The 72,089-nt window shown below is 45.2% G+C and overlaps 1 protein-coding gene across 1 annotated transcript; it reads left to right on the forward strand.

Annotated features, from left to right (window-relative positions):
* The first annotated feature begins 18,400 nt into the window (after window positions 1-18,400).
* On the forward strand, window positions 18,401-21,144 carry LOC125440578 (E3 ISG15--protein ligase Herc6-like). The gene is made up of 3 exons (XM_048510445.1): window positions 18,401-18,412; window positions 20,127-20,610; window positions 21,113-21,144. The coding sequence occupies exons 1-3, from the start codon at window positions 18,401-18,403 to the stop codon at window positions 21,142-21,144; spliced, it is 528 nt and encodes a 175-aa protein (XP_048366402.1).
* Window positions 21,145-72,089: the final 50,945 nt, after the last annotated feature.

Raw genomic sequence — 72,089 nt, forward strand, 5'->3', positions numbered from 1 at the left:
CTATATAGTTTTCATAGGGGCAAGTGGTGATGCTTTCGAGAGATTGTTCTATGTGAATCGTAGAGCTGAATACTTAGGTCTCTTGTGTTGTTCACAACCCAAGAGACCTGTATACTATCAGCAGATGCTATTCAACAAAAAGATGCCCAAACTACATGTACATTGCTAACTGAAGGAAAAGAATCCAGGTATCTGACTGCTAACACTTCAATTGACATATAGGTAGTTGCCCATTCATAATGTCCAGGCAATGATGACGGGCTATCACAGTGCAGGAATTTGGAAGCTTTCCTCTTTGGCTTTGGTCCTGCACCAAAGGAGGCCATGGAGATAGACATCAGTGGCGTACTACTAATGGGGACATAGGGTATCCCATGTCCCTGGGTGCTTGCCATTCCGTCACATGGGGGGGGGGTGCTGGGTGCCAGCCAGGTCTCTGCGCCTGGCCTCTCCTGCAGCATGGCGACCCAGCAGCTCCCCCCATACAAGGGCACTGCTCGCTGGCTGAGTTGTTCGCCGTGGCCGCAGGCAAGCTTCTGCCCCCAGCCTCATTGCACGCTGGTTTCTGCCATCCCCAGACCCTGGGGATGGCAGGAGCTGGCCTGCAGAAAGGCCAGGGGGTGGGGCTTGGTGGTGGGTGACCTAAGAGCCGGCCTGCCACCATGGCACCTGTCCAAACCCTGCCTCCAAGCCCTGCCCTCCCCACTGGCTCCCTGGCTCCGATAGGTGTGCCCCGGGGGGGGGGCACGGGGAAGTGGTCATGCCCCTTGGCACTATTTAGCCCTGATATGCCACTGATGGGCATAGAGGGAACATCTCTGGGGGCAGAGCTGACTTTAGTCAGACTGGGCCTATGGACTTCCCTGAGAGAGAAATCAATTTGTCCTATTCCCCCTTTACCCGCATTGCAGATTGCCTCTTTGGATTGCCATGGTGACTCTACCATCCTCTCCTTTGGATTGGGCTGCCAAACCAAAATTCATTGACTCCTAAAAGATGAATATTTATTTCACAACATCAAGGAGTTCAAGTTCCTGATATGTCCCCCAGGCCTGGCTGATCCAGAAGAATTATCCTGCCTGCCAATTATAGAGGTCACTATAGAACACTTTCCTTACAGCCTGGACCATCCTATATATGGCTGCCCTGGCTTCAACTCCTGAGGTTTCGTACCCCAAGCCCCTGACCTAAGCACGTCACAAAAGATGGAACAGTTCAGCTTATTCTGTTTGTTCATGACAAAAAAAAGGAATTCCACCTACCGACTGCTCACTTTTTTGATTACTAACGGAGCTTTTCCGCCTGGAAGCAGAAACAGGAAGAAAGCAATCTATTTATATTGAATTTCCTTGTTCCCTGACACTGTTCCTCTGTTAATACAATAGACACGGAGTACAACAGGTAGTCTTGATGGCAGAAATAATGCCACAGTGACATAAGAAGTAACCCTTTGACCACTTACTCCAATATCCCTCCTCGTCAGAGCTGGATTTGTGCACAAACCAAGTAAACTACAATTCAGGAGGGGCCTCTACATATTTTTTTAAAAAACATTGTATTTCAGCATGCGGCGGGCCTCTACCCGGGCCAGGGCTTTTACAGCCCTGCCCCCTGCCTGGTGGAATACGTTACCACCAGCTATCCGGGCCCTGCGGGATCTTGGAGAGTTCCGCAGGGCCTGTAAGACTGAATTGTTCCACTGGGCGTTTGGAGGGGCCGGCTGCTGATGCCCCCCTCCCCCCTCCTTTTCCTTACATTCTGGGTTCTCCGCTTCTCTGTTTTATTTTCCAGGGTGGATCTATGAAGTTCTGCTTTAACGATTGGACGCCAATGTAACATTATTAATTGCTGTTTTAATGGGGTTTTATTGTGACTATTGTTTTATTGTGTTGTTCACCGCCCAGAGCCCTTCGGGGGAGGGGCGGTATATAAAACCAATTATAAATAAAATAAATAAATAAATAAATTAGACCGGAGTACCATTTTAGGTAATGCTATGGGTAGGGTTGTCAATCTTAAGATGTTAGCCAGAGATCTCCCACTATTACAACATCTCCAGAAACAGAGATCAGCAAACCTAGAGAAAATGGCTGATTGGAAGGTGGATTCTATGGTGTTATACCCCATTAATGCCCCGCTCCTCCCCAAACACTGCCCTGCTTAGGCTCCGGCCCCAATATCTCCAGGTATTTACCAATCCAGAACTGGCAACCCAAGGTATGGGGTCTCTTAAACTGAAGATAGTTTAGGGCCCTGATCTTCTCATCCTCCAGGTATCATGGACTTGAGGAGCAGCAGTGGCGTAGGAGGTTAAGAGCTCGTGTATCTAATCTGGAGGAACCGGGTTTGATTCCCAGCTCTGCCGCTTGAGCTGTGGAGGCTTATCTGGGGAATTCAGATTAGCCTGTACGCTCCCACACATGCCAACTGGGTGACCTTGGGCTATTCACAGCTTCTCGGCCCCACCCACCTCACAGGGTGTTTGTTGTGAGGGGGGAAGGGCAAGGAGATTGTCAGCCCCTTTGAGTCTCCTACAGGAGAGAAAGGGGGGATATAAATCCAAACTCTTCTTCTTCTTCTGTAGCAGAAGAGGCTAGAAAATCTTCCTTCTCTCTTTTTAAAATTACAACTTTATTAATGTACAATTTTTTAAAAAGTACAATGTGAAAACTTAAAGTCTAACAAAGGTTCTGCCCTAAACACAAACTTCCTACTTCTTCACAAAGACAGCACTAATCTTGTTTTCGAAGTCATCCCTTTCTGTCATTGTACTGAAAGGCTTATAATAATGTCTAATTTTCTACTACAATTGAACCTGCTCATTACTGTCTAATGTACAAAGCCGGTTAACAAACCTTTTTTTCCCTTTTTTTTCCTTTTTTTACATTTCATCAGATAAGCGATAAATGGTTTCCAGGTGTTAAGATACAAGTCTGGGTGTTGTCCTCTTATTCTGTGTTTTAAATGTGTCCATTTCTGCTAAATCTACCTGTTTCTCAGTCCATTCTTCTTTCGCTGGTAACTTTGAACCTTTCCATTTTTGATCAATCACCAGTCTTGCTGCTGTAACCAAATACATCTTAAGTACTTCATATTTCTTATACTTATTCTTTATCATCTTCCTTCTCTTTTGATTCTGGAAACTGACTCATGAATACAGCTGTTTCCCTAAAGCAGGGGTCTGCAACCTGTGGTTCTCCAGATGTTCATGGACTACAAATCCCATCAGCCCCTTCCAGCATGGCCAATTTATTTATTTATTTATTTATTTATTTATTTATTTATTTATTTATTTATTTATTTATTTATAATTGGTTTTATATACCGCCCCTCCCCCGAAGGGCTCTGGGCGGTGAACAACACAATAAAACAATAGTCACAATAAAACCCCATTAAAACAGCAATTAATAATGTTACATTGGCGTCCAATCGTAAAAGCAGAACTTCATAGATCCACCCTGGAACATCTGGGGAGCCACAGGTTTCCAACCTGGAATTGCATAAGAACATAAGAACAAGCCAGCTGGATCAGACCAGAGTCCATCTAGTCCAGCTCTCTGCTACTCGCAGTGGCCCACCAGGTGCCATTGGGAGCTCACATTCAGATGACAAAGATCAATTTCCCTGGAGAAAATGCTGGTTTTGATGGGTAGACTCTATGGTAATGTGATAAGGCCCCTCCCACTACTCTCCCTAGACTCCACCCCCAATCTGCAGGGATTTCCCAACCTCAAGCAGGCAACTTTTAGGATTTTGAATGATATTGGTTCCAGTTCATTAGGCTCTTGCTGGTTTATGTCACCAACATTACTTTATATGGGGCTGTAGGATAGATGCTCACAACTGGTCTTTCTATCCAATGCATTTTCTGCATCATTACTGCATTTCCTGCCAATGATTGCCAAGATTTTCCTGCAAAAGTGAATAAACTATACTACATTCAGCCTAGACTAGAGTCATTCAAATAAGTGGGAAGGACCACTCAGTTTTTGAGAGTGCAGTGGTTATATCCCACAAAGTGAGCATCGCTGTCGGCATCGTCCCGATACAACGGACTCAGTTTCCCATATTTTGCTTTACCGTCCGAAGTATAATAATATTAGAACTGACTTGAGAGCTTTATTACCATCAGGATTTATGCTTCTTTCAGACAAATTAAAAATGTATTGTCGAATTAAAAATGTTTAAGCTCTTGAATAATTCTAACGCAGAGATCTCGGAAGCAGTCGCTACATTTTTAATTCATGTCTTACAAGATGTGTAACAGTGATCCTTTTAATGTATCTGGAATGTTCAGTATTTCCTCGATCTTATGCCTAATAAAGGTTTTTGGATTGGATGGGAGTGCAGTGTTTCCCTTGGGTTTCTGCAGTTTGTGGGTTCAGTTGCTAGTACCTGATGTTGAAAACAGCAGGGGCTAGGAATGCCAGCCTCCAAGTGGAACCTGAGGATCCCTCAGAATAGCATCTCATCTCCATATTATAGAGGGGAGAAAATGAATGCTGTGGAGCCCAGGTGTCAAACTTGCACCCCTCCAGACGTTATGGACTACAGCTCCCATCATGCTGGCAGGGGATGATGGGAACTATAGTCCATAACATCTGGAGGGCCACGAGTTTGACACCTATGTGGAGGGTGGACTCCATGGAATTGAACCCCACAACATCCCTGCCTTCTCCAGGCCCTTTCCACACAGACACTTTAAAATGGGAATAAAACATTTCTTCTGTGGAGTTCCATTTTCTGTCTCAGTAATGGCCCCTTCCGCACATGCAGAATAATGCACTTTCAACTCACTTTCAGGGCACTTTGCAGCTGGATTTTACTGTGCAGAATAGCAAAATCCACTTGCAAACAATCGTGAAAGTGGATTGAAAGTGCATTATTCTGCATGTGCGGAAGGGGCCTCTGTTTTGACCAGGGCTCCCAGAGAAGGCAGTAGAGACAGTTAAGGTGAACAGGTCAGATGTCTCAGACCTTTCTTCTGTTCTGTTCTGTGTCCTTCTTTACCCACTCCTCCTCCTTTGGTATGCCTTCTTCTCTTCTTATTTATGATCCTTCTCTGGCCCCTTACGCACAGGCAGAATAATGCACTTTCAATCCACTTTCAATGCACTTTGCAGCTGGATTATACTGTGTGGAATAGCAAAATCCACTTGCAAAGAATTGTGAAAGTGGATTGAAAGTGCTTTATTCTGCACGTGCAGAAGGGGCCAATTAGGCAGCTTCATGTATTTTTGTAACAAAAAATCCCTAATGGATTCAGATCATTCTGTAATCTGCAAGGATTCAGCTTTCTCATCGCTATCCTTTTGCTGAACTAGGCTATAAAGTCCATGCTGTAAAGCATCCATTTCCCCCAAGTGAAAAGACCTCTGTCGTTTGGAGATGAGCTATAATTCTGGAGTATCCACAGGTCCCTCTTGAAAGACGGCATCCCTAGAACTGATCTCTGGCCCTTTCTGCACAAATCCCATAAAACATTTCTAAAATGTTTTCAATTCCCCCACCCTTTACAATGCTTGCATTCATCCCCTCAAAACGATTCCTGGTCACCATTGTGTGATTTTCCCCTTTGTGTGTGTGTGTGTGTGTGTGTGTGTGTGTTTCATGTTGAGCAAAATGCTTCAGAGCCTCATGTTGAATGCTTTAATGCATAGGTGTCGAACTCGCGGCCCTCCAGATGTTATGGACTACAGTTCCCATCATCCCCTGCCAGCATGATGCTGGCAGGGGATGATGGGAACTGTGGTCCATAACATCTGGAGGGCCGCGAGTTTGACACCCATGCTTTAATGCTTCACAGCCTCCTGCAGCGATTCTCTACTCCTTGTATATGCAATTGCTTTGAAGATTGGCCCCCTCAAGATAAAAGGACAAAGAGAAATGCTGCGAATAAACAGTGAAGGGGGAACTGAGTGAGCTCAGAAAATGCTCAGAAAATGCTGCTGAATAGGAAGTTCTGGGAATAGGAAGTTCAGGGAACAGGAGCATGGGAAACATAGTCGATAGATCGCACAGCAACTGAAGATGTTTTCAAAACGTTTTAAAAGGGGATTCATTTCAAACATTCTGAGCCAAGAAATAAAACATTTGGGGGTAAAAAGGTTTGCACGGAAAGGGCCTCTGTCAGCTGGAGATCAGTTGTGTGTGTGTGTGTGTGTGTGTGTGTGTGTATATATCACAACCCAGTTTCACAAGTTTTCTGGACTGCTTTAAATTCCAAATAAAAGATTTTGTCTGCAACCATTTAATCCAGACAGGTTCCAGAGTCAGTAGTCTGAGGCTCCCAACCTCTTCCAGTAATGGACAGGAAACAGACAGTCTTAGATGTTGGCTACCAGCAACCATAACAAAAATTAGAAATTCAATAAGGATCAGCTGGGAAATAGACTTAAGCCATTCCAACCCATCATTAAACAATAGACTAGCTCTGCCTCATGCAATATCTTTAGTACAAAAGTAAATTCCCAGAGGGAAGACAGCATGGTATAACCTGTCAGATGAAGTTTCCCCTTCAGTTGTGTCCGACCCTGGGGTACCACTGCGAGCAGTGATTTTATAGGCAAGCCACTTTTTTTGTGGGGTAGATTGCCATTGCTTTCTCTGGCTATTCTTTACTCCTTAGCTATGAGCTAGGTTCTCATTTACCGACCAAGAAATGGATGGATGGCTGAGTTGACCATGAGCCAGCTGCCAGAATATCTGACCCACAGGGTGAGTGTCAGCGCAAGCACTTAATCACTAAGCCACACGGCTCCTGGCGGCACTTTACTAACATGCAAAGTAAAATAAAAGTAGAGCCCCCCCTCCCCCCCACGCAAACAAGCCTGCTAACGACGGAAAGAAATTATGTCATGAGCATGGTATATAAATACGTTGCCTTGCTGACAGTTCAGACATGCGTATTCATCTGAATGACTGCAAGAAAAGAAGACAAGGCAAATGTACTGTATGCTTAAAAAAAATCCCTATGGTCTGCCATCAAGGGATCGCGAAATATGTTCATCCCAAGGAAAATCTATTTTGAGATTCCATAACAAAGCTGCTTCCTCTTTGCATTGAAACGGACCAGAGGAGCTTGGAAACTATAGAGCGGCTTAGAACATTCAAATATTGGCTACAAATTCTCTACAGCCTAGGCTCCTTCCGCACATGCAGAATAATGCACTTTCGAACTGCTTTCAGTGCTCTTTGAAGCTGTGCGGAATGGCACAATCCACTTGGAAACAGTTGTGGAAGTGGTTTGAAAATGCATTATTTTGCGTGTGCGGAAGGGGCCAGAGATCTTGTTTTTCCCCGATGCAGAAAGCTGGACCGTTCTTGCTACCACCATCACTTGCTGGTTTACCTGCCCACACCTGACCTTATTCTTAGTAAAGGAAGAAAAAGAGTTGTTTTTTATGCCCCACGTTTCTCTACTTTTTAAAGGAGTCTCACAACAGCTTACAAACTCTCTCCCTCACAGATACCTTGTAGGCGGGGCCGAGAGACCTCAGAGAGAACTGTGACTATCATTTGAATGTTATAGTTTAAAATAATATCTTTCTTCATACATTTTCAAACAATACCTTTCCCCCCTTTTCCCCCTCCCCCCGTTTCATCTTCTTCATAGTTTTGTCACGCCAACAGCAGTAAGTTCATTCTCTGTAGCCTCTTCTCCCGTATTTCTTCATTGACTCGAGCTTCTTTCATCCAGATCAGATGCTTTCTGAATCCAACCTGTCAAACTGGCTAGTCGCTATTGAAAGAAAAATTAGCTCTATTGGTTTACACATGGGTTCATTTCATTATATGAGCTTTCTGCTACTGAGGCCTTTCAAGCAATCAAATTTAGATTCTTGGAACTGGAAGGACAAAATCTTTATACTGTGGCTTTTAAAACCTGTTCTCCGCTGGGCTTGGGGATCCCAATTAAACTTGGCCAAACGTCGGATCATCTTTACTTTAGTCAAAATCCAAATCACCGAAGGGCCTTTTCCCTGGCCAGGTTCAACACCTTACCATCTACTCTCCTCTCTGGAAGATTCTAAAATGTTGCATGTGTAGGAAGACTATGCCCCTCTCAGCTGGCCGGCCCTGAAACTGTACAGCACCCTTTCTTCCATTGCCTGTTCTATGACGAAATTGGAGCAAAGCACATAAACCCCATTTTCAAACAGAAGGCTGAGCTTTCTAATAGTTCCAAGCTGATCTTCCTACTAAATAGCCCCATCTTAGAAATGTGTGAGAGTGTGGCTAAATTTCTGCATTAAACTCCATCTTTCAAAGAAAGATTTTTATTCTGGTGCTTTTTACGACTATGTGAACTCTTGACTTTTTAACTCCATGCAGTGTTGCATTGTATGATGCCTTTCAGCTATTTTAAATTTCTGCATAATTAATTTTTTTTATATTATGTAATACGTTATAGCCTAGATGCCAACAAAGGGCTTGGATTGGATTGGAAAGTTAACAAAACTGCTTGCAAAATGCATAAGGGCTTCTTCAGTATGCAACACATTTTGTGTTTCCACTGCACCATGTGCATTTTGCCTCCATCATAATCATTAAACCATCAGGGCATGCTTGCGTGTGTGAAAGGCCTGTCAGGAGTATAACTCATCTTCAATCTAAATGGTGCCGCTTACTGTGTTCCCAGACTTGCAGTGATATCTGGGATGATGAGGAGCAGCAGTGGCGTAGTGGCTAAGAGCAGTGGCGAAGAGCAGGTGCACTCTGATCTGGAGGAACCAAGTTTGATTCCCAGCTCTGCCACTTGAGTTGTGGAGGCTTATCTGGGGAATTCAGATTAGCCTGCGCACTCCCACACACGCCAGCCGGGTGACCTTGGGCTAGTCACAGCTTCTGGGAGCTCTCTCAGCCCCACCTACCTCCCAGGGTGTTTGTTGTGAGGGGGGAAGGGCAAGGAGATTGTAAGCCCCTTTGAGTCTCCTAGAGGAGAGAAAGGGGGAATATAAATCCAAACTCCTCCTCCTCCTCCTCCTCCTCCTCCTCCTCCTCCTCCTCCTCCTTCTCTTCTTCTTCTTCTTCTTCTTCTTCTTCTTCTTCTTCTTCTTCTTCTTCTTCTTCTTCTTCTTCTTCTTCTTCTTCTTGTCACATATGTTGACTGTTTAAACTTTACCAAGGAAATACCTCCACCCACCCACTCTAGAGTTCCATAGCCCATTAGCAGTGGCGTAGCACCAACGGGATGGGTGTGTGTGCAATGCCCTGAGTGCACACCACAGCGGGGGCGTGGAGGGGGCATTCCAGGGTGGGGCACGGGGCATATGCATGCCCCAGGTGCAGTTCCCCCTCACTCCGCCCCTGTCCATTAGTCATTCCAAATAATCCTTAAGAGATTATTTATTATCATTTCAGTATTTAAAACACTGTATTCCTCCTTTCCAACCAATTAGGACCCTCAAGTGGCAGACAGTTAAAAAAAGATATTCAACATGACAGTGAAAAAGAATGTGGATATATAAAAGAACAATTAAAACAGAAACAGAAAAGGGGATCAGTGAGAGAACACCAAATCAAACAACCAAAAAATTCAACTGCTGGCAGAAGACGATGATAGAGGAGGGCAGATAAATCTGCCAGGTGAGGAAATTCTACAAGCAAGGCTTTGGAAGGGTTAATCAGCACACACACCCTCGCACCCATCCACCTCTCACCTTTTTTCAGAGGGAGCCCCTGAACCAACCTAGCTCCGATTTGAAAAGGCACCCACCCAGGGTGCACGGAGGCAGCGCTGGCCTGTGAGTAACGTAGGGCACATAGTCTTGGCAGCCTCCCATTTAGAAACTGAGAGTCCACCGTGGTTCTTTCTCCTGCCTCTGAGCTTCCCCCAAACCCCTTTGGGGACCTCCTCAGTCTGAGATACATCTGTGAGCAGTTGGTTTTTGGAGACCCCCCTCACCCCAGCTTGCGCATGTGGCTTGCCACTTTCCAGTGTGCCTCTCCAAAGGTGAATGGTCCCAAGATGTACCTGATTCGCTTCCTCTCTTGGTGCTGCTGTTGCTGCTGCTTTTGGAGATGTACCTTCAGGACAGGATTTCTTTACCAGTTCCCCGCCTGAACCCTGCAACACAACTACCCTGAGCAGAGCTCTGGAGAACCCGCGGGCAACAGTTTTACGAATCGGTGGTAAATCCGAGCTTCAAACATTTCCAGATAGGCAGTACAGGTGGATTCTGGCAGCAAGCTGGCACAAATGGTAACAAGGGGGTTGCCGCACATGGGGGGGGGGCGCGCTCAGGTTTTGCCCCAGGCTCCATTTTCCCTGGATACGCCTCCGTCTTCTGCACATGTGAAGAAAGAGAAAAGTCCAAGAGAAAGCAAAGTATCCGAACACGCTCTTCTTTGCAAATGGCATCAGAAGGCAAAATGGGATTCAGTTTCAAGAAGACAGACTGAACATTTGGAAACATTGGACTGATGAACCAGATTTCCTGGAAAGCTGCAGTATCATCTCTGTGAGGGAGGAATCCATGGCTAAATAACGTTCGGAAGACAGAGGGTCCAACGGGAGCGGGCCTGGAATCATTGCCCTTGGGGAGGCTCAAGGGATGGTTTGTTTCAGGCGGGGGATCGAACTGGCTACCATGGCTGGGCCTGAAAAGGAATGTTCCATTTGGTCAGATTGGCTAGGAGTTTGGGAGATGTTTTTTCCTTCCCCCCGTAGTACATGTCTTGGCTAATTTCCTTGAGCTGTCTGGACTGTTTTATTAAACACACCACTGGAGGAATCAAATCAAGAGATGCTCAAGGAAATTATACCGTACAGTAAATAATGTTCACCCATTTGGGTGATTTAGAATGGACACAAGACAGATTTCATTGCCGATGCCTACAAGGGTGGTGGCCCAATTGGCCCGAGACCGAAGACCCCTCTCCAAAATGTCAAGAGGGAGGCAATACACAGATGTAACGGGGTTGGCTTTGTCAATTCAATAATCTAATTTGCATTTCCATAAAGATGATCATAGCTCGTTTGGGTACTCGTTAGATTCTATCTGTATGAACTCAAGCAAGTCAGACAGAATTGAATCAGTAAATAATCACTGAGAACAAACATTAGGTAGGTTTAAATTGTCAAGGGCCCTCTTCAGACAGTGTTTTCTACACTGTTAATAGTCATGTCTTTTGTTTTTTTCTGGTATTGTTCACTTATGACACAATCCGGCCCAAATTAAGTACTTTTCACTCTCGTTGATTCCACCGGGAGTGGTTTATTCATGTGCGCAGCTCTTTCTGATCAAAACCAGGAGATCTTCAAAAGTTCTTTGACTGGATTCATTTTAGAATTCCCTTTCCCTTTTTTCTTCCACAGCCTAGTGAGGTAAGCCCGCAGCTGAAAAAGGAAGCATACTTTAAATTCGGCCTCTGAAATGTATGTACAACATATATGTGGCAGGTAGGGAAAGCCGTTCTTTCTCCCAAGAATAGAGAAGAGCTCTATGTGGTCTTCTGCCAAATATCAACTACAGGAAAAGTCATCTAGGTTACTGAGATTCTGTCCTGCAAGACACCTGATTGATACATGAACATTAAGTGCTGCTGTTCATAGTAGCAAGTTGAGGATTGTGGTGGGGGGTGGGGATATCCAAGTTTCTTTGGAACAGTGGTTCTCAACCTTCCTAATGCCACGAACCTTTAATACAGTTCCTCATGTTGTGGTGACCTCCAACCCTAACATTTATCCATTTTACAGATGGAGAACAGAGGCCCTTTCCCCACTCACTGTTTGCTGCGTGCTACTCTCGCCGAGTAGCGTGGGGTCCAACTGCACTCCCCACTACAGGGGCGGCTACAACGCAGCCGCCCCGACTCTGCTGCTCTTGCGCCCCCTCAGCGCAGGTCATTCTGGCGCTGCTCAAAATGGCGCCTTTTGATGACCCCGTGCAGGGTGCGGGGCAGTGGGGAAGCCCGGGGAACACGACCCTCGCGCTAAAAAGGTCCTGGACCAGACGAAACGGACGTCATTTTAAAAGTGGGGAAATGGCCACTGATGCAGAGAGTCTTAGGCAACCCCTGTGAAAGGTTCGTTCGACCCCCAAAGGGGTTGCGACCCACAGGTTGAGAACCGCTGCTTTAATGGAAGAGCTTTCCAACATTTGTAATAAGACTGCTACATCATATTGCACTGTCTGCATAGTGACAAAAATGAATGTTTTGGCCTCTATTATTTCTGGACCCAAACAGATGTGAACAGCTATGGAGAGGGCTATACTGCCCTTATACAAAGTAATGATGAGACCACACATGGAATATTACGTACGGTTGTGGTCACTGTATTTGAGAAAGGATACTGTAGAGCTTGAAGAAGTGCAGAAAAGAGCAATCAAAAGGATGAGGGAGCTGGAGCAACTGCCCTGTGAGGAGCAGAGGTAGGGCTGTTTAGCCTAGAAAACCAGCAAGTAAGAAGAGATATGACAGAAGTGTCTAGATTATGCCTGGCAGGGAGAGAGTTGACAGGGAGAAACTTTTATCTCTTTCTCATAATGCTAGAGCCTGGCGTTATCTGCTGAAGCTGAAAGGTAGAAGATTCAGGGCAGAGTGGGTCTTATGAAGAACATAAGAACATAAGAACAAGCCAGCTGGATCAGACCAGAGTCCATCTAGTCCAGCTCTCTGCTACTCGCAATGGCCCACCAGGTGCCTTTGGGAGCTCACGTGCAGGATGTGAAAGCAAGGGCCTTCTGCGGCTGTTGCTCCCGAGCACCTGGACTGTTAAGGCATTTGCAATCTCAGATCAAGGAGGATCAAGATTGGTAGCCATAGATCGACTTCTCCTCCATAAATCTGTCCAAGCCCCTTTTAAAGCTATCCAGGTTAGTGGCCATCACCACCTCCTGTGGTAGCATATTCCAAACACCAAGCACACGTTGTGTGAAGAAGTGTTTCCTTTTATTAGTCCTAATTCTTCCCCTTCAGACCAGACCGCAGGTAAAGTGTTTCTAACAAGAAGAAACGTTTGGATTTTCTTTTTTCACTTTTGTCAACCACAAGGAGCCTCAAAGCGGCTGACAAACTCCTTCCCTTCCTCTCCCCATGACAGACACCTTGTGAGGTAGGTGGGACTGAGAGAGGGCTGACAGAGCTGTAATTGGCCCAGCAGGCTTCATTTGGAGGAGCAGGGAAACAAACCCAGCTCACCAGATTGGAGTCCACTGATCTTAACCATATAGCACGCTGGCTCTTATGTCATTGGAAATGATGTCACTTGGGCACCTTCCGCACATGCAGAATAATGCACTTTCAAACTGCTTTCAATGCTCTTTGAAGCTGTGCGGAATAGCAAAATCCACTTGCAAACAGTTGTGAAAGTGGTTTGAAAATGCATTATTCTGCGTGTGCGGAAGGGGCCTTGGTCTCTGATTTGTTGCCTACATAGGTACATGTATTCTGCCTCAGTGGTTCCTGAGCCTGGAGGTTACCAGAATGAGACCAGGCCGCAGGTAAAGTGTTTCCAACAGTGCTACAGAACATACAAATTCTCCTTCTCCTCATGGAGAGAAAGAACGAGGAGAAAGGGATGATGAAAAGATGAATGGAGTATACCAGTTGGTCAGGGGTGGTGGGGGTGGGGGTGGTGTGTTCCCTCAATTCCCATGTGCAAGATGGGACTCGATTCTCCTGAATATGGATCACCACACATGGAGAAGAGGCTTCACCACACTGGTTTCAACAACTGAAACAGTTGGGAAGGGTACTATTTGGCCTGTTGGAAATGGGCATTGCTGCTGGGAAAACTCATGACTTGTCACATAGCTCTCCTCAGCAGGCCAAATATCACTTCCCTGAGAGTATTTCAAGCCAGGAAAGTGGGAGGGGGAGGAGGCAAAGTCTTGTATTCACCATTGCCTAAGGTGACCAGATGGTCACCTTTGTGAACCGGGATGGGCGGGTAGGCGGGCGGCCGCGGGCGCGCACAGCCGCAGGAGCGCACAGCCTTCTGGGTGCTCCCATTTCCCGCCCTGTGACAGGGCGGGAAACGGGAGCGCATCACAAGGCCGTGCGCTCCTGCGGCCGCGCGTGCGGGAGGCTGCTGCACTGCCTTGCGCCCCAGAAGGCAGTGCGACAGCCTTCCAAAATCTGGACACTTGAAATAACCCGTGGGACGCAGGACAAATTGTTTGATGGAGGGACTGTCCCGCCAAAAGCGGGATGTCTGGTCAGCCTACCATTGCCACTCAGACTTGAGTTGCTACCAGCTGGGTTTGAGGTAAACCCTGGCAGGCAGGCAACACAGCTTATTGTACTTTCTTCAATTTATATCCTACTTTTCAGCCTCATGGGAACCCAAAGCAGTTTATCACATCATATTCTTCGTCTCCATTTTATCTTTACAATAACCCTGTGGGGTGGGCTAGGCTGAAAGTATGTGACTGTCCCCACGTCACCCAATGTGTTTTCTTGGCAGAGTTGGGATTTGAGCGTAGTTGTTCCAGGACTGACTCTGACACTCTGATTGCTATACTACACCAACTGTCATGGCTGTTTTTGCTGGTATGTCTAGGTAGGGCTCCGGGGTGTGGCCTAAAAGGTCAAGGAGAGTAGTAGTAGTAGTAGTAGTAGTAGTAGTAGTAGTAGTAGTAGTAGTAGTAGTAGTAGTAGTAGTGGTGGTGGTGGTGGTGGTGGTGGTGCTTGGATTTTCTCCAGTAAGGAGACTCAAGGAAGCTTACAAACTCCTTTCTGTTCCACTCCCCACAACAGACACCTTGTGAGGTAGGTGGGACTGAGTGAATGAACTGTGACTACCCCAAAGGTACCCAGCAGAAATGTAGGAATGGGAAAACATATCTAGTTCACGTGATAAGGGACCACTATTTATGTGGAGGAGTGGAGAATCAAAACCAGTTTTCAAGATTAGAGTCCACCTGTTCTAAAGCGCTATACCATGCCGGCTCTCAAAGAAGAGTTGTTTTTATACACTGCTTTTCTCTGTCTTTCAGGAGTCTCAAAGTGACTTACAATCACCGTTCCTCCCCTCCCCACCCCAAACAAGCACCTTGTAACGTTGGTGGGGCTGAGAGAGTTCTGAGAGAACTGTGTCTAGCCTAAGGTCTCCCAGCAGGCTTCATGTGGATGAGTGGGGAATCAAACCCAGTCCTTCAGATCAGAGTCCTGTGCTGTTAATCACTACACTACGGCCTACAGCCCTGGCAATAATTCCCAATAAGGTAGCAAAGGATATTGTTCCAGGTCTGAAGGGGTATGAGTATGAGACAGCCACACAATGGTACCACTGAACAATTTGAGCTAGCTGTTCCTAGGTAACATGAACTTGACTCACACTGAAAATTAATATGCAGAATAAAGTTTCTATATAGGCAGAAGATATAAATAAAGAATGAGTTCCAGCATATTAAAATGTGATCTGGATGGGAGAAATGCTTCTATCACCCGAAAAAGGTCCCTGGTGACTTACTGGTGAGAATGGAAAAATGGTTTCATATCCAAATGTCTGTGCCATCTGGCTACTGCCATCCTCAGAAAACCAAAATACCGTGGGGAAGAGCATTTTTGCGGTATTCCAATTGGAAATATTACCAGAGCTCTTTTTATTGTGGTTTTATTTTCCTCACTGAAGACATGTAGGTAGTTAATACAGTTTCCCTGCAGAGTATAATACATTTTTCTCTCCTTTTTTTTTTAAAGGAAATAAAGGATTTGAAGAAAACCATGCCAAACGCACTGAGGAATGACCAGTCTGTTCATGGATAGAAAAATATTCCTTTTTTCTACCTGTAATCTCTTATGGGGAGCACAAATGTTTCTTCATTTCTTTTTGGGAACTGATTATCAGTTTCTTCTCAATGGCCCTTTCCGCACTGTGGAAAGGGCGCCCCTGCACCGGCAGGAATTCTGCCGGTGGAGGGGTGGGGGTCGTTCGCACGGGAGCGTGCGAGCGGCCCTGCAGAGGCCGGCGCGGGAGAGGCGGAGGACAGCAAGGGAGGGCCTCAGCAGTCTGGCAGAGTGACGCAGGACGACGAGGTGAGTGGGGGGGGACAGGGAAAACAGCGTGTTCCCGGCGGTGCCATTCGCACCGCGCCGGCGGGCACACGCTGTTTTCCAAAAACCTCCCTCCAGGAGGGAGGTTTTTGGAGGCGGCCTCACGCCGCTCTGGGGGAGATGGAGGGGAGCCAGGTCAGCGCTGCTGCATTTCAGCAGTGCCGCCTGTGCGAACGGCTTCCTGGGGACGGCGTTTTTGCCGTCCCCAGGGCGCCGTATTTGGCCCGTGCAGAACAGGCCAAAGATTGCTTTGAAATTTGCAGTGCCAAGCAAATGGTTTTGAGTTTTATCAGAGAAAACCCCCGCCCCCACTATATATGATTTGTTCATCAGAGGATGAACACATTTCCTGGCAATAGAAGAAAAAGTGTTTGGATTTATACCCTGCTTTTCTCTCCTGTAAGGAGACTCAAGGTGGCTTATAAACTCCTTTCCCCCCTCTCCCCACAACAGACACCTTGTGAGGTAGGTGGGGCTGAGAGAGTTCTGAAGAACAGTGACTAGCCCAAGGTCACCCAGCAATCATCCAACAGGTTTCATGTGTAGGAGCAGAGAAATAAATCCAGCTCACCAGAGTGGAGTCCGCCGCTCATGCGGAGGAATGGGAATCAAACTCGGTTCTCCAGATTAGAGTTCGCTGCTCTTAACCACTACACCAATAGAAACAGGACACGATAACAGCGCTTGAAGAAAAAATAAGGAAGAACAATAAAAAATGTCACCAGTGAATGTTGTGCAACAAAGTAGAAACTGGAATTAAGTATGTATTGTCAAAGTTTTTTTCGGCCGAAATCACTGGGGTACTGTGTGGTTTCCAGACTGTATGGCTGTGTTCTAGCAGCATTCTCTCCTGACATTTTGCCTTCATAAGCATAAGCATTTTTTCATAAGCACAAGCATTTTATTGTCATTGTGCACGCACAATGAAATTTACAGCAGCATTCCTCGATGCACACAATTTCAGACTCATACCCCATCCTCACTTTCCCCTTCCTCCACCCATCCCTACACAGCCCCAAACACATCAACACGAAGCCACGGAGTTCAGCATAGCCACAGCTCTAAGTAGAAGCTGTCTCTAAGCCTCTTTGTCCTAGTTTTGATAGACCTGTATAGTCTGCCAGGTGGTAACAGTTCAAAAAGAGAGTGTGCTGGATAAGATGCCAGCCACAGATGCAAGCGAAACGTCAGGAGAGAATGCTGCTAGAACACGGCCATACAGCCCGGAAACCACACAGCACCCTGAAATTAAATAGTTAAATACATGCTTGTACATAGACACCCAAGAAGCTTGTTAATAACGCCACATATCTGAAGTGTAATGGCATTTTGCAGTAGGCACATGGACTCACAAGAATGCCAATTTCTGTGAGGTTATTATTTTCTAGAAGCTTTACTAAAGGCTGATAGAAACCGGAATTGCCCAACGCCATATTTACAGCCACAGGGAGAGGAGTGGGTGAAGGAGGATGTCTTCCCCTTAGGGCCGCGGTGGCGAACCTATGGCATGGGTGCCAGTGGTGGCACTCGGAGCTCTCTCTGTGGGCACACGCAAACAGAGTCGCCCCCACACACACATCTAGGCTAGCCTGGGCCGCTGGGCTTGATTATTAGCATTAAACTTAAGACCTAGTTTTGGGGAAGCAGTGTAGGTAACCCTGTTAAGCACTGTTAAACCCCACTGATTTTCAGAACTAAAGAGCGATCCTTTACCTGGGAGTAAGCTCGGTTGCTGGCAATGGGGCTTGCTTCTGAGTAAATCCTCCTAGGGATTCACCAGTTGGAAGAGTTGCACAGATGCTTCAAAGCAAAGCCACCGACTAGCACCAAGCTTACTCCCAAGTAATGCACGCCTTGGAGCCAAGTGTTTTTTCTAAACTAAAACCTCATTATTCAGGTTAAATTGCCATGTTGGCACTTTGGGATGAATAAGTGGGTTTTGGGTTGCAATTTGGGCACTCGCTCTCAAAAAGGTTCGCCATCACTGCCTTAGGGTGAAAGACCCCTTATTTTTGGCCCCCTCACCTAACTCATAGAAAAAGCCCCCCCAAAAGCCATATCAACTTTTTTGTTTTACTGACAAAAAAATCCCAGGTGTATTTGAAAAGCCAAATACACCTGAGGCTGAAAAAGCCAAATAATGTTCGGCTTTTGGGTCTTTCTCCCACCCCTTCCCTCGGGAAGTCAGCAGAGGAGGGAGGAAGAGATAGATCCTGAGGGGGGGGGGCTAAGCTAATTCAGCCTGACACACAACATCTATCTTCCTCCCATGTTCTTCCATCCCTCGTGGGCTCAAAGAGTGGGGCGGTGGGGGGCGGGGAAGTCTTGTGTGTTAGGCTGACCTAGCTCAGCCCAGCATGCAAGATCTACCCCCATTCCTTGGTCTTGGAGGAGCATGGCAGAGTGTGTGGGTGTGTGTGTGTGTGTGGGGGGTGAGAAATCAGGTAGATCTGGCATGATCCAGCTCCGCTCAACCCACAAGATCTTCCCCCATCCCATGCTCTTCCAGCTTTTCCAGCTCCACTGAAGAGCATGGTGGGGGGCAGGGGAAATCAGTGAGATCTTGCATGTCAGGCTGACCAACCTGTCACATAAGATCTACACACCTCCCATGCACCACTGGGGCAGATCTCCCCCTCCCCCACCATTTCCCAAGCTCCCGAAGTCTTGGGAAATGGTGGGGGAGGGGGAGAATTGAAAAATTCCGAGTTTGGCTTTTTTTTAACCTAAACATTGTCAGCAACAACAACAAATACATTCAATAGCATAAAAGAGAATGCAGCGCAGGGCACACTAATTCAGCTTCCTTTGTCCAACAACATATGCTAAAAATCCAGCCACTTTGGATGTAATTTCAGGGGTCTTATCTAATAGGAGAAATTTAATTTTTCTTTCATCTGGCCAGAGCATTTCTTGAACAATGGCAAACTTTGTTGGACTTGTCTGCCATCATGTTTTGGGCAGTATAATGACACATTTTATGGTTTCAGGTACTCTTAACTGACATGGGCATATTCTGTCTTCATGTGGAATTTGCCTGTATCCGCCAGCTGTCATTGCAAAGGGGGAAATATGTTCCTTTGCTAATATTGTCAGCAATACCTGAAGAAAGCCGATGGATATTGACTTTATTCGGCTTCATCAATAATTTCTGGGTTAAAAAAACCTAAACCCGAAATTTACCCATATTTTTAACTGACGCTTAAGCCTATTTTAAAACATTTCGAGGCAGGAAATAATACATTTCCTCCATGGAGTTCTACACTGTTTTTACTCTCAAACGTTTTATTTTCAGCCTCAAAACGTTTTAAATTAATCCCCTTTTAAAGCATTGTCTGGCTGAAACATTTTGAAAATGATTCCAGTTGCTGTGCCGTCTATTGACTATGGCGGATTTGGCACGGACCAAAAACAGCAGTCTGAAAACGGTGTGAAATGATGTTTGCACCATTTTCACACTGCTGTTTTTGGCTCGTGCGGAATCCACCCATGTTTCCCATGCTTCTCCGCTTTCCTGAATTTCCTCCATGGCACCATTTTCTAAGCTTACTCAGGCCCCTTCCGCACCTGCAGAATAATGCACTTTCAGTCCACTTTCAATGCCCTTTGCAGCTGGATTTTATTGTGCAGAATAGCAAAATCCACTTGCAAACAACTGCGAAGGTGGATTGAAAGTGTATTATTCTGCAGGTGCGGAAGAGGCCTCAGTCCCCCCTGCCTGATATTTGCAGCATTTCTCTGTTTGTCCTTTTATTTTGGGAGGGCTAATATTCGAAGCATTGGATATACGAGGAATAGAGAATGCAGCACGAGACTGTGAAGCACTGAAACATCGATTCAACATAGAACTAAAAAAAGAAAGAACTAAAAATCACAAACTGGAAGCCAGGAATCGTTTCAAGGGGGCAAGTGATCGGATCGGAAAGCTACACCTCCCTCCTTGTGGAACAGCCTGATTGAAGAGGTCAGAAGGACATCGCCGCTTCCAGCTTGTCAAGAAAAAAAATTCAATGTGGTTTTGTTCCAGGGAACTTTTCACTGATCCAGAGGGACATTTTATAGATCATTAAGGAAGTATCTCTGGTGAGTTGGTTTTACAGATTTAACTTGATAACGTTCAGATCTGCGGGAAGGATCACTCGCTAGCCATTTGCAGCAATGGAAGCGTCTTCTCTTGGGGAGCCGGCACTTTTGGACAGTTGGGCACTGGAGAACTGAAAGACCGCCTAATCCCAAAGAAAATTGATGGCTTGTCTACATTCAAAGTAATACAGGTGGCTTGTGGACACTACCATTCAATAGCCCTGACAAAAGATGGCAGAGTCTTCTCCTGGGGGCAGAACATCTATGGCCAGCTGGGAATTGGTAAAGAGGTCTCTTCCCACGGCCGGCCGCAGCATGTTACTGCCCTTGATGGCATCCCATTGGCTCAGGTGGCTGCGGGCGGGGCTCATAGTTTTGCCCTTTCCCTTCTGGGAGTTGCGTATGGATGGGGAAGGAACCACGTGCATCAGCTGGGCTTAAGTCAAAGTGATCCCAAAGAACAGATCTACAAGCCGTACTCCGTGGCGGCTCTGAGGAGCCTTGGAGTGGTCTACATTAGCTGTGGGGCTGAGCACAAAACTAGGACAAAGAGGCTTAGAGACAGCTTCTACTCTAGAGCTGTGGCTATGCTAAACTCCGCGGCTTCGTGTTGATGTGTTTGGAGCTGTGTAGGGATGGGTGGAGGAAGGGGAAAGTGAGGATGGGGTATGAGTCTGAAATTGTGTGCATCGAGGAATGCTGCTGTAAATTTCGTTGTGCGTGCACAATGACAATAAATGCTTATGCTTATGCTTATGCTTATGCTTATTTGTGCATTTCCCTGGCCCTTTTGTGGGAAAAGTAGAACATACAGGTTTTGAAGCAACAAAAGCAATAAAATGATGGCCCAGGCTAGCCCAATCTCATTAAATTTTGGAAGCTAAGCAGGGTCAGCCCTGTTAAGTATTTGGATGGAAGACCAAATAATTCCAGGGTCACTGTGCAATGGTAAACCACATCTGTTAGGCCCTTTCCGCATGGGCCATGAACAGCGCCCTGGGGACGGCAAAAACGCCGTCCCCAGGGAGCTGTTCGCACAGGGTGTGCAGCTGCTGAGGACCCGTGCAGCCCTCGCGCCTCCCGAGCTGCGCAAAGCCGCTGTTTTCCGACCTCGCTTCCCTAACGAGGTTTACGGAAAATGGCGAACGTGCGAACGGCAGAGGCTGGAAGGCGCCATCCCTCTCCCCTGTGACCAGTGGACCTACCGTCTCTGTGGCTGTCTGGCGCATCACCGAGGCCTGGGGACATGTCCCCCCCTGCCCTGTGATGCTGGAGCGGTCGTGCAGGGCAGGGGGCATGTCCCCTGGCCTCGGCGATGCTCCGGACAGCCGCAGAGACAGTAGGTCGACCGGGCGACGGCGCAGCGTGGCGCCGTCGTCCTGGTAGTTTCTGGAACCATTCGTGCGAACGGTCCCAGAGGGGTTGGGTCAGCGTCATGTACGCCAACCCAACCCCCACCATGGCCGTGCGGAAACAGCCAGAGTCTCTTGACTTGAAAGCCCTATTGGGTCCCCATAAGTCAGTTCTGACTTGAAGGCACATTATAACACACTTGTAGCACAAGAAGCAACCCTAGACCCCAACATAGAATAGCAAACCTCCCTACTATAATCTTTAAAAATATGTATTGTTTTTCTCTGAGGCATGCATATTTTTGAAGGCTAAATAAAGGAAATGTGTGATGCTGCAGGCCTCAATGATAGCAAAACATTTACTGAGAATGATGAGTAACAATGAAAACCCTCTCCTAAAATCTCTGTTGAAAAATTCACGGAGGAGGACAGCAAAATATGTTATTCTGACTGGAGGGAAATCAAAATAACTGATGACATTTGCTAAAAAAGATACATTGGGCAGAACACGTTTTTCCAGAATACTGTCACAGAAAAAAAAATCCAGTTTCCTAGAAAGCTTCCACTTGGCAGCTAGATTTATTGCCCACACATGTTATTCGAAAGAAAGCCTTCATAGTTCCTTGAGCTGAACACATGCAAAGAAAGGGGGGGGGGTCCTCCCCTTAAGCAAGATGTAGCACAAATATGCAATGACAAAAATGAAGTTGTAGAAATAAATCCAGCTCCCTCAACTAAGGCTGTTGTGGAATATTTTCCATCTCTCTTCCAGATAACCACACAGTGATGTTTCCCTTGTTTTGGAGCTGGCGTGTGTGGGAGTGTACAGGCTAATCTGAATTCCCCAGATAAGCCTCAACAGCTCAGGTGGCAGAACAGGGAATCAAACCCGGTTCCTCCAGATTAGATACATAAGCTCTTAACCTCCTACGAGGAGTTAATACTTTACAGTAAAACTTTTTAAACTCTGCATGTGGCTAAGATCCATCATATGCACTCGAAAAGAATGCACTAGAAACAATGCAGTTCAAATCAAACAAAATTTTCACTTTCATGTTTGTTTTAGTTGACATTTTGATGGCAAAAAATGTTGATGCATGGCCTACAGTGGACAGTTCTATATGAAGTCACTCTGATATCCTTTCCCCGGGAGATCTCTTGTGTTTGCCAAAGAGAGAGTGTACCACATTGTGGGTTGGATTCTGCCAGCTTTTCCACTCAGTCTCACCCAATTCTCTTCCATTCAACAGGCCCTTTCTGCATGGGCAGAATAGAGCGCCCCAGGGACGGCAAAAGCGCCGTCCCTTGGGAAGCGCTCACAAAGGAGGCGCTGCTGCTTTCCAGCAGTGCCGTCCTGACTGCCCCGAAGTAGCGTGAAGGCGCCGCTTTAAACCTCGTTCATCGAGCAAGGTTCTTGAAAAGTGGCATCTTCTCAATGGCGCGATGCAAACCGCACTGGTTGGATGTCACCGCTTTTCTCATCGCCTCCACTGACCTACATGTCCAGCGCTGCTCTGGAGGGCTGCAGAGACCCCCCCCCCCGACGCTGCCGTCTGACCCCTGAAGGTCGGGGGGCAGCGTGGGAGGGTCCCTGCAGCCCTCCAGAGTGACGCTGGACAGGCAGGTCAGTGGAGGTGATGGACCGGAGGCGGCTCTGTGTGAAGCCACCTCTCCGGTCTGGTGGATCTGCAGGATGTGCGAGCAGTCCCCAAACCTCCACCGGCATAATTTATCCTGGTGGAGCTGCGTTTCCGCCGCTGTGCGGAAAGGGCCACAGCCTCTGTTCTGCATGGTTTTTGTACTTGCAGATCCCATGACTTTTAGCAAAACTTTTTCAGCGATCACCAGTAGAAAAGCTGGTTGGATACAACCCAATGCTTTCTTTTTTGGTATCAGCTTTTTTTTTTCTTCTGAGAGGACAATTGTATTATTAGGACAAGCACCAATATTTGAGCTCAGAACTTAACTGTTTTTATTGCTCTCAGGCTGTTGCATTAATTTTGCACTGAGATTGTCTTTCAGATAACGAAGACATTTCCAGGCTAGATTGATTGATGCCACATGGAAGAAGATTAAAGGCCTGCGAAGTACTAACAAAGAAGGCCTTGAAAGAGGAATCTGCTTATTTATTTAGTTTCCACTCTTTAAATCCATGCTTATCGGGATCTCCAGCCACATGAAGGGAAAAGCTATAAAAACCTTGCACATGCCCTTTATCTGTTCAGTCGGAAGACAACAATGGCAGCCATCAGTAAGCCTTTGCCAGCTAAAAATGTGCAAACTGACTTCTTCCCTTGCCAACGCATCCCATCCTCAAAAGCTTTGGAAGGGTGTGTCCAGACCTATAAAGCATTTCAGTTGTTACATGATAAATGGAAACAAAATGGTCCTCACTGAAATGTATTGACATGGCTGCCCAGTTGAAAACCCGAGGCGGCTGCCTGTCACTGGAAAGCCCTCCATAGGGCAGTGGTGGCGAACCTATGGCACAGGTGCCAGAGGTGGCACTCAGAGCCCTCTCTGTGGGCACGCGCAAGCAGAATCCCCCCCCCCCACACACAACTAGGCTGGCCTGGGCCACTGGGCTCAACTATTAGCATTAAACCTAAGACCTAGTTTTGGGGAAGCAGTGTAGGTAACCCTGTTAAGCGCTGTTAAACCCCACTGATTTTCATGCAAAGAACTAAAGCGTGATCCTTTACTTGGGAGTAAGCTTGGTTGCTGGCAATGGGGCTTGCTTCTGAGTAAATCCTCCTAGGGTCGTGATTCACTCGTTGGAAGTATTGCACGGTTGCTTCAAAGCAAGGCCACCGACTACCCCCAAGCTTACTCCCAAGCAACGCACGTCTTGGAGCCAACCGTTTTTTCTAAACTAAAACCTCAGTATCCAGGTTAAATTGCCGTGTTGGCACTTTGCGATAAATAAGTGGGTTTGGGGTTGCAATTTGGGCACTTGGTCTCGAAAAGGTTCGCCATCACTGCCATAGGGTGACATAAGTCCAAGGCCTGGGCTGTGGCTTAACCGGTTGCAAAGCCAGGGTGGAAGATGACTAAAGTTGGCTCCACCGCCAAGCACACTTCCCACATGCCCCCGCTGCGTTGGCAAGGCCAGCAGCATGAGAGCATTAATGTGGCGCCTGAAACCATGTCTGGGCATCCTAGAGGGTCGCAGCATCCACCCACTGGCATGTTTGCCCCTCCACTGGGGTAGGAGCCCCTGGGAGGGCCAACACACCAGCATGGGCCTATGCCACCTCCACAAGTAGGTTCCCCCCCCTCCCCGTCATTGGGCCATAAGGGACTTGTAGACCGGTATTACTATTGTGATAGTGGCCTTTGCAAGTCACTTTCAGTGTTTCCAGTGGGATAATAAAACATTTCATCCATGGAATTCTGCACTGCCCCCCTCCCCCCCTCGTCCCAATTTGGTTGTGGAAATACTTTCAGGCATCTTGTCCTCCATTGTTTCTGAAAACACTTTTACAACAGGGCTTCTCGCTGAAATGATACCCTGAAGTACTGGTGTGACATGTTCCCCTATTTTAGGTGCAAAAAAAAATATCTCCAGGCTTTTTGGGTGATGAGAAATGAAATGTCCTTGCTGAAAAGATTCCCTTTTCTGACTTGTTTGCTTCTTAATACCGTTGTTTTTTTAAAAAAAACTTTCTGGTTTGTTAAAATCTACCCAGCCAATCAGGGATCACAAAACCACTATCATGACTTTACAGCACCATACAGTCAGTTGGATTTGGCTACATGGCAGTGCCGCTTGGGGATACACAAAGCGTTGTGTCATCCTTTTTCTGAGGGATAAACTAAGGGTTACATGGGAAATCTGTCATTTGCTCTGCTAAAGGATTTTGTAAGAATTTAAACTTGGATTTGATCTAGTATGGCAAGAGGCAATGGTAGCCTTTCTCCCATGTACCCCATGGAGCAGCAGTGGCGTAGGAGGTTAAGAGCTCGTGTATCTAATCTGGAGGAACCGGGTTTGATTCCCAGCTCTGCCGCCTGAGCTGTGGAGGCCTATCTGGGGAATTCAGATTACCCTGTACACTCCCACACACGCCAGCTGGGTGACCTTGGGCTAGCCACAGCTTCTCGGAGCTCTCTCAGCCCCACCTACCTCACAGGGTGCTTGTTGTGAGGGGGGAAGGTCAAGGAGATTGTAAGCCCCTTTGAGTCTCCTACAGGAGAGAAAGGGGGATATAAATCCAACCTCCTCCTCCTCCTCCTCCTCCTCCTCCTCCTCCTCCTCCTCCTTCTTCTTCTTCTTCTTCTTCTTCTTCTTCTTCTTCTTCTTCTTCTTCTTCTTCTTCTTCTTCTTCTTCTTCTTCACCACCCTTCCCTATTGCTACAACATTGCTGGGTGAGCCTAGGCCACTTCCTTGTCCACCATGTTGGGAGATCTGGTCATGGAATCCCATAAAATGTGTCATTTCATCCTGAATGGGGAAGAAAGGTGAGGAAATACACTGCTCAGTTTCTGTGGAAACTATGCAAATATTCCCTGTTTTGCTGCACTCTTCTGTTGGCCACAAGGTTGCCAACCTCTAGGAATACCTGGAAATCTACCAGAATTACAACTGATCTCCAGATCACAGATCTGCTTTGGAGGATAGACTCTATGACACTATACCCTACTCAAGTCTCTCCCTTTCCCAAAGCCCCCCATCCCTAGTCTCCACCCCCAAATTTCCAGAAATTTCTGCTTGCAACCATGGCCAAGCAACAACATGGCCACTAGCAAAATTAGCTGCTGACCAGGGTTATTAAGAGAAACTACCTTTCTCTATCTAGTGGGGGTTCCATTATTTGGAGGAAAAACAAGGGATGAGGATCATAGCCTGCTGACTTGAGCCCCACAAACATAATTGCAAGGAGGGGGACTCACTGGGGTACAGGAAATCTTGTTTAGCAAAGTCCCTAGATTGTTGAATGCCTGGTACTAATTTTAATCAAGTAACAAAGGTCTAATCTATCAAAGATCTTATCAACCCAACCACATTGATTAACACTGCAGTCAGGAAAAAAACAACACCCACAGCACTGCTCTGGATTCATCATTCGTTCAGTGGATGACAAAATCTACACAATAGGCATACGATACCACATCCATCCATAATGCAAAGTTGGGAGAAAGTCATTGATAACTGCTTAATGTATGCCTGGATTCAACCCTGTTACTTCACAGGCACTCAGTAACATTCAAACAGCTGCCTTGTACGCATACAGCCCCAAGAGGATGTGAATTCAGAGAGATGAACTCTTGCCATACTAGATCAAATTTTGAACTTTGGGGTCTCCATTGCCTCTCCATTACACCATTTATTTCTTGGTTTGCCTTTTGTAAATGTCAACTTAACCTCTGAGAGGCAGTAATTCAATACACCGAAGACATCAAAATTCTCAAGTGAATACAATAATTTGGAGAATTTTAGTTGTGCAAAATGGGGGGGGGGATAGTGTTTTAAAATAGAAATCCCCTTTCAGGAAAACAACCACCAAATATCGGAGTAATGAGGCATAAATGTTTTAACTGTGGAGGGCACTTTTTTTTTAACAAAAGGAAAGTGTAGTCAAAGATTTCATTGGTAATTAAAACTAATATGCAAAAACTCAGCTCCAGTGGTTTTGCGCCATCGGCGTGGGGGGGGGGGTACGATGCCCTGGGCACAGCCATGGCGGGGGTGTGGAGGGGGAATTCTGGCACTGCGGCAGAGGTGCAGGGCGTATCCGTGCCCCGGGCACAGTTTCCCCTTACTCCGCCGCTGCTCAGCTCTGTCACATTCTTGGCATGTTTGCAACACATATTTTTTGACCAATAGCACAAAGACCTGTGTGCCGTTTTCCATGGCACTCAATTGCCACTTCCAATAATGTTCTTCTGTCAGGAGCCTAACTTTCTCCACACAATACTTGGAATGTTTGTGAAGATTCCATTGTATCACAGCCACTCAACTTGTGCCTGTAGGATTAAACAAACATTAACTTACAGACATTGGCTGGATTCTCAATTTTGAAGGAAGGTCATGTTTGAACCGTCTGTTTAGTAGGGTTTGCATATCTTCTGGTGAAACAAGAGACAGCATGAACCATCTGTGTCCAGAGAAACAGAGGCTGTCTATAAATTTGACTCATGGTTAATGTGTGATAATAAATGGAACATTATTTGGGAGGCAGCTGACACATTGCAAATATATGGCAAGAGGATGTGAATTCGGAGAGATGAACTCAAGGTGTTTTCCAATTTATGTATTGTTTCCACTGCCAGAATCTGGGAGCTCAGTGTTCAAACTCAGCTGGCCTTCTGGCCCATCGCTGGGAGCCATAATTTTATTGTGAACAGCTTCAGACAGCCCGCCAGCAAACCATAACAGTCCTCAGCAGATGTTCCTGCTTTAGAACAATGCATCTCTTTTGTGTCGAGCTTCCTCGCGGATGGATTCCAGCAAATGATATGCCATTGCAGCTTGAAACCGAGGGGCAAAGTGTTGCTGACACAAACCCAGGGGTAGCATTTATGTAACACGCTGTAGCCTTTTCCCAGTCGGGCTGTCCTCTGAGTCCGGAAGTCAGTCAGATATGTGTCAGCGCAAGGCAAGCATTCATTCTCCTGTGAATGATCTCACTTTATAAACCAAAAAATGTGGAACTGCAAAGTCAGCTGGGGAATCCATTTGTGTATTTACAACGGGCTTTTCTTTCACAACAGACATTTGATTCTGGTGGCCTCACGAGGGTAATATCAACTGCGCTGACCCCAAACATGAGCCGATTAAGAAGAGTGAACACATACCGTATATACTCATGTATAAGTCGAATTTTTCAGCACATATTTAATGCTGAAAAAGCTCCCCTCGACTTATATGCAGGTCATTAAAATTTTTGTGTGTTTTTACTTTGCTGGCCAGCAGGGCGTGCAGTTTTTATGCTAGTAACACCAAAATTTCAGGGTACCCTCAGAAGACACTCCTGATGATACCAGCCAAGTTTGGTAATGTTTGGTTCAGGGGGTCCAAAGTTATGGACCCCCAAAGGAGGTGCCCCCATTACCCATTGTTTTCAATGGGAACTATTAGTAGATGAGGCTACCCTTTTGAGGGTCCATAACTTGATCTTCTTCTGAATTAAACTTCACTTTTCAAGCCTGGCTGGTCTCATCAGGAGAGTCTCTCTTTAAGTGATACTCAGCCAGGCTTCTTTATGAAGTTTTCTGGGTCAGGGGATCCAAAGTTATTGATCCCTGTAAGGCACTTGTCTCTATCCCCCATTGTTTACAATGGAAGCTAATAGTAGATTTTCCATTTCTGATAATATCCCTCTTAAAATCTAAGTTGGGTTACATTTGGACATACAGATGATGATGAGGAATCCAGTTTTGAAGGATTTTAACTCCTGTGTTTTAGCTTGGTTGCTGATTGAGCTAAGGTTTTTGTACTTTTAAAGTTACTGTTGAGACCATATTGTTCTCGTTGACCCTCTTTTCCACTTACAGAGCCAGTTTACTGTTTTTCTTTGAAATAAATATTCAAAAACATTTAACCTACTGATGCCTCAATTGATGTAATTTTATTGGTATCTATTTTTATTTTTGAAATTTACCAGCAGCTGCTGCATTTCCCACCCTCGACTTATACGCGAGTCAATAAGTTTTCCCAGTTTTTTGTGGTAAAATTAAGTGCCTCGACTTATATGCGGGTCGACTTATACACGAGTATATACGGTAAGTGAACAATCCTCTGTGGTAATATTTAGGATCTAAATGGCATTAAATAAGTTTAAATTAGAGATTCTTTTTTATATATATATTCTTAATGGGGCTGCATCTGCCTCTCTCAAATTTATCAGGTGGGTAGTGTTTCCATAAGACCCTGTAGCCTTTTCCCCATTGGGCCCTTCTCTAAATCCGAAAATTACTCAGATATGTGTCAGGGGATGGAAGGTACATTCATGTCAAAAAAATTCATTTTAAGTGAAGCTCAGTCGAAAATTAAGAATTTTTTTGAGGATCCCTCACCCTTGACTAATTTTCTTAGCTTTATCAAAATTCTTCTTTGCCTCCATAAAAAAAAATGGTTCTCAAAAATTATGAGAAGGTGCCAGTAAATTGGCCTATACATTTTGTTTTATGTGGCGTTGGGTGGATCCAGTGAATTTTTTTTGTTTTTTTGTTTGCTTCAAAGATATTCAGATTAGCCTGTGCGCTCCCACACATGCCAGCTGGGTGACCTTGGGCTAGTCACAGCTTCTCGGAGCTCTCTCAGCCCCATCTACCTCACAAGGTGTTTGTTGTGAGGGGGGAAGGGCAAGGAGATTGTCAGCCCCTTTGAGTCTCCTGCAGGAGAGAAAGGGGGGATATAAATCCAAACTCTTCTTCTTCTTCCAGACTGAGTCCACCTCCTCTTAACCACTACACTATGCTGGTGGGTTAGACTGAGAGAGAGCAGTTGGCCTGAGGTGAATTTCTTGGAAAGTGAAGATCTGAAAATGGATCTTGCAAGCTCTAGCTTGCACTACATGGCACTGCATTCACATGATCATAGCCCTCCCTCTCTTCTCAAGGCCCCCCCCTTACCAATTTTAAACAACAACAACAACAACACATCCAAGGGGCTTTCCCCACTACAGAAGGGAGTTAAGGTTGACTCGGTTCCCTTCAGTGGAGGGCGATTCCAGGCTGTCCCCACAGCAACTGAGTTGGCCCCCTGGAACCGAGCTAAGTGGCTGGGATCATCTTAGTGCCTGTTTTGCTCCTCGATCGTGATTGGCGCTTGTGTTATGGCGGGAAATGGGAGCGTTCTTTTTTTTTTTTACAGTTTTTACAGTTTACAGTTACATGTGCTTTCTGCCCGCCACGACTCTTCCGTTCTGCACATGCCACAAAAGCGGCTCATGATTGGTTGAACAGATGAGGTGTCGTTTCGATACTTCCCCACTTCGAAGCTTCGAAGCGGTATTGACCTTGTTCCGGCAGAAAAGTGTAGTTCATAACTGCAACAAGGATGTCACAGTTCTGAGGGTGGGGGGGGGGAACTGAGACAAAACAATGTTGAGTTCGGTGGCAGTGGGGATTCACTGAGGCGAACCTAGGTAGAAACCAGCTCAACTCTGTCAGTGGGGAAAGCCCCCAAGAGTCCCCCACCCCTTTAAGAATGTGAATGTCTGCCCATGTACACTCTGGGCACCACTCTTTTCAATGCTTAACCAATTTGAGGATCTGGGGCAGCAGCTGTTAAAGAGGACAGCACCAGGTTTGCACAGAACATAGTCCTCTCTCCGCTACCAAGACCCCACCCTAAAATTTCCAGGGTAAAAAGGGACCTTTCTACCAGCCCCTGAAAAAGCGGCTCGTTTTTCATGCATGTGCACAGCTCTACGCACTCCTATGGTGGGAAAATAACCAACAGTGATGGCCAGTTTGGCAGTTACAATAACCTTCCTACATGCATTTCCTTGTACTGTATAAATGAATCTGTGACAACGGTAAAAATGTTTTTACCTTTGTGCTGAGAGTAACTCCTTTGCACTAATGTACAAACCCCTAAAGCGTCTGGGGCCAACATACTTACAGGACTGTCTCTTCCACTATTTTCCCCAATGGGCTTTACAGTCTGCACATGATAGTTTGCTAGTGGACTCTGGCCACAGAGAAATTCATCTCGCCTCAACTAGGGACAGAGTTTTTTCTGGGCCTGGCGCTAACCTGGGTGAAACCAGGGCCCTGAGGGACTTGTTACACGTCCATGGGATCCGCAAGACCGAGATGTTCCACCAGGTATATGGTTGTAAGCACCGCCTCACCATCTTTGGGCCTCCCCTTCACTCCACTTCATTCCACTTTATGTTATTCTACTTTAGTGATCTTAGTTTTGGTATTTTATTTCCACCTCATGGGTATTTTATTTGGTATTTTATTTACACCTAATTTCCACTTATAGATAAGTGTGGTTTCTGCCCATATGAGAAAGTATGTTGATGTTATTTTTAGGTAAATGCGTACTGTATATACTGGCATATAAGACTACTTTTGAACCCTGGGAAATCATCTGTAAAGTGTGGGGTTGTCTTATATGCCGGGTACTCTTATATGGCGAGTATATCCCAAACTCTATATTTTAACTGGAAAAGTGGGGGGGTCGTCTTATACGCCCAGTCGTCTTATACGCCAGTATATACGGTGCATTATGTTGCCATCTTGTGTCAGGTTTTTCTGTACATTAGTGTAAAGTAGAATTGTTTTTAGATTGTACACCAGAGGTGGGATCCAGCAGGTTCTCACAGGTTCCCGAGAGGAGGTTACTAATTATTTGTGTGTGCCGAGAGGGGGTTACTAATTGGTGATTTTGCCACGTGATTTTTGCCTTAGTTATGCCCCTCCATTCAGCAGTAGTGCGCAGAACTTGAAGCAGTATAGCAGGAGGTGCACCGCCGTACATGCGTGGCAGTTTTCTCGCGCATCATGCGCGGCATTTGTTTCCCCGCCTAAGGACCGCACAGCGCGATGAGCTGCTGCATCCTTGCCACAGCCCCGCCTTACTTAGGAATACCCTCCGCCTCTGGAATGCCCGCCGCCACACTCGCCGCTGCAGGTTCCTCTCACCAGTCCCATTGGCGCTACGCCACTGTTTGAATCCCACCACCATGGGAACCTGTTACTAAAATTTTCAGATCCCACCACTGTTGTACACCCATTTATTGTATGACATCATGTTGTTAACCACCTTGAGCCCACAAGGGGAAGAGCGGTATAGAAATACTAATAATGATAACAGCAGCAGCAGCAGCAACAACAACGATGACTCTTGAGAAAACAAAATTAATCCTTTGGACGTGAGCCCAGTTTGTCTCTTTTAAGTGACTGGCAACTAAACAAGACACCTGTAGAATATTTTATCTATTATTATATAAAGAAGAGATACTTTTTATTAAGCAAGACAGTAAAAAAAATAAAGGCATAATAAAATTAACCCCACAGAACCTATGGAAATGCATGCTAACAGGCTCACAGTTTCTAGCATTGTCTTGCAATATAATTGAGCAGCATGTTCCACACCATGAACTATAAAAAACAAGGGCTGCTGGGAAGTGCAGTCCTTGGCCATCTGGGAGGCCATCAGATTCAAACTCCTCTTAGAGGGAAAAGGAGTACACTTCCTAGCAGCCCTTGCAAAGGCTGCTGCTGTAGGGAATGCTGCTGCCTTCGTGCAGGCACTTTCCAAAGAGGAGGGGGTGTCATTGAGAAAGGCAACAGGCACTCTGCAAACTCCCCCCCCCTTTCCAAAGCCAGGATCCACCTTTGCAAATGGCGGGTGTGCCTATGGAGATGGGGAGAACTCTGCTACCATCCCCTTTGTAAAGCCAAGATCCAGCTTTGCAAACAACAGTTTTCTAAAGCCCGTTGTATTTTCCTCACTCAACGGGCTTTATTGCTAGTTTAGTCATATTCCAAATCCAAATCCAAATCCAAAAACCTTTATTAGGCATAAAACCAGTGCCAAGAATTTCAAATACAATAAAAAGATCATTATTGCTCAACTTGCAGTACACCGAGCAAAAACATAGCAACAGCTTCAGATATTTCCACACTAGAGCTATTTAGAAGCTTAGCCATTTTTGTTTTATCAGAGAGGAGCATAATCCTGGTTGGTAAATCACAGTTCCTCCCCAAATTCCTTGGTTCTTGATGCGTTGTTTGTACTCTTTGGAAACGAATGGAGCAGAGAATATGAGAAAGTGTTACAGCTTGTATCAGGACAGAATTGACAGCGACGCCATCTAATTGTGGAATACCAGAGAATCGACCTTGAAGATGTGTGCTGATCGTGAAAAGAAGCTTACACCCTTGCTCTGGTTCCATGACCCATCTGCTACATTGTAATTAATAAGTTGTTGCAGATATATAGCAGGGCTAGTTTTCTGAGGGATAATCCCAAAGACTATTGGAGAGCAAGAGCTTTGTGCTTTGCTCAGGAGAAATTGGTACTCTTGATCAAATAATCTAGACTTTAAGCGATGGCAAATCTCCGGAGCGGTGAGCATTTGTAGGGCCTCCCAAGAGAAGCCCAAGGAAAAGATCTTTTTTTCAATATGTAGCCACCATTTCGAAAGCTGAAGCTCTCTCATTTCTAACTGGGACAAACTGTTAGGGTCAGTGCAAAAACAAAGACGCAGCCAAAACTTAAAAGTTACAACCCATGTCCTTGTTTCTAATAAATGTTGCCCTGATTCCAAACAAAGAACACCATAGGGGACACAATGCGGGGTGCCAAAGTCATATTAATATTAATCATATTTTTTTAACAAACCAGGTTCGAGTTTTTTGTCTCCACTTTTAGGTATTATCAAAAAAGATCCAAAGTACCCAATGTCTTACTAAGAAATCTTGGTCTTTGCTTTCTGAGACCTCCAGCCAATGAAATCAGATTTCTTTCTCGCAGGACTGCTTATTTATAGAGAAACTTATCAATCTTATCATTCTTGAAGTTTGGTCTCACAATCGTGCGACTGTTTCTAAAAATCTGATTGGCTACCCTAAGTAAGAGATAGCTACACAGGGTAGCTACACACAAATAGCCAGTCAGCAAGTGCCTATGAGATCATCTGAGATACCAAGATAAAAGGCCAGCCCCAACTCTTAATTAGGAATTAATCAAGGTTTTTCCTGTAATTGTTCTATAACTAGTTGTTCAAGGCAAAGGATGGTCAAAACAACAGGTGTGTAATCTCTCATTCAATGTGCAAACTCAGCAAGAAAAAAGGAATAATGTCATTGCTACCGCAACACTTCTACCTTGGAATTAAAAATATAACTGGTGGTGCACATTCTGGAGCCTGCTTCAGTATTATTGCACTCTGTGACATGCCCATAGTGTAAAGGAGACACATACAGTGTATTGTCAAAGGCTTTCACGGCCGGAATCACTTGGGTGCTGTGTGGTTTCCGGGCTGTATGGCCGTGTTCTAGCAGCATTCTCTCCTGACGTTTCGCCTGCATCTGTGGCTGGCATCTTCAGAGGATCCTCTGAAGATGCCAGCCACAGATGCAGGCGAAACGTCAGGAGAGAATGCTGCTAGAACACGGCCATACAGCCCGGAAACCACACAGCACCCAAGACACATACAGCTTTGTATGTTCACACATGTCCAAGCCTTGTGAAGATGCCCAATGGAGATTCCATCTATATGTTGTTGTCAGAATTGCCTTCCCTGCCACTACCGTCTTCATTGTGCCTGATCTCTGTGTGTTTGGAATTGTGTCTCCAAAGGGGTACACGTGCATAAATGTTCTGTGTCTGAGGTACCTCTTCCTTTTTCTTTTTTGCAGGATTCAGACTTTTTATTCAGAATCTATCCACTTCAGGTGTACACCTGCACATTCTTCCTTGTGTAGTTGCTATGGTACATAATGGTTGGGCATAGTGAGTAGGCAATGACCCCTTTCACACAAATCCCTTAAAATGTTTTTCAAATGGTTTCAAACCCCCCCCCCCCCCATTACAATGATGTATGTCTGCACTAATACCCCTCAAAACGATTCCTGGACAAGATTATGTGATCCTCCTCCCATTTAGTTCTGTGTTGAAACGATGCTTCAATGCTTCACACAGCCTCGTGCTGCATTCTATACTCCTTTTATCCACAATGCATCGAAGACTGCCCCCCCCCCCCCGAGGTGGGATCCAGCAAGTTCTCACAGGTTCCCGAGAGTAGGTTACTAATTATTTATGTGTGCCGAGAGGGGGTTACTAATGGGTGATTTTGCCACGTGATTTTTGCCTTAGTTACGCCCCTCCTCTCAGCAGTAGCGGGCAGAACTTGAAGCAGTCTAGCAGGAGGAGCACCGGCGTGCGTGGCAGCCTGCACCTGTGTGCATTCGTTTCCCGCCCAAGGACTGGCGCAGCGGCTGCGTCCTTGCCACAGCCCCGTCCAGGAATGCCCCGCCCCCGGAATGCCCGGCCACACCCCCGTCATGCCCCGCCCAGCCCCATTGGCACTACGCCACAGTTTGAATCCCACCACCATGGGAACCTGTTACTAAAATTTTTGGATCCCACCACTTCCCCGCCCCATAAAAGAAAAAAACAGGAAAATACTGCAAATAAAGAGGCAAGGGGGAACTGAGTAAGCTCGGAAAATGGCACCGAGGAGGAAGTTCAGGGAACCAGAGAAGCGTGGGAAACATAGTCAGTTTATGGCACAGCAAACGAAGACAGTTTCGATATGTTTCAGCCGGAGAATCATTTTGAAAGCGGATTCATTTAAAATGTTTTGAGGCTAGAAATGAAACGTTTGGGTGCCAAAAAAAAAAAAAGGTAATGTGGACTTCCTTGGAGGAATTGTTTCATTTCCTGCCTCAAAAATGTTTTAAAAGGTACATGCGGAAAGGGCCACTGTCCGAGCATCGCCACCATGCGTAGACAACTACACTGCAGAACTCACTGTAGTTAGGAACTTACCAGGAACTTAGTACACCAGTATGCAGGGTATCGTTTCTGTACTGCATTCCTGTAGTTGCTTTCCATGAGCTGGTTTCAACATATGCAGTTCTAAACGGTTCCAGCGTATAAGAAAGAAATAGCTACTGAAACAATTAAATTGTCATTGGTGCAGGTGACCCAGCAAAGGTTTTCAGCTTGGATCTGCAGAAGATCTAGAGGCTAGATAAAGCGGACATTATGTAACACAGTGGAGCAATGCAAGAGGCTTTCTGAAGCCGTGATCAAATCATTTTTCATCTCCAGGGATGGGTTCGGAACATGAGCTTTGTTGCAGGATGATTGAACCGCAAGAAGGATCGTGATATGACGAGGTTTCATAACCGTGGGCTCCAGAACAGCAGCCTGAAGAAAATTACAGCAGTTGTCTTGAAGACTCTGAAGCATAAATCACCACATCCCTATCTGCTAGGAAAATCATAAGCGGCTCTGAAGTTGAGTGATGTTGCATACAGGTCTATGCAATAAATCTCAAGCGTGCTTCAGGCTCCAGGAAGATCGTAGTTTCTGCGTGGCTCTTGGGTAACCATGGCCCAAAGAACATTTTAACAATGTCACAAAAGTGACATTCTAGCTGCAAATGATATTTGTCTCTACTTCTATCAGACAGTGCTCTGAAATGTATAACTTTCAGAATTACCACTACTGTTGCACTCTGGCTATAACTAATATTTCAAATACGTATATTTATGAGTTTATTGGTTGTAAATACAATCATTTCTTGTAGACTACATCCAACCGGTAAGTTCAACTTATTTTTAACAATTATAACAAATAAATTCAGGGTTATCCGTATTAATTCAGGTAGGTATTTAGTTCAAGTTAGTACAAGAAATGATTGTATTTACAACCAATGAAATATATATAAAAAATATGAACAATGATATAAACTCATGTATATAAACTCATAAATATACGTATTTGAAATATTAGTTATAGCCAGAGTGCAAAAGTAGTGGTAGTTCTATTATTATTAATATTGACTGTTGCACCCCCTTTTCTTATGTAACTTTCAGAATTACCATTTTTAGATTGGCTTTGGGGCATAAATGTTAATTAGTTTGAATCTTGGCCAAGTTCTCAAAAAGTCCGAAGTAGAAGTGTAACCTCTCTCTGTGGGTTCTGTGGGGCAGAACTTGGGATGAGTTTGCAACCACAATTTTTTAAAAACAAAATGGTTTACTTTCTTAACATATAACATCAAACATCAACATTTAACATTACACTTCAAGGTCCTGTCCAGGTCGCATTTTCAAGTCCTTATATTTACAGTCTACTGATACTGCCAAGTCCAATTCTTCTTTGCAAGTGGGTTGGCTCCTGAAGACTCCAAGGGCTTGGTGAACAGGATTCAACATGATGAAGGTTTCCAGGAGAACTCTCACCCATTACAACCACAAAAAGAACCCTGAAACAATAAACTCCAACATTTACAACATAGCAAAAATAAACAACTACCTTCCCAGTAGTTCCCAACACATATTAGCAGTTACCTAATAACTTAAGGTAAGTTAGGGCTTATACAAACCAAGGTCCGAGTCTGGTAGCCTTGTCTCCTCCAACTACATGAGCTCAGCAGCCTTCTCCTGCTTTGGGTCTCCACCCCTTTCTGGGTCAACCCATTCTGAGCATGGGGGTTACAGAAGCATCTCACTTCATTATTTTTGGAATGCTTTGCAGTGTATAGGGATGAAATACTTGCTTTCCAGATTTTTTGTTGTTGTTTTTTGCTACTGTTAGGCTGTTTTTGCAAAGCACAATCATACCCAGTTACAACCAGTTTCTTACGATCTGGGTCTGTTTTATCCCATTTCCTCCCTTTGCACGGCTGCCCATTTTTTTTTTGAAGGAATCCAGTGAAGACCAGGAAGAAATACTCCAATTTCTTTCGCATGAACCCGGGACATCTGTATTTACACTGCAAGCGTATCTGAGCATGCATAAAGGAAATGTAATAGAAATATTACAGAAATGATCTGGTTAGCATGGGAGCAGATTCATCTGCAAATCAGTGCTGAGTAAAGGCAGTATAGAGCAGTAGTTAGAACACAGGACTATGAAGAGGGAGTCCTGGGTGCCAGTTCACACGTTGCTTTCAATCTCACCACAGTGCCTTGGACCGATCACCATCTCGGGCAGCTCCATTCGACGGGCTGGATGCCAGACTGTGGTGTCCTGGCTACACCAGCCCACTGCTGCAGCAGAATGGAGAGGCTACAAACATGAAAAAGCTTCCTATCTGCTGGAAAACTCCCACTGGGGTTAATGGACATACACTGAAAACGTTGTGTATGTCCAAAGCCCTGGGCACTAACTCAACAGGGGTAGGAGCTGACTAGCACAGGCTTCTTCCCCCTCCCAGCCCGCCCCTAGACTCCCTCTGTTATGCTGGTGGCAGGGGCGCAGGGATGCTGGGGCAGCATTTAGTGCCATACTCCACCACCAAGGACGGGTATTCACCCCTCTTCCAGGGCAGGTGCCCCAGGAAGGGCAAATTTGTTGATGTGGCCCCACACTGCTCCCAATGGTAGATTCATCCCCCTTCTTTCAATGGGGTTTTTAGTCTAGTAGTGTTGTTGTGTGGATAAAATGGGGGGCACCCTATATACCCATGGTGGCGAACCTTTGGCACTCCAGATTTTATGCACTACAATTACCATCAGCCCCTGCCAGCCCCAGATGTAGTCCATAACATCTGGAGTGCCAAAGGTTCGCCATCACTGCTGTATATACTACCTAAAAGCTTTGGAGGAAGGCTTGGATTAAAAAAAAAGAATATTGTACAAAAGGATGTATCAAACACACCTGTTTTTCCAACCACAATCTATTATGCTAGTCTGCCTAGCAATACCCCACCCAATTCCAAATCTACTTTTGTTTTTGGCTTGGCTTTACAAGAAGAGCCACTGTTGTGGCTGTCTTTAACTTAGCAATCACCACTATCTTTAAGAGTGCAATGTCAACGTTAGCCCAAATAAACTCAAAAATACACACGTTGCACTCTGGCTGTGTCCTATTTTATATATTGATCTCACATATAATTAAACAACTTAACACTTCTATTTGTATTTACATTTCCTTATTTCTCTGACAAAGTTCTTAAAGGTACAGCATAAGGCTTCCAACTCTTGTAACTAAACATAAATCATCACTTAGTCCATTCAATTCTTTGTTCAGAAACCAAGCTTCAGTTCCATATAGTCCATATTCCAATTCTGTAGGTTCTACATAAAAAACGTCTCGCTCGTATAGAACGTTTTTCGTGCGTCTTCCTCAGTATGCCAGTATGTTCAATCACACTTCCAACAGTTCTTTGAGGCTTCTAATGGGTATATCTGACATAGCAACATAAATGAACAAATCAGCCTCTTCTTCCTGTGGGCACACGCTCGTTGTTTTTTTTAAAAAGGCCCCAGTCGGAAAAGAAGATTGGAGAGGAAAAGAGAGGAAAAGAGAGGGAAAGAAGATTGCAGGAGCCCCTTGTTGATCTGTTGGCAGCACATCATCAGGCAAAAAGGGTGAGTGGCGGGTCACGCTATGTGCTCGGCATTTGTCTTTCAATTTGTGTATATTATGATACAGTGAAAAAAGAAGCGAGAGAGCTGTCGAAGATCAACATTGTGGCCCCAAAAAGTCTGAGCCAGAGACACTGCCTCTTGGATGGAAAACAAAACCTCCCAAGTCAGCTTCTGTCTCTAAAGTGGCTCTCTCTCTTAGTACCAGAGAGAGGTATAGGTTCAATCCCATAGGCCAGTGATGGCGAACCTTTTCGAGACCGAGTGCCCAAATTGCAATCCCAAACCCACTTATTTATCACAACGTGCCAACACGGCAATTTAACCCGAATACTGAGGTTTTAGTGTAGAAAAAATGGTTGGCTCCGAGGCGTGCATTACTCAGGAGTAAGCTTGGTGGTAGTTGGTGGCTTTGCTTTGAAGCAACCGTGCAACTCTTCCAATGTGGGTAGAATTCATGACTCTAGGGAGGCCGCATTTACTCAGAAGCAATCCCCTAATTGCCAGCAACCGAAGTTCAATTCCACAGGTGAAGGTTTGCAGTTCTTTCGTGATGAAAATTCAGTGGGGCTTTAACAGCTTTTAAAAGGGTTACTTAAGTAACTGCTTCCTCAAAAAAATCCAGGTCTTAGGTTTAATGCTAATAATCGAGCCCAGCGGCCCAGGCCAGCCTAGATGAAGAAGAAGACTTTATTTATGGTCAATGACCAAATATACCAGCCTAGATGTGTGTGTGTGTGTGGGGGGGGTGACTCTGTTTGTGTGTGCCCACAGAGAGGGCTCTGAGTGCCACCTCTGGCACCCGTGCCATAGGTTCACCACCACTGCCATAGGCTAATCCAATCATGTCAGATCTTGGAAGCGATGCAGGATCCGCCCTGGTGAGTATCTGGAGCAGAGACCACTGAGGACGTCTAAGCTTTGCACATATAGCCATTTCAATTTCAATTTCAAGCCACCCCTGAACATCTGTTACCTTGAAAACCATATGAGGTCTCTTAAGTTAGTGGTGATTTGGTGGCAAGGGGTGGGGGAGGGAGAGAGATAAGGGACATTCTTGTAAAGTTTGGCCAGTCTTATCAAAACTGTTTCCATTTTCTTCAAAGCTCCTCTCGTGTTTGATTCAACTAGACTACCACTCAAATTCAACTAGACTACCACTCGAGGAAAAATGTGGTGATTCCCTTGGGGTCGGGGTGTCCAACTCTGGCCCTCCAGATGTTCATGAACTACAATTCCCATCAGCCCCTGCCAGCATGGTCAGTTGGGATGTACGGAATCCTTCTCCCCATTGAGAAATATTCTTACTCTCGCAAAAGCTCTTGTGGCTTTCCTGGAAAATAAGCTATGATTTTGTGGCATCATAAAGACCCAACACATTTTATCCTAACACAAACTTTTTATGGACTACAGCAGCTCACTTTGCCAAAATTCCTTATATATTTTGCTTCCATTGTTGCTTTGGGTAAAATTTGAGAGACTCTCTTCCCTCAGGTTATTTTGAATTTCTCATCCCTCCTGTTTCAAACAGAAAATACTTGGTTCAATTTTGCTTTACCCTTGGGGTCCTTTATTCTTGTTCCATTTTCTTTTTTCCTTATACCAAATTTTCAACCCTAGCAGTAAATCAGCATTACTATATCGCACTATATTACGTTTTATTTACACAAGATGAATGGATCTTCGGAACCTATAGTGGAAAGTAGAAGATCAAGTTCCAAAAATACCAAAATAATAGGGTTACTCCAATCTAGAGATGCGGCCCCCAAGTGGGACCTGGGAAACTCCCAGAATTACAGCTCACTACAGAGATCAGCTCCCTTAAAGAAGACAGTGGACTGTATGCTCTTGTATCCCACTGACATCCCTGTCCTCCCCAGGCCCCGCCCCCAAATTTCCAGGAGCATTCCAACCTGGATGTGTAAACTCTACCTTGCACCCCCCATCAATGGCCAGAGGTCGGACAGACTTGACCACCCTACTCTAATCGTATCTCCTGTTCCTGATAGTCAGTGGTGGGATCCAAAAATTTTAGTAACAGGTTCCCATGGTGGTGGGATTCAAACTGTGGCGTATCGCCAATGGGGCTGGGCGGGGCACAGCGGGGGCGTGGGCGGGCATTCCAGGGGTGGGGCATTCCTGGGCGGGGCTGTGGCAAGGACACAGCCGCTGCGCCGGTCCTTGGGCGGGAAACGAATGCACGCAGGCGCAGGCTGCCACGCACGCCGGTGCACCTCCTGCTAGACTGCTTCAAGTTCTGCGCGCTACTGCTGAGAGGAGGGGCGTAACGAAGGCAAAAATCGCGTGGCAAAATCACCCATTAGTAGCCCCCTCTCGGCACACACAGATAATTAGTAACCTACTCTCAGGAACCTGTGAGAACCTGCTGGATCCCACCTCTGCTGATACTTAGTATTCTGTAGATTTCTGCTTTATAAGTATTACTTCAGTATAGCAGCGCTCCTGTTCCTTCTGCCTGGATCCTTTTCTGCCATCAGAAAGAAATGGGGACAAATGGATCCTTGTCCTCAGGAATGAAAGTCTCATCAAGATCTTACTGGTGCTGCATTGGGGACTTGAATCTGAAGAGGGTGGTATACCTTCGGTCTCATCCTTGTCTTTACACAACACCATACCCTACCGGTTTAGTTTCAACCCTGCTTGTGCCCGTACCATCATGTGAACCAGCTTCAGCATTTTCCATTTCCTCATGGCCAAAATATTCACGGGTGTATCTGGCTTCGTGTTGTTTGGCCCAATGTAGAATTTTTGCAGACAAACAGCCGTACAAGCACAAGACTATAAAATCTTTTAAATAAAAATGCTGTAACTGTTTACATACACTTGGACTCTGCCTTTTTATTACCAATTATTGGTGCTGTAAACAAGAGGGATTAAGACCGAACAACAGTGCAAAAACAACAAACCGTTTCCGCAGCTGACAAATTTATTTTGAGCTGTCCATGCGGCAGGAATGTTCCAGTTCAACAGTCCGGATACAGAGATAAGAGATATGAGTACATGATGATGGTTATCTGGGAATTCTTATTGGCTGAGCATAATTCGTGGCGTTTAGCTGTTAGATGAACAATATGTAGATTACTGAAGTTCTCTAGAGCAAACCACGTGGTTGAACTGCCAAGCAATAGCGGACTATTGCCCAGAGCCATAGTGAGGGGAAACTGCCCCCGAGGCACGTGTGTGTCCTGTGCCCTGCCACACACCCCACCTGCCCAAGGAACGCCCCCACCTGCCCTCAGGGTGAGACGCCCCACCCCTCCCCCTGGCAGCTACTCATCTGCCATTGTCTCATTGAGGGTACAAAATGATGGAATTGATTGGTAATCCTGGTATGTACACGCCTCTTGTATATTTTCGTACTGTGGATTGGATCTAACAGGCTTTTATGCTGGTGAAAATGGAAGGACGGGTCCCGATTGGACAACAAAACAGACTATGCTAAAAATCACGAGACCTTAAGAACATAAGAACAAGCCAGCTGGATCAGACCAGAGTCCATCTAGTCCAGCTCTCTGCTACTCGCAGTGGCCCACCAGGTGCCATTGGGAGCTCACACGCAGCATGTGAAAGCAATGGCCTTCTGCGGCTGTTGCTCCCGAGCACCTGGACTGTTAAGGCATTTGCAATCTCAGATCAAAGAGGATCAAGATTGGTAGCCATAAATCGACTTCTCCTCCATAAGGAACGCCCCCACCTGCCCTCCTGTACAAAAGCCATGTCAGGTGGGATCTGTGATAAAGGGGAATTCAGAAGGAGGGAGTGAATAAGCAGCCACCTGGATTCCTTGGTCCAAGTCTTTCAGGTTTCATTTTGAGCAGGAAACTCAGGCCCCTTCTGCACAAATCATGGAAAATGTTTTCAAGCCCTGCCTTTTCAACTATGTATGTCCATACTCACTCCCTGGAAATGATTCATGGCTACCATTACATGATCCCCCTCCCATTTTTGAGTCTGTGTTGAAGTGATGTTTCACAATCTCATGCTGTGATTATTTGCTCCTCATCTACTCAATGCTTTGAAGAGTCCCCCACCCCACCCCCCAAAAAATCCCAAACAGAAATGCTGCCAACAAACAGGCAAGGGGGAATGGAGTAAGCTCAGAAAATGGCACCTAGGAGGAAGTTCAAGGAAGTAGTCAAACATGGGATACATAGTCAAGATGTTTTCTGTTGCACAGCAACTGAAGATGTTTTCAAAATATTTCAGCCAGAGAATCGCTTTAAAAGGGGATTCATTTAAAATGTTTGGAGGCTGGAAATGAAGCATTTGGGGGTAAAAATAATGTGGAACTCCATGGAGGAAACATTTTATTTCCTGCCTCAAAACACTTTAAAAGGTTTGTGCAGAAAGGCGCCAGCCATCTCTGTTACACGTCATCCTTCTCCGTAACCCCCAAATCATTCTTTGTCCTGAGCATGGACTTCCTCGGAGCATATACATACAAGCTTTGCCAGAGGTTCCAATTCAGATGACATTCTTTAAGAGCCTTCATGTCTTTCTCTTTCTTTCTCTTTCTAACAGGGAGATCTCCATGCCTCAACTGGAGGTTGATAGGCCATTCCTCTGCTTTAGTTTGGGCACCTAAACAGCCAGTGTTCCATGCTCTTTCCCCCATACAGCTCATTACAAATGAGGCAAGTCATATGTGCCCTACATATCTTTCTGAAGTCTTGTGAGTTTCTCTCCTTTCACAAGACTTTAACCATCCTTTGGGTTTTCGAAAGCTGCTTTGCACAGCTTTGAACAAGATCTGTAAGAAGGGAGTGTGGGAGGTAGCAATGGTGGAGACATGCTACATTCTTTCAAATCTTTCTATCCCGAGAATGAGTGTGGCCTCATGGTTAAGAGTGGGGAGCTCTAGTCTGAAGAAGAGGATAGAGTCTTATCTGGTGGACCAAATTTGCCGACACACTTGCTTTCAGCCCTAATCTACCTCATCAGGTTGTTGTAGGGGGAAAAAAGAGCAAAAAGGAACCGTGTATCTTGAGTGTCTTGGGGGAAAGGGCAGGATAAAAATACGATACTAGGCTCGTTAAAGTTGAGGACGCCATGACAAAATGGAAACCCTTTCCTGCCTATTCCATTGATATTTTTAGCTCTTGTTTGTTTTCTTCATCCCACCATCCAGGTTTCAAAACATGTCGCTAATTATAGGCCTTCTATTTCCAGCATTTCCTGATATCAAGCAGCCCACAATTTCACAGCTATCAAACCTGCAACCACAGAGCTACCGCGTGTGCCCTGGACTTATTCATTAGAGGGCTTTTTTATCCGATTCCTTTTGAACATGCTACCATAACACACCCTTAGTCAAGGCGGCTTACACTAAACGTTGCATTAAAGATTCATTTTGAGAACTCCAAACAGGATTAAAATAGACTATCCAATCATCGGCCTTTGCTTCTACGTGTTATTATGGTGCTGGGCTCCATAAAGGATTCCGGGGTGGGGGGAGGGGATCCAGATTAGTTTTTAATAGCACCATGAATATTAGTGGCTAAAATTGGAAAACTGACTTGGTTCTATCAATACATGATTGAAAGAAGGAAGTCGACACCAATACATTCAATGAACTTACACATTTGAAAATGACTCTTGGAAGATGTGATGTATATTACTAACTCTGGAGTGAAAAAAAATGGCAGCCTCTCTTTGGAACTGAGTCGGGGCGACATTTGTGAATTCCTGAACTACATTGTATGACCTGGAATGCATGGAATATTGAGTATATTTACAAGGAAAGCAGGGTAAAGTGAGAATTTTGGGCCCTCTCTCCAGAATGCACATTCTAAATCACAAATATTGATAAAACGTACCAATGACGGACTTCTCTTGGCAATGGGCTTCTCTGCCACTACAGAAGGGAGAGCTAAGGCGTTGACTCGGGTTCTCTATCCAGTGGGATTCCAGGCTGTCAGTTAACAAAGCTAGGACTTTACTTGGCCCCCCAAACCGAGCTAAGTGGCGCGGGATCATCTTGGTGCTCTTGTTTGCCGCTGGCCTCGATCGTGGATTGGAGCTCTTGTGTTACCAAGGGAAACGGGAGTGTTCTTTTTTTTACAGTTTACAGTTACATGCCCGCCATGACTCTCCCATTTTGCATATGCCACAAAAGCGGCTCCTGATTGGTTGAACGGATGAGGTGTCGTTTCGATGTGTCCGCACTTCGAAGCTTCAAAGCGGTATCAACCTTGTTCCAGCAGAAAGGTGCAGTTCATAACTAAAGCATACATGGGATGTCGCGAGTTCTGAGGGCGCAGGGGGGGGAACTGAGACAAAACAACGTTGAGCTCGGTTGCGGTGCGGATACACTGAGGTGAGCCTAGATAGAAACCAGTACAACTCTGTCAGTGAGGAAAGCCCCAAATAATATCTTGTATGAGTGGTCACGCAAAGCAACGATGGTGGAATTGACAGTTTTTCGTTTACTTAAAGGTAAAGTTTCCCCTTCAGTTGTGTCCAACCCTGGGGTACCACTGTGAGTAGTGATTTTATAGGCAAGCCGCTTTTCTGGGGTAGTTTGCCATTGCTTTCCCCGGCTATTATTTACCCCCTAGCTATGAGCTAGTTACTCATTTACCGACCAAGAAATGGATGGATGGCTGAGTTGACCATGAGCCAACTGCCAGGATATCTGACCCACAGGGGGCTCGAACTCCTGATCGTGTGAATGGCAATGCAAGCACTTAATCACTATGCCATGTGGCTCCTCTTTGTTTACTTAGGTTGGTTCAAAATTCCCAGTATGCCTGTAAAGTCTTGCTCTAAAATAGAGTGCAGTAGCTTTGTAGAAACGGGCAAGATTTTCAGGGTGTAAGCGTTTGAGAGTCTAAGCTTCACTAGATGTGAAGGGACAAAGCGCAGTGGTGGGATTCAGCAGGTTCACACCACTTTGGCAGAACCGGTTGTTAAAATGGTGCTTGTAAACAACCAGTTGTTAAATTATTTGAATCCCACCACCAGAACTGGTTGTTAAATTATTTGAATCCCACCAATGCTTATACCCCCCAAATAAAAAATGGGCTTGGATAGATTTATGGAGGAGAAGTCGATCTTTGGCTACCAATCTTTATCCTCATTGATCTGAGGTTGCAAATGCCTTAGTACACCAGGTTTTCGGCGGCGGCGGCGGTGGCGGCGGCGGCAGCAGCAGCAGCAGCAGCAGGCCATTGCTTTCACATCCTGCATGTGAGCTCCCGAAGGCACCTGGTGGGCCACTGCAAATAGCAGAGTGCTGGACTAGATGGACTCTGGTCTGATCCAGCAGGCTTGTTCTTATGTTCTTAATCTTGGTCTCAAAGACTCAACTCTACTAGCTGCCTTCTGAAAGTACCTTAGTGATGACTGGTTTTAATTATTAAACTTCTAACAAAACCAAATAGTTTCTGGTATCTCTTCAGACGGCATCTCCCAGTTTAGACAGATCAGTAAAGTAATAACATCCTTCTAACTCTACTTTTATATTTCGACTTATTTCATATATAGATTATGTGCGTCACTGTCATCAAGTTGCAACCAACTCTTGACAACCTCAACAAGAGACTTTCGAAACAGGGGAGAAGGAGAAGTGGGTTGTCATTGGCCCTTTCTGCACAAATCTCCTGAAACATTTGTAAAATGTTTGTAAAATGTTTTCACTCCCCTTCCCCTTTTGTTCACAGGCACCCCCTTGAAATAATTCCTGGTCGCCATAAGGTGATTTTTCCTTTTTTAAAAAGTTCTGTGCCGAACCGATGCTTCAACACGTCACAGCCTCGTGTTGCATTCTCTACTCATAGGGCGATTCCGCACATGAGTAAAATAGGTTTGACCCAGTTCCCTCAGAAGGGTACTGACCTAGGTCGAAGCCATTGTTGTTCCCCACTGCAACCAGCTTGATCCCAGCTCAGAGGGCGGAATCTTCCTGTGCCTCTTCGCTGCTCCGTTCCGATTGGCTACTGTTCTACAGCCATGTTCCGTCTATCCCCATTAATAACACGTTTTTTAAAAAAAACTGCTACAGGAATGGAGGGACTAAGGTGTATGCGCTTTTTGATTGGCCAGCTGTATCAAGATGTCTCAAACACTCCAGCCGTGGATTATTGAATGCGGGACTCCTGGCACCAGAGATTCCGCACTTTACTGGAATCGAGCTGAGTTCGAGCGTGGTTCCCTGAAAAACTAGTAGTTCCCAACTGGAGTCGGAAATTTGACCGTTACACGGGGCGAAGCTTGTACAAAACCACGTTGATCCCAGTGGTTGTGCGGAACACTTAGGTCGAACGCAGCTCGAACTTAGGTCGATAACGCAAGTGCGGAATTGACCATATACTCAGTGCTTTGACGATTGCTTCCCCTGCAAAAGAACACACAGAAAAATGCTGCAAATAAACAGGAGAAGGGAAACCGATTATATACAAATCTGATGTGCCTTCAGCTGTTACATCGGTCTGTACAATAAATATACAGTTACATAAAAATAACCTCAAGATTCAATTCCTAGATGGGCACTCCAGAAATACAATGATAATATCCTTGTGCGCAATATCATCACATTCCCATCATGACTTAATCTCCATACTAATTATTTCCTACTAAAATATATATACTGTAAAATTGTTTTAAAATTTCCTTGAATGTAGCTCGTCTCCCCTTATCATGATAGTCTTGAATATTTGTATATGTATCAAAATTCCAGCCCCTAAATGTTATTCCCAGCATCTTTCCTAGTGTTATATATCGCCCTTCCAAATTTAGCAACCTTAAGAGTCAGCGAGGATAAGTGATAGAAGAATGTTTCTATCCCTCCCTCTAAATCGTTTTAAGATTTCCTTCACCAAGACTTCTCTAATATTACTTTACTGTTTGCAATCAAGAAGGATATGATCTACTGCCGTGGTGGCGAACCTTTGGCACTCCAATTGGCCATGCTGGCAGGGGCTGATGGGAATGGTAGTCCATAACATCTGGAGTGCCAAAGGTTCACCACCACTGGTCTATTGCCTCAATACTCCCATCCCCACAAGGGCAAACACAATCTTCAAGAGGAAGTCTTCTATATCTGCCCTCAAGTACAGCAGAGGGGAAAACGTTAAGTCTTAATAGGGTAAAAATTCTGCTCTAGTCCGGACTTCTGTTGTCATTCTGGGAGATCTCTAGCCCCCACCTGGAGACTGGCAATCCTGTATGGAAGACCTGTCATTGGATGTAATGGGGAGAGTTCAGCAACCTAGATTCATGTGCCTTTCCTCCTATTTAGGACCATTTCCACATAGAATGTGAAGCTAAGGAGCTAGATCAGGAGGGTCAGATAAATTCAGGAATCTGGACAATTCCCATCAGCCTCTGTCAGCATGGCCAATTGGCCATGCTGGTAGGGGCTGATGGGAATTGTAGTTCCTGAACATCTGGAGAGCCGCAGGTTCCCTACCCCTGGGCTAGACTGTTAGAATTTACAGATGTTTCTGAAGAACCATGGAGCTACAATGCTGGAACAAGGGCCCCTTCCACACATGCAGAACAGAACATTTTCAGTCCACTTTCAATGCACTTTGCAGTTGGATTTTACTGTGCAGAATAGCAAAATCCACTTGCAAACAGTTGTGAAAGTGGATTGAAAGTGCATTATTCTGCACGTGCGGAAGGGACCTAGGAGACACGTTGCCACTTTGACAGGAAGATTCCAGAGTATTGCCCGGAAAACTATTTCTCTTTGGCCCCTTCCGCACACACAAAATAATGTGTTTTCAAACCACTTTCACAACGGTTTGCTAGTGGATTTTGCCATTCCGGACAGCTTCAAAGAGCACTGAAAGCAGTTTGAAAGTGCATTATTCTGCATGTGCGGAATGAGCCTTTGAGACAGACGAATGCATATCAGTTTGGGTGCGTCTTTTCAGTGTAACATGAGAAACTTCCCTGAAAGTCAGGGCCACGGAGCCTCCCAGGAGTTGCCAAACTGCAGCAGTAAATTATTCCAACAGAAAACTCCCCCAGAGTGTGCTTGGTTGGATCCCCACAACAAAGAAGCACGTAGGGATTTTTTGGGGGGTGGGATGGCCGGAGTTTGGCACCTGGCCCGACGAGAGGGCTCGCCTGAAGAGGCAGCACCTGCTTCTGCCTTGGACCTCAGACACTAAATGCTTTTCAAAATGTCAGTGAATCTGCTGGGTGCTATGATGTAACTGTCCTGCCTTGGAGCCGGCAATGGTGGAATTCAGCAGAGCGATTAAGTAAAGATGAAAGCAATTTCAACTGTTTATTCAGGTGATCCCATAAGAGTTTGGAAGCTCCTCCAATGATGTAGAGACATCAGCTGAACTCGGCTGGAGAACAGGGAGTGTCAACAGCTGTTGCTTCACTGGACGTTTCTTCCTTAAAGCCCTGAGAACATGATTTCTCAGGGTGTCTTGAGATCCTGAGTCAGGCACTGCTTATACAATGGAAAGTGCAAAATCTGGTCAAGAAGGTTCGCTAACCGTCAGGGAAGGAACGCTCTGAACTCATTTTGTGCTTCAAAACGAATGAATTCATTTAAAATAATCCTATCACACCTTTCCATAATGCCCAAGGCAACTTTCAAGATATAGGTATGGTGGAGCCGGAAATAGCCATCAAGTCACAGACAATTTATGGTGAACCTGTAAAGTTTTCAAGGAAAGAAACGTTCTGAAATAGCTTCGCTTCTGAGATCTGAGGAGATGGCCAAGTTGATATACACTAGGGGTGTCCAACTCTGGCTCTTCAGATGTTCGTGGACTACAGTTCCCATCGGCCCCAATTGGCCATGCCAGCAGGGGTTGATGGGAATTGTAGCCATCTTCCCAAGATGGCTCTCCTGTTTAAGACTACAACAATTCCTGAAATACACAAGCAACACAAACAAGTTAATCTTTTGTGGAATGTACCACATCAGAGAGACATGTAGCAGGTGTGGATATTCTCCCATTAAGGATGCACATTCAGATATACCTCAACTGAAAATATATCTGAAATGAGCCATTTATGCTTCGGTCAGGTATGTCCAAACAAAGTAAACCCCTGTTCCTGGACTTCAGGAAATAATGAACAGTTGTGGATGTTTCAGACTTTGGGGAAAAGAGAACAGCAAACTAGCATCCTGACTAGGTGTCCTGACTATCAGCTACCTCACCCTCCCCTGGGGCCTTCAGAATTTTTAAAATGGAAAGGGAAGAAGAAGAAGAAGAAGAAGAAGAAGAAGAAGAAGAGCTCTTCAGTCTCTCCTGTAAGGAAATTCAAAGGGGCTGACAATCTCCTATCCCTCCCCTCTCCCACAACAAACACCCTGTGAGGTAGGTGGGGCTGAGAGAGCTCAGAAGAACTGTGACTAGCCCAAGGTCATCCAGCTGGCGTGTGTGGGAGTGCACAGGCTAATCTGAATTCCCCACAGCTCAGGCGGCAGAGTGGGGAATCAAACCCGGTCCCTCCAGATTAGAATACACCTGCTCTTAACCACTACACCACTGCTGCTCCATAAGGAGGTCATTGCAGGATTTATCTTGGCAGCCAGGCCTAGGATGCATAAGGTTGCCATGTCTGAGCTGGGAAATCCCTTGATGTTTTGAAGGTGGAGCCTGGACTGGGTGGAACTTGAGGAGAGACGAAACTTCATCGTGATATAAAGCCATACAACCTGCCCTCCAAAGCTACCATTTTTTCTAGGCAACCCTAATGCTGCAGCTGCTGGCCTTTTCATAGCAGAGCTGGTGGGAAATGACTTCTGGGTCTCCCTACATTATTTTGAGGCTTGATCCAGGGCTGGAGGAATTACAGGCTGTTTCAAGGGACTTCTGGAGGATTTTGGAACAAATATCTTATAACCAGAGACTTTAAAAACAACCTTCCGTGAGGTAAATTAGGATGGCCCACTTTGGCTTGAGAACTTCTAGAAAAGTTGTGGTCAGTGCCTGAGGAGGATGGTGTTTGGGAAGAGGAAGTTGCTCAACAGGTAGTGAGACTCTAGGACTCCAGTTTCCCGCTGGCTCAGTGGTATACCATAGCTTCCATCACTTCAAGATGCCATTTCCTCCAAAGAAACTAACACCTACTGTCTAGAGAGAAGTTGTAATTCCAAGACAATTCCAGGACAGACCTTGAGGTTAATATAACTAAGATGAATGGGGTTTTCTCTTTCCTCATGGTTCAATAATGCACAAAATGCTTCCAAGAAATATCACACATCCAGGGGCGGGATCCAAAAAGTTTAGTAATAGGTTCCCATGGTGGTGGGATTCAAACTGTGGCGTAGCACTAATGGGGCTGGGCGGGGCACAACGGGGGAGGGGCATTCCTGGGCAGGGCTGTGGCAAGGATGCAGCGGCTGCGCCGGACCTTGGGCAGGAAACGAATGCACGCAGGCGCAGGCTGCCATGCACGCCAGTGCACCTCCTGCTAGACTGCTTCAAGTTCTGCATGCTACTGCTGAGAGGAGGGGCATAACGAAGGCAAAAATCACGTGGCAAAATCACCAATTAGTAACCCCCTCTCGGCACACACAGATAATTAGTAACCTACTCGTGGGAACCTGTAAGAACCTGCTGGATCCCACCTCTGCACACATCCTAGGGATGACTGGATTTGCATCAAGAACTTGTTTGAAAAGGGGAATGTGATCCCCATTTTTTTCAAGTTGAGTGCTTCTGTAACAACCCAGGTCTGATTTCTGTAAGGTTGCCTGCTCTTGGCTGGGAAATTCATGGAGATTTTGGGGGTGGAGTCTGAGGAGGGTGGGGTTTGGGGAGGGGAGTGACTTCAATGGAGTATACCACGATAGAGTCCACCTTCTAAAGCAGCCTTTTTCCAAGGAAACTCTGGCCTTTTCTGCCCAACCAAAATAAGAAGTCCTAGGGACATCTTTTAAAAAACCCTGTTGAGCAGGACAAAAAAAATAAAGCATTTGAGGAGAGAGCAGCTTATTTTTCTCGCCCAATCAAAAAAGCTCTCCCTTTTGTCCCCCCCCCCCGCCCCACCGCTCCGGCCATATTCTGCTGCTTGAAACCTCCATTGCACCTGCTGTTTGTCCAGGATGTTTCCTCAGCACGCATTGTGCCTGTGCTTCTTTTTAGCTCAAAAAGTACATGGTTCAATTCATCATCATAATCTGGTCTTCTTCTCCTTCTCCTTCTCCTTCTCCTTCTTCTCCTTCTTCTCCTTCTCCTTCTTCTCCTTCTCCTTCTTCTTCTTCTTCTCCTTCTTCTTCTCCTTCTCCTTCTCCTTCTTCTTCTCCTTCTCCTTCTCCTTCTTCTTCTCCTTCTCCTCCTCCTTCTTCTCCTCCTCCTCCTCCTCCTCCTTCTTCTCCTTCTTCTTCTCCTTCTCCTTCTCCTTCTCCTTCTTCTCCATCTCCTTCTTCTTCTCCGTCTCCTTCTCCTCCTCCTCCTCCTCCTCCTCCTCCTCCTCCTCCTTCTTCTTTTTCTTCTTCTCCTTCTTCTCCTTCTCCTCCTTCTCCTTCTCCTTCTCCTTCTCCTTTTTCTCCTTCTCCTTCTCCTTCTCCTTCTTCTTCTCCATTTCCTTCTCCTTCTTTTTCTTCTTCCTCGTCTTCTTCTAGGGCTATATTCCCCTTGAGGGGGTTAGCACTGACATTTTCTTCGCCAAATAGTTCGATTTGGGGCATTTTCAGGGATAAGGTTGACAGCATGCATGTCTTCAGCAATGGTGTCCACCCACCATTTCTTTGGTCTTCCATGTGGGCAGTGACCTCCAGGGTCAAACTTTAGGGCCGTTTCTGCAACAGAAGTCTCCTGTTCAATTCAGCTCTCCCTGACAGTTCCAGCAATAAATATTTCCCCCCATTTTTTAAAAAAATTCATGAGCTGTCTTCAAAGACACGAAAACACAATCGCGGCTGATTTTTGTATTGGGTGTTCATGTCTTCAAAGGAAGTTCTTCAAAATCTATATATTGCCAGAATCAGCAGGAAGAGCTGAGCTGAACCGCATACTTTTTGAGCTAAAGAGAAGCACAGCCACAATGCATGCAGAGGAAACATCCCAGGGCAACTGTAGCAAATGGCGGGCACAACAGAGGTTTCATATAGTAGAAAGCGGCTGGCAGGAGAAAAGAAAAGTGAGAGCTTTTTTGATTGGGCGGAAGAAAAAAATCATCTCCTGAGGTTCACAAAACAAGCAGCAGACTTTAAGCTGACCTGGCCAAAAAAAGAGAGAAAGAAACGCTAAACTAGTATTTTCACACAAAACCTGAGCAGAAACGAAACATTTTGAGGACATTTTGGGGAGGAGCTCGTGTGGAGTGCCTCCCCAAAACACTTTGTTTTCTCATCCTGGGGACATTTTATTTGTGCTGTGCAGAAAGGGCCTCTGTCAGCTTGAAATCGGTTGTAACAGCAACAGATTTGCAGCCACTCCCTGGAGCCAGCCCTAGACTTCTGTGCACTACAAAACAAGTTAGATTCCCAGCAGTGTTGTGTTTGCCGGGTCGATGGCAGTTGTGCAGTGGCTGGCTGGGTAAATTGTGTTGACCCACCAGGGGCATAACGAGGCAGCCCCGGGCAAACTGTAGCCCTGGGCAAAACCTGAGTTGGATGCCCCCCCCATGGGCAGCCACTCTACCATGACCAATTTTTTTTGCACCAGGACATTGGTACCTGCAGGGGGTGCATTTTTAGACATATCAGCACCATAATTTCAGTGTATCAGAAGACTGCCCTAATGATACCCGCCAAGTTTGGTGCAGTTTGGTTCAGGGGGGCCAAAATTATGGACCCTCAAAACTGTAGCCCCCATCTCCTATTAGCTCCCATTGGAAACAATGGGGGATAGGGGCACCCTCTGTGGGAGTCCATAACTTTGGACTCCCTGAACCAAACCTCACCAAACTTGGGGGGTAGCATAAGGACAGTCTCCTGATGATACGCTGAAAAAACGCTAGGCTAAAAACTGCGCCCCCTGCAGGCCAAAAATGGAAAACCACTAAAATACCCAAAAACGAACCCAGCATTTTGATGCTCCCCACAAGGTGATGCCCTGGGCAGCTGCCCACCTTGCCCAATGGGCATTACGCCAGTGTGACCCACCTTCCTGATTTACTGGCTTGCCGGGCTGAAGGCATGATCCAAAGTCACCTGGGGCATGTGTGGCATCATTTAAAACCAATTGCCTTTTGACTCTATTACTTGCTTCCGTGTCAGATCGGGCAGCGGGATTAATTAGCTCGTGGTATCCAACAAGTTGGCTCCTACCTACTCATAAATTACTACATATGAAACTATCATTGCCAGGCACATAGCCACAGGAAAGCTATGCAAAAATGTGCACAGGCAAACGTTTGAACCGTTTGGGGGATCAGTAAGAAGCAAATGCTCCTTCCGGTGTTCCCAGGTGTCGCTGCTTTCAATTGTAGTTCCCAAAGAGGAGGCTTGGCCGTTCACTGAATTCTTACCAATCCAATCCAAAAACCTTTATTAGGCATAAACCAGAAGTGCCATACATTCCAAGGACAAAAACAGGATCATTGTTATATATCATGTAGAACATGGATTAAAAATGTAGCAACTGCTTCAGAAATCTCTACATGAGGGCTGTTCAATAGCTTAGACATTTTTAGTTTGCCTGAGAGAAACATAAATTCTAGAGGTAGCAAAGCTCCCAGATCGGTTCTAATATCATTATACTTCGAACAGTAAAGCAGGATATGAGGGATTGAGTCCATAGCGTTGGGGCAGTACTTCCCCCACTAAACAACATTCTCACTTTGTGGGATGTTAAGGAAATGACCTTGAAGATAGACAGAGGGGAATGAGTTGCACCTTGCTCTTGTCATGACCCATCTGCACTTATAATTAACAAGCTGTTCTAAATATACAGCAGGGCTAGATGTCGGGGGTGTGATCCCAAAGTATAGAGGGGAATAGGAGCTTTGTGCAGCACTCAGGAGAGATTGGTATTCCTGGTCGTACAGTCTGATCTTTAGATGATTGTAAATTTCCGTGGCGGTAAGCATATGAAGAGACTCCCATGAGAAACCCAAGGAGAAGATTTTTTTTTTCAATAGGGAGCCACCACTTCGAAAGCTGAAGCTCCCTCATTTCTAGCAAAGATAAACTTTTTGGATCTGTGCAGAAGCATAGACACAGCCAAAACTTAAATGTTACAGCCCATGCCCTAGTTTCTAATAAATATTGCCCTGATTCCAGACAGAGCACACCATAAGGGACACAATGTGGGGTGCCAAATATCTTACATAGGAAGTTTGATTGGATACGCTCCAGGTTCTTGTGCAAAGCTTGGATCCAGACAGAGATACCACACAATAGGTACTGGACCACCTTGGCATTAAACACCTTCTTGCCAACCATCCCTTGTCTTTGCTACTAATGTTTCACCTGAAAAGAATTCTCCAGCTTAATGCAGAATTCTGTCTTATGCACAACTTCATGGAAGCTGGAGAGATGTATGGTTGCCAATCTGCCAGTGGAGGCAGGGGATCTCCTGGACCTACACCTGCTGTCTACCCCAGATGACAAGGATCAGCTCCCCTAGAGAAAATGGCTGCTTTGGAGGGTGGATTCTATGGCTTTATATCCTGCTGTAGCCCCTTCTCCCCCCAGACCACACCCTCCTCAGACTCCACCCCCCAAACTGCAGAAATTTCCCAACCCAGAGGTAGCAACTTTATGAGTAAATCCTGACCAACACATTCCTTTGCTTTTCCACTTTGAAGGGGAGCATTTTAAAGAGCCCACAATTGTTTCCCGTGAGCAGAACCCTGCAAATGTGTCTTTGAGTTTTGCTTCAGGCAAGAGGTCAGGGCCAATCTGGGTTCACTGGCAAATCTGTCCCTCTCTGACTGCAAAGCAAAATTAAAATCCTGCTACAAGTGGTTTCTCTTTTGCCGCAGAGATAGTGGAAAGTGAAAGTGGGCTAGAGGAAATACGTCCATACAAGAAATCTTGCTACGGCACACTGCAAACACCTTGTGCATTATTGACTGATATCTTTACCATTTGCAACCTTGACTATGTACCTGGCTTGGTTCTCTTTCAAAAGAAATACTGGAGTGGAGGATGTCACTTCTTAAATCTATGTTTTAATATTTTGAATATATTCTTCATTTGGTCAGCTCCAGGGATCTAATCAATTGATGTACATTTGTCTCTATCTGCACGCATTCAAAGACATCCATAAAACTACTCTGAAGGAGGAAAAATCCTAAGGGCAGGAGCAACCAAGCAAAGGGAAACTTGGGCAATCTAAACTGGATTAAACTGTACGCAAAAAAAATATCACTTTTTATCCTGACACTTGCAAACTGATTTGTACCTTGTGGCTTCATGCCATTGGAATAGCGGCTGAGTCTGCATGGAATTTGCATATCTGTCTCTGACTGCCTTGGTTCTCCACCTTGCCTGTCTGTCTTTTAGGTGGCTTTGTTTCAATCTGTACACTGCTCCTAAGTCTATAGGAATATCTAGAACTAACAATAATAATAAACCTTAAGGATTCAGGGTTCCTGTGTGCACTCGCCAGTATGAATAAGAATCACAGAGGTGACAGCTTTTCAGACTTGCCACTGCCCATAATTCTTCAGGTTACTTCGACATGCTGCATTGGGCTTTATTGTCTTTTAGGAGCAGAGGCTTCGACTGTTTCTGGCAAGAGGATGCCCTCAGCTTGCAGCCGGCCCATGGCTTAACACACGATCACACCATGGGAACGTTTACGATCAAACTTTCACTCTTGTCGAATCAAAGTCGTTAAAGCTGGACACCTGGGCTTTGCTCCTACTCCTCCCTTCCACAGGAACGGTGTCCGTCCTACAGAACTAAATTTCCCTCTTTCGCTGCTCGAGAACCAAGGCAGTCAGAGACAGATGTGCAGATTCCATCCCATTAATCACTACGGCTGCTATTCCAGTCCTCGGCTGCTGTTCCAATCCTTCTGAACAATACCGACCCTACTTTTACCGAGATGGTTGCAAACTTTCTCCTGGAAAGAATCGAATGCAAATGATTCATTAATTGGTCTGCGTACGTACAGAACAAATGTAATTAATTCTTTATCTCCTTCATCATGCCATCTTATTTTAACATTTTATTGTAATGTTATAATATACTATGATTGGGATGCAGAACGTTACTATGGCTGTTTTTGAAACGTTTTCATGCTGTATTCATTTTAGATTTGTTTTAATTTCTCTTTTTCCCTTTTTCTTTTCTTTTAATGCCAATAAAGGCCGAACAACAACGACAACGACAACGACAACGACAACGACAACGACAACGATAACGATAACGATAACGATAACGATAACGATAACGATAATAATAATAATAATAATAATAATAATAATAATAATAATAATAATAATAATAATAATAATAATAATAATAATAATAATAATAATAATAATAATGAGGCTAGAATTGTAATGAAGGCCAACAACCAGCTAAAGATCTGGCAGCTGTGAAATCTACAATAATAATAATTATTATTATTATTTATTAAACTTATAGGCCGCCTCATCCCCGAAGGGCTCAAGGCGGCTCACAGTATGGCTGTTCTCCAGGACAGCAAATCAAAACAATATAAAAATTAACCCATTAAAACTTAAGCAGCAGTTACTCACGACAAATATAGATTAAAACAACAGAAGTTGTTTAACAAAAGTTGTTTAAAACAGGCGCCCGATTGAAAGGCCAAAAAGAAAGGGAGGGAGTAGGCAGGGCCCGTGATGGAATCGGGGAATCAGGCCCAACCAAGATGAAAAAAGATGGAGAACAGGCAGCCTCAGTTTCAGTTTCAGTTTCAGTAATAATAACTAAATTGAAGAGCTCCATGGTACAGAGTGGTCAGCTATAGTATTTCAGTCCAAGCTCTGCTCATGACCTGAGTTTAATCCTGATGGAAGTCGGTTTCAGGTAGCCAGCTTAAGGTGGACTCAGCCTTCCATCCTTCTGAGCTTGGTAAATGAGTGCCCAGCTTGCTGGGGTAAAGTTTAATCAACTAGAGTCAGCAATGGCAAACCACTATGAAACATAGTCTGCCTGGTCAACACTGTGATGTGATGCCACCCCTTGAGTTCGTAATGATTCGGTGCTTGCGCATGGGCCAATCACAACTGGCCCCATGTATCATACGAAGGAATCATTAAACTATGCTAACTCTTAAACTAGAACAGGGGTCTGCAACCTGTGGCTCTCCAGATGTTCGTGGACTACAATTCCCATCAGCCCCTGTTGGCTCATGCTGGCAGACCCCTGGACTAGAACATAAACATGTAAATTCTACCCTTCTTAATGTGTCATTCCTATTCTCCATCCCCCGAGGAACGTTCAACTAAACAGGGCTGATTCCGTGGAAAGCCTTCGGTTCTCCAGCAATGGACAGTGTTGCAACCCAGATCAACTAAGTCCAGGTCACCCCAAGTGTGGGATGAATGACCTTCTGATGTCATTGCTATGGCTGTACAATATGAGTTAAAAACACACACACAATTGTGCAAGATCTTTCTTATCTTTTTATACAATCAATAAAGGCTGGAGGAAAACAGTCCTCCTTTGTGTCGTAAAGAAAAGATCTGCCCAGTTGAATGACATGGAGAGAGGCTGGAATAACAAACCCTGGTGAATCAGATGCTATGCTCGGTTTGTGGGCAGAAAAGAGGCCTGTCTTTAATAAACGGATTGCTGAGTGGGAAGAGGCTGACTTAAAAGATGCTTACCCATGCGTGTATTTTTGAGAATCACCTTTTTTCCCCTTCCTAATCGTTGTGCTTTTGTTCTAACTTGCATGCATGTAACCACTATAGATCAGTGGTGGCGAACCTATGGCACGGGTGCCAGAGGTGGCACTCAGAGCCCTCTCTGTGGGCACTGCCGCGCGGCACAGAGTCTCGCCAAGTGTGATAATCGGGTAATTATTTCAGGGAGATTATTAGCATTAAACCTAAGACCTAGTTTTGGGGAAGCAGTGTAGGTAACCCTGTTAAGCGCTGTTAAACCCTACTGATTTTCATGGGAAGAACTAAAGCATGATCCTTTACCTGGGAGTAAGCTCGGTTGCTGGCAATGGGGCTTGCTTCTGAGTAAACTCTCCTAGGGTTGTGATTCACCCGTTCGAAGCGTTGCACAGTTGCTTCAAAGCAAAGCCACCGACTACCACCAAGCTTACTCCCGAGTAACGCGCGCCTTGAAGCCAACTGTTTTTTTCTAAACGAAAACCTCAGTATTCAGGTTAAATTGCCGTGTGTGCACTTTGTGATAAATAAGTGGGTTTTGGGTTGCAGTTTGGGCACTCGGCCTCGAAAAGGCTTGCCATCACTGCTATAGATAATGAACCTCTTACTGTTGTTCTGGGAATAGATGCTGCTGTCCATAGGAAGAGAACATCTTGTGTTACCATATCAATGTAAATACACAATAGGGTATGACTCCTAGGATCAAGTTTACTTACAGATCTTGGACAACATCTCCCAGTCCAGCAGCATATGATCAGGTGTCAGACTCTCAAACGTGGAAATAACAGAGACCGTAGGAAAGTCCGAAAGCAGTTTATTTCTTGCAACACGAAGAGTAACAATAAACCACCCCATGGAGTTGCTATTGTTTCTGTTGTAAAAATTCCTTCTTTAAAACCTTGGAAATTCTTTTTTCAGGTAAAGTTACTTAATAAAAGCTTATAATTCTCATTGACTTTTATCTCAGATTTTAAATCCAAATCTCTTTATATTTTGGCAGCGGGGTTAAAACCCAAAATGTACCTGGTGATAAAAATATTATCCTACCCCACTGCTGTTTCCCAAGTCCACGTGGACCTGAGAAATGGCAGCACGGGTGGGGGAGGGGGGATTTCAGCAGAAAAAAGCCAAATCATGCTTGACTTTTGTGGCACCAGGGCAATTTGTCTCTGTTGAATATCCTGGGTTTTTTCAGCAAAGGAAAAGAAACCCCAAAAGTCAACATGGCTACTTAGGGGTGGGTGGGGTGACATGGTTTTACTAAATCACCACCCTAGTCCACACCCAGATCTTCAGGAATTTCCCAAACCACAGCTAGTAATGAGTTCCTTCAATAGCATGTGCTACCTTCAATAGCAAACCAACACAAACCATTGTTCTGACCTAGTTATACAACTACTACTTTTGTTTTTCTTTTTTTTTTGCAGACAATCTTGCTGGTATTATGGGGGGTTTTTTTGGTCCTACAACTCTGGTTCTAACTATTCCTAAATATGAGCTTTAAACCTGTTAAATATTCCCCATTTTAGAACATTTGAAGGTTTTCTCTTGCTATTCTTGGGACCTTTCTGCCCACCCACTGACTTTCCGATGTGCTATACTCCATAAGTGTGGTTTGGGTTAGTGTGAATAATAATAATACTAATAATAATTCTAAGAATCCAGTCTTTCTCCTCTGCAGCAGAAAAGAGATTTTCCCCCCTTTTTGTTAAAAATTAAGCACCATCAAAGTTTCCATGGCCTCATGTTTTGTAAACATGTTTCATTCATCTATTGTAATTATCTTGAATGAAAATCAGGTTTTAATACACAAGTTGTTACAGCTAATGGAAATTCTCTCTCCCTCTCTCTCTCTCTCCCTGTCTATTTCAGTCATGTATATTCTTAGTGTGGAACAGATGGAAGAACGTTGCCACATTTATTTGGACTGAAGATCTTAAAGACAAGAGATAGGTGTGTGGTAAACTGACCTTTGAAGAGTTTATCTTTAAATTTGGTTCATGCTTGATTAGCTGTATATGTTTGGAGATTCGATCCTCTGGATTCTCTGTCGGGCCTTCCAGATCCATGAGAAAGAACCTCTGAGCTTTGTTGAGTGAGAGCAAACTCTTAAGTTTCCAAATAAGTTCTCACCTTTTGGATCAATAGCAGCAGTGGCGTAGGAGGTTAAGAGCTCGTGTATCTAATCTGGAGGAACCGGGTTTGATTCCCAGCTCTGCCGCCTGAGTTGTGGAGGCTTATCTGGGGAATTCAGATTAGCCTTGGTGGCAATCTCTCCCACACACGCCAGGCTGGGTGAATCTTAGGGCTGAGTTCACAGCTTCTCCGGAGCTCTCTCCAGCCCCACCTACCTCACAGGGTGTTTGTTGTGAGGGGGGCAGGGCAAGGAGATTGTAAGCCCCTTTGAGTCTCCTGCAGGAGAGAAAGGGGGGATATAAATCCAAACTCCTCCTCCTCCTGTTCCTCCTGTTCCTCCTCCTCCTCCTCCTCCTCCTCCTCCTCCTCCTCTTCTTCTTCTTCTTCTTCTTCTTCTTCTTCTTCTTCTTCTTCTTCTTCTTCTTCTTCTTCTTCTTCTTCTTCTTCTTCTTCTTCTTCTTTCTTCTTCTTCTTTACTTCTTGCCTTCTTCTATAAACAGTCCTCAGGACTCCCTCCTTCCACTAAGGGGTGCCACAAAGGCACAGGGGCCAAAGACTGGCATCAGAGCAAGGCATTGCTCTCCCCAAAATGGATTCCTCTCAGAGAGTTTAGGAATCCATCTTGAAAGAGAGAAACAAATCCAACTTGCCGTTGTCTGCCTCTGCGTAGCAACCCTGGACTTCCTTGTAGGTACTAACCGGAGGTAACCCTCCTAAGCATGGTGTAGTGCAGTGGTGGCAAACCTATGGCACAGGTGCCAGAGGTGGCACTCAAAGTCCTCTCTGTGGGCATGCGCAAACAGAGTTCATCATGTGGGGGGAAATCGCCCCCCCCCCCCACACCTCTAGGCTGGCCTGGGCCGCTGGGCTCGATTATTAGCATTAAACCTAAGACCTAATTTTGGGGAAGCAGTGTAGGTTACCCTGTTAAGCGCTGTTAAACCCCACTGATTTTCATGCGAAGAACTAAAGCACAATCATTTACCTGGGAGTAAGCTCGGTTGCTGGCAATGGGACTTGCTTCTGAGTAAACCCTCCTAGGGTCGTGAGTCACCTGTTCGAAGAGTTGCACGGTTGCTTCAAAGCAAAGCCACCAACTACCACCAAGCTTACTCCCGAGTAACACACGCCTCGGAGCCAACTGCTTTTTTCTAAACTAAAACCTCAGTATTCAGGTTAAATTACTGTGTTGGCACTTTGCGATAAATAAGTGGGTTTTGGGTTGCAATTTGGGCACCCGGTCTCGAAAAGGTTTGCTATCACTGGTGTAGTGATTAAGAGCAGGTGCACTCTAATCTGGGGAACTGGGTTTGATTCCTTGCTCTGCCACTTGAGCTGTGGAGGCTTATCTGGGGAATCAGATTAGCTTGTGCACTCCAACACACGCCAGTTGGGTGACCTTGGGCTGGTCGCAGTTCTTCAGAGCTCTCTCAGCCCCACTGCCTCACAGGTGTTTGTTGTGGGGGAGGGGGGGGGAGGGAAAGGAGATTGTCAGCCCCTTTGAATCTCCTCCAGGGGAGAAAGGGGGATATAAATCCAAACTCCTCTTCTTCCTCCTCCTCTTCTAAGCTTCTGAGATATGACAGAGTTTGGCTAACCTGAGCCACCCAGATCAGGGTGGGAACCCTTCAGTATTTCATGAATAGGAATAATTGCATCTTGAATACTCCTTACCCAACCCCTTTTTTAAAAAGTGATCCCACCAAACGTTAATTAAATGACAGTGGAATTAGGTGACCTTTCTGAAATGGCTCTACGTCTCACCTTCCTATAAAATTCACTAAGGCCATTTTTTTCCATCCACGCCATGGTCAGGAATGGTGGAATGTCGGTGATAGTGCCCAAGTTAGTCTGATGCCAGGACGCCGAAAGCAACCTTGTTACATTTTCCATCGCCTGAAAAAAAAGTTTGTCCCTAATTGGACCTCCTCGCTAACAAGTCTGCTGTGCGTTTTAACAGAGGAATACTGGGAACGCTTAGGCAGAAACAATTGCTGCCGATGCTATTTGTTGGTCTCCCTGAACCAGCCGTCTGCCTTTTCTCTCCCCCGTTTGTCTTTGATGTGGTCTCGAGTGCGCAGATTTAGTTAAAAGGATTTGGAGATACTAAGGCCAAAGTCAAGGAGGGGCGAATAAGGTTTTGGACCAGTGTTACATGAATGAATTTCTCATTTGGGACATTTTCACAGGCTTTTGCATTCCTTTCCGAAAACAGCTTCCAGATTCTCCACCAAAGAATTAAACTGTATATTAGTTCCAGAGGAAATGAGCAGAGCTGAAGTTTCTAGTTTATTTTATCCCATCTTTCTTTCACAGTATGGCTACTTATTCAATGAAAGGCTTTCCCCCCATGCCTGCTGCAGTACAAGAATCTTTAGGATGATTAATGTTGCTTGAAAACCTGCTGCTAAGTTTTATTTGAATGAGGCATTCTGGGAAAGTGACTTCTATTGCCCACTTCCTCCCCCAGAGCTCTCCCTTTTCATAACTGCTTTAGGGCAGTGGTGTATCTAATCTGGAGGAACCGGGTTTGATTCTCCGCTCTGCCACCTGAGCTGTGGAGGCTTATCTGGGGAATTCAGATTAGCCTGTTCACTCCCACACATGCCAGCTGGGTGACCTTGGGCTAGTCACAGCTTCTTGGAGCTCTCTCAGCCCCACCCACCTCACAGGGTGTTTGTTGTGAGGGGGGAAGAGAAAAGAGATTGTAAGCCCCTTTGAGTCTCCTGAAGAAAAGAAAGTGGGGGGGGGGGGAATATAAATCCAAACTCCTCTACCTCTTCTTCTTCTTCTTCTTCTTCTTCTTCTTCTTCTTCTTCTTCTTCTTCTTCTTCTTCTTCTTCTTCTTCTTCTTCTTCTTCTTCTTCTTCTTCTTCTTCTTCTTCTTCTTCTTCTTCTCCTCCTCCTTCTCCTCCTCCTCCTCCTCCTCCTCCTCCTTCTTCCTCTTCCTCCTCCTCCTCCTCCTCCTCCTCCTCCTCCTCCTCCTCCTCCTCCTCCTCCTCCTCCTCCTTCTTCTTCTTCTTCTTCTTCTCCTCATAAGATGTACGTCATATGCCAAAAAAAAGCCTGTCATATAGCAATTCTGGAACTCTGGAATATCTGGAAATGTTTCCTCATGTCCAAATGGAAAAGTAGCCTTTCAGGAGGAGAGAATCTTAACCTAACCCTCTTCCTGACACACTAGTTTTCTCTGTGGCCCATTCTGCACAGGCCCCTGCAGCGGCTGCACACCAGCATATATGATGCCGGTGTGGCCCCGGGGCTGTTCGCATGCTGAGGTGTGAGTGGCCCCAGGGTGGCTGCGGCCCGCATAGGCACCTCCGCACAGAGGCACCTCCGTTCTGTTTCCCCACATTTAACTTCTTTCCCTGCGGAGCTCTGCTGGGACACGGAGACATGTCCACACTGCCCTCTGACCCCTGGGGGGTCAAAGGGCAGTGTGGGCATGTCTCCTTGTCCCTGCAGAGCTCTGCAAGGAGAGAAGGTAAGTGTGGAGATAGCAAGAGGCACCTGAAAGCAGCGCCTCCAACCCAGTGCCATTTGCACGGCGTTGGCTGGGAAAAGACGTTTCCCAAAAGCCTCGCTCAATAAGCGAGAGACAGCTCAAACAACAGCTCAAACGACAGGAAAACAGCTTTCAGGGGGAAAACATGGCACTGCCTCAACGTTACCATTCCAGGGGCGCTGTTTTTGGCCCGTGCAGAGTGGGCCTGAGTGTGGACTTAAAGGGAAAAAAGCAAGTATGAATATTCTCACATGCAATTGTCCATCTGCATTCTGAAATGTCACAATCCCAGAAGGACTGTACAACGTCCTCCTTTTGAACATGTACATTGGTGGTCATTTTATTAGTACTGTGGTCTCAATATAAGGCAGAATAACAGCTCTTGGGGTGGAATAAGGCAGCGAAAAGCGTTTTCAGCCACAGCCAAACCTCCCGACAGCTCACTGTTAGTCCAGTGCAACATTACTATCGGGAGCCATAGAGTAATACAGGCTAGAGTGCTGAACTTGCTGGTAGTAAACGCAACTTAGAATTTCAGTTCTGATTCTCACTGTGTGATTTTGAGAAATCCAGACTCCCTCAACATTGCCAAACTTACAAGGTTGTTTTCAGAGGTGGAGTTACAGGGGGGCCAGGGGGTGCGTGTTGCACCAGGCGCGCGCCTGGGGTGGGGGCAGAAAACATTTCAGGTTTGTTTTTTGTATTTTTAGTGTTTTTCAGTTTTTGGCCTGCAGGGGGCATAGTTTTTAGGCTAGCAGCTCCAAAATTTCAGAGAGTTTTCGGGGGACTCTCCTCATGATACCAGGTGAGGTTTGGTTCAGGGGGTCCAATGTTATGGACTCCAAAAAGGGGTGCCCCATCCCCCATTGTTTCCAATGGGAGCTAATAGGAGATGGGGGCTACACTTTTGAGAGTCCATAACTTTGGACCCCCTGAACCAAACTTCACCAATCCTGGCTGGTATCCTCCAGAGAGTCTCCTAAAGATACCCTGAAAATTTGATGCTACTAGCCTAAAAACTGTGCCCTCTGCAGGCTGAAAACTGAAAAAACACTACAAATCCCAAAACAGAAACGAACATGGGGGTGGGGGTGGGGGCAGCAAAACTTAGATGTTGCACCAGGCTCCATTTTCCCTAGCTATGCCTCTGGCTGTTTTGAGGTTCAGCTCTCTGGAGCACCTTGGAAAAAGGGTGACATGCGAGGAAGAAGAAGAGTTAGTTTTTATACCCTGCTTTTCTTTACTGAAAGGAGTCTCAAAGTGGTTTAAAATCACCTTCCCTTCTCCGCCCCCTACAACACACACATTTTTTATAACCTCATAAGTTTAATAGAGCTGATTAAATATATATATATATAATTTGATGCAAATAGGGGTAAGATGACTCTCCTCAAAATGTATCCAGCTTAAGGTCTCAATATGACTGTGGATTATTCCTATTTTCAAGAAGGTTGGTACTAATTTGAATGTGCTTTTCCATAATAGAGCAACAGTCAGTTGTATGTATTTGCAGGCACCTAAAATAAAACAGAGAGCCATAGGTCATTATGCGATTATGTTACAGCAGCAAGCTTGCAACTGTTACTGATTTAGCTAACAGTAATTTGCAAAATATAGTGATTCAACCATGGTGCTATAGAATAGTATAGGAAACTTCTTAGCCACATGCTAGATGTTACACCTCCTTTTTGAGTGATATACTGAATATGGGACAAGTAAATAATTGTACATGGCAATGGGTTTTTTCAATGGATTAGATATTCTCACATTTATTTATTAAGTATTTTTTACACTGTGCATTTTGTATATGCTTTAAAACTGCACTGCAATTAAATTTATATAATACATGTTTCATGTTTGGAAATCTGGAGCAATTGGTTATTAAATTGTATGACTTACATTTAGATTAATGGGATGGTGAACGTTTAGAAACGTGGGCAAGACTCCAGTGAACATAATGAGAAAATGGACATAAAATATTCCATGAAACAGGCAGAAACCACCAGTGTGCTCATCACTCACTGTCACTTATTGCCTTACATGTTAGCTATGGCCCCTTCCGCACATGCAAAATAATGTGTTTTCAAACCACTTTCACATCTGTTTGCAAGTGGATTTTGATATTCCATACAGCTTCAAAGAGCACTGAAAGCAGTTTGAAAGTGCATTATTTTGCATGTGCGGAATGAGCCTATATTATACAGAGGGCAACGAGGATGATTGAAGGATTGGAGCACCTTCCTTATGAGGAGAGGCTGCAGCGTTTGGGACTCTTTAGTTTGGAGAGGAGATGTCTGAGGGGGGATATGATTGAAGTCTATAAAATTATGCATGGGGTAGAAAATGTTGACAGAGAGAATTTTTTCTCTCTTTCTCACAAATACTAGAACCAGGGGTTATTCATTGAAAATGCTGGGGGGAAGAATTAGGACTAATAAAATGAAACACTTCTTTACGCAACGTGTGATTGGTGTTTGGAATATGCTGCCACAGGAGGTGGTGATGGCCACTAACCCAGATAGCTTTAAAAAGGGCTTGGACAGATTTATGGAGGAGAAGTCAATCTATGGCTACCAATCTTGATCCTCCTTGATCTGAGATTGCAAATGCTTAGCAGACCAGGTGTTCGGGAGCAGCAGCAGCAGAAGGCCATTGCTTTCTCCTCCTGCACGTGAGCTCCCAAAGGCACCTGGTGGGCCACTGCGAGTAGCAGAGAGCTGGACTAGATGGACTCTGGTCTGATCCAGCAGGCTAGTTCTTACGTTCTTATGTTCTTAGGTGTAGCCAAGGTACAGTGTTTTTCTTGGGGTGGGGGGGTTTGTTTTGTGTTTATCAAGTTTTGGTGGCCTGTTAAATAGTCTACCCCTATGCTGCTGTTTCCGTTTTCCTTCTATTCAAGTAAGCAACGTTTAGTAAATGAAAAAACAAAACATAACAAAGCAGAAAACAGCACCTCAGATCTTGAGAAATTCTCACACGACAGTTCTGAGAAAAGAGACAGATACGTGGAATTTGGAAGCTTTAGATAACTGTCCATTTCCCCCTCTGTTTCTGTGTCATGCCTGAAGTGCAATTCCTAGAAAATTAGGCAACTGTGAGCATTTTTGGAAGAGTCTAAAATTAATAGTTGCTTTTGAAATCCCCACAGGATAAAAAGTGACGGATCTAGGGCAGCCCTGTGGTTAAATACAGAATCTGAGTATGTACTTCGCCTGTCCACTTTGTAGAATGTGCATATGTACCAAAGGGTGTCTTGAAGCAAGGCCCAGGCAAAGAAGAGATTACTGTTCACTTGGGTGTGTCCCTAAGCACGGGATGGACTCTCTTTATTAATGATCCAGTAGCCACATTGCAGGATTGACAGGATGACATATATGGTGAACAACCATCATATTTGTGTCTTGTGGGTCTGTGGGCTTATATTAGGATGCCCTAAGTAGCCCAACCTAGTGTGATCTTGTCAAAGCCTGGAATCTAAGGCCCCTTCCGCACACACACAAAAAATGCATTTTCAAACCACTTTCTCAACTGTTTGCAAGTGGATGTTGCTATTCCGCACAGCTTCAAAGAGCACTGGAAGCAGTTGGAAAGTGCAGTATTCTGCATGTGCGGAATGAGCCAAAGAATGGTTGGCCAAAATTGGTCAGACCTCAGCGAGAGTACTGTTTTCAACACTGGGCGCTGCAATTTAAAAAGGATGTTGACAAGCTGGAACGTGTCCAGAGGAGGGCAGCCAAAAATGGTAAGAGGTCTGGAATCCGTGCCCTATGAAGAGAGGCTTAGGGAGCTGGGGATGTTTAGTCTGGAGAAATGAAGGTTAAGGAGGGGACATGATAGCTATGTCTAAATATTTGAAGGGATGCCATGTTGAAGAGGGAGCAGGCTTGTTTTCTGCTGCCTCAGAAAACTTGATGGCCCTTGTGGCCTCTTCCAACTCTATGATTCTATGATTCTATTTCCTTTTAATATTTACTGTGAGGAGATGAGGCTGGGTGCTGTTGCCCAGTAACAGTAAATTCCTGGTGGAAACATAGCTATCTAAAGTATTTAAGATTACAAGTGGGCATGCTGGCCCATAGAGAACATCCAAAAAATGAGGGATGCCTTTTTTTTTATTAGAACCATCTGGAATTCCAAGGAGCAAACTATTTAGCTTGCCAGAAGTCTACATTAAACTGAACAGTTGAATCCCGGGCTTCTCAAAAACTTTCTTAGGCCCTTTTCAACTTACTTGGTACGAAAGCATTAATGGCACCCTGGGGACGGCAAAAATGCTGTCCCCAGGGAGCCATTCGCACAGGGGGTGCGACTGGTGCGAAGCCGGGCGTTTTCCCAACCTCGCTTTGGCAAGTGTTTAGGATTAGTTGGGATCCAGCGGACGTTTGGAGCACTGCTGTCTGTGCTTAACGGGCAGCGCTTCCAGGCGCCTTCCATCACCGGGGGACTTCACCCATCAATGTCCTGCGGCCCTCAGTAGCGCTGCCGCAGCGGAGAGCCTGGGGGACACGCCCTCTTTGCCCTGCGACCCTGGAGCAGTTGCACCAGGGCGGGGAAGTGTCCCCTGGCCTCGGCGACATGCCGAAGGAGCCGCGAGGACAGTAATGAGTCGCCTTCTTGATGACCGCAGCGCGCAGCTCTGCGCCATCGTCCCTGCCATTTCTGGGACCGTCCATGCGAACGGTCCCAGAGGGGTCGGATCAGCGTGTATTGTGCCAACCCGACCCCTTCTGCCTCCGTGCGGAAACGGCCTTACTGTTCTGTAATATTTTGTTTTGCCCTGATATGGATAGCCCTCACTAGCCCGATCTCATCAATTCTTGGAGGCTAAGCAGTGTTGGTCTAGGTTAGTGCTTCAGTGGAAGACTACAGAGGAAGTCCAGGGTTGCTAGGCAGAAGCAAGCAACCACAAAACCCCTGTGTTCATCTCTTGACTTGAAAACCCTTAGGAGTGCCCTTAATGGCTGTAACTTTAATGGCCCTTTCTGCCCCCACTGATATTTTGGTTTGTCCTAAGGACAAGAAATCCGCCAGAAGCCTTTATTGGCATTATAAATTACAACATTACAATATTAAAAACAAACAAGGTACAGTCATCTATTAACTGAACCCATTAAAATACATTAAAATATGCATTAAATGCAGTCCAGTTGGACAATGAACTGTGACAACTAGCGACAAGTGAGGACAGCACAGCTCAATTTTGAAACGTTCAAATATATTTTATGATACAGCATATGTATATGTTTTATGATGCTGAGTTTTAATTAAATGGTTTTGTCTGATCTGATTGTTGATGTCTATCATTTATAATGTTTCTGTGAAAATTCGTGAAAAATGATCTTTAGACCCAACCCATTTCATTATTGTTGCTATTATAGAAAAAAAACATACAGGTAATATGAGTTCCACTGTGTCACTGGAGATACATACTGCAACACAGATAGTCTCCATATCGACAGAACAGTTATAGAGTATGGAATCTGGCTGTTGAGCTCAATTAACATTTTGTTGAATGTGTATTTTTTGAACAAATCTTTTGGATGCAGAACTATTGAGAATGAGGATTATTGCGATTCTTTTCTGGGGAGAATTTTTAACCAGGACTGAGCACACCATGTATGCCATATGGATATTTCAACTTTCATGCCAAACATGTTTGATGGTCAATCTCTCCATGTTTGCATGAGATGATCAGATGTGAGCCGGTCACGCAATCAAATTGTCAGGCAGTGAGCAACCCAAACCGCTGATTAAAAGATTTCTGCAGCATTTTTCCAAATCTGCACATATGCTAAATGCTGCCAACATGATAAGATTAGCAGCCATTAACTTAGGCCCTCTTAGGCACACAAAGAAAGGTAGAATTTTTTTTAAATGCACCATTTCTTGATGACATTTATATAAACCAGAAATGATTTGACTGACTGGGGCTGTACACAGACAGATAGCCACAGTTTTCCGTGCATTTTCTGCCAGCTGAGCCACCAAAAATCTTTTAAAGAGTTTTTTAACTTGAATATTTTCAGTAATAGCCAAGTAAAGCCAATGGGTATCGGCTTTATTCGGCTTTACGAATTTTTTCCAGGTTAAAAAAACTTGTCCCGAAATTTACCATTATTTTTCTCATTGGTGCTTGAGCCTAATTACTGAAGAGCCAGGAATTTATCTTGTTATCTGGTTGTATAGCAAATAAAGAAACTGAAATAGTTTATTTTGCAAGTAGGTAAGTATTTGTGTTCTAATAGTTATGTCTATTTTTTAAAAGGGGGCCTTTTATAACAGATGCTGCAAGCCCTGCACTAGCTGTATCCGACCCTGGTTCTGAGGTGCACATAAGTGCTGGTGAGCCTCAGAGTTGTTTAAGATGCAAACCAAAAATTGGGACAAATGGCACATGCACCACTTTGAAACTTCACTGTAGACATTCTCTAAGGCCCCTTCCACACGTGCAGAATAATGCACTTTCAATCCACTTCCAGTGCACTTTGCAACTGGATTTTACTGGGCAGAATAGCAAAATTTATTTGCAAACAATTGTCAAAGTGGATTGAAAGTGCATTGTTCTGCATGTGTGGAAAGGGGCTAAGTTTTCTAGATTAAAAGGGAATGAGAAACTAACCAGGCACAAATAATAATGGAATGGTATCAGGCATTTCTGTGCATTCCTAATCATTATGCATATAAAGGCCAATTCTCAAGTTGCAATGTCCTTATGTCCCCTATGTGAACATAAGAACAGAAGAACTAGCCTGCTGGATCAGACCAGAGTCCATCTAGTCCAGCACTCTGCTACTTGCAGTGGCCCACCAGGTGCCTTTGGGAGTTCACATGCAGGATGTAAAAGCAATGGCCTTCTGCTGCTGCTGCTCCTGAGCACCTGGTCTGTTAAGGCATTTGCAATCTGAGATCAAGGAGGATCAAGATTGGCAGCCATAGATCGACTTCATAAATCTGTCCAAGCCCTTTTTAAAGCTATACAGGTTAGTGGCCATCACCACTTCCTGTGGCAGCATATTCCAAACACCAATCACACGTTGCGTGAAGAAGTGTGACCAGTCAACAGATGTTTTATGGGAGTGTTGACCTCTGAACCTAATGCCCAGGCATCCACAGGCCTTATTTGGATGATGGCAGCCAGATGAGGCTTAAGCTTCCTTCTGTATCATTTTTTTCTGATGTCACCATCTGGGGAAACTTTATGTAGACCTTCAATATCCAAGTTTGCCTAGTCGGGCAAATGGTGGTTCAATGAAATTTCAGCTCAGTATTCATAACCAGTGTCTTT

The sequence above is a fragment of the Sphaerodactylus townsendi genome, linkage group LG11, assembly GCF_021028975.2.
Source record: "Sphaerodactylus townsendi isolate TG3544 linkage group LG11, MPM_Stown_v2.3, whole genome shotgun sequence".
NCBI classification, from domain to species: domain Eukaryota; kingdom Metazoa; phylum Chordata; class Lepidosauria; order Squamata; family Sphaerodactylidae; genus Sphaerodactylus; species Sphaerodactylus townsendi.

What these genes read in the sequence shown, in the direction of transcription:
- LOC125440578 (XM_048510445.1), top strand. An exon ending in TGGAGTGGTCTACATTAGCT is followed by an intron (nt 20,611 to 21,112) that starts GTGGGGCTGAGC and finishes CGCCGTCCCCAG; the next exon opens with GGAGCTGTTCGCACAGGGTG.